General features: G+C 38.6%; 7 protein-coding genes and 1 long non-coding RNA gene across 13 annotated transcripts; 4 read left to right on the top strand and 4 right to left on the bottom strand.

The window, feature by feature from the left end:
- The first annotated feature begins 24486 nt into the window (after window positions 1-24486).
- On the top strand, window positions 24487-28912 carry LOC121750157 (protein MAIN-LIKE 2-like). 4 transcript variants are annotated; one of them, XM_042144633.1, is made up of 8 exons: window positions 24487-24715; window positions 25075-25193; window positions 26226-26341; window positions 26437-27081; window positions 27245-27412; window positions 27502-27891; window positions 27966-28557; window positions 28702-28912. In XM_042144633.1, the coding sequence occupies exons 2-7, from the start codon at window positions 25109-25111 to the stop codon at window positions 28521-28523; spliced, it is 1962 nt and encodes a 653-aa protein (XP_042000567.1). In that variant the 5' UTR covers window positions 24487-24715; window positions 25075-25108; the 3' UTR covers window positions 28524-28557; window positions 28702-28912. The 4 variants fall into 4 exon arrangements, with proteins under 4 accessions (XP_042000567.1, XP_042000568.1, XP_042000569.1 ...); XM_042144634.1 differs by having other exon boundaries at window positions 28655-28912; XM_042144635.1 differs by lacking the exon at window positions 25075-25193.
- Window positions 28913-30029: 1117 nt separating this feature from the next.
- LOC121750568 lies at window positions 30030-32261 on the bottom strand. The gene is made up of 3 exons (XR_006039891.1): window positions 32033-32261; window positions 30475-30726; window positions 30030-30216 (listed from the first exon to the last, which is right to left on the bottom strand). It is a non-coding gene; the product is annotated as an uncharacterized LOC121750568 (long non-coding RNA).
- A 7463-nt stretch (window positions 32262-39724) lies between these two features.
- Window positions 39725-41195, top strand: LOC121753193 (uncharacterized protein At5g39865-like). The gene has a single exon (XM_042148397.1). It carries the CDS (start codon window positions 39909-39911, stop codon window positions 41025-41027), a length of 1119 nt encoding a protein of 372 aa, XP_042004331.1. The 5' UTR covers window positions 39725-39908; the 3' UTR covers window positions 41028-41195.
- Window positions 41196-42562: 1367 nt separating this feature from the next.
- Window positions 42563-44759, top strand: LOC121751080 (DNA-directed RNA polymerase V subunit 5A-like). Its single transcript, XM_042145793.1, has 4 exons — window positions 42563-42949; window positions 43913-44083; window positions 44270-44383; window positions 44457-44759. Exons 1-4 carry the CDS (start codon window positions 42674-42676, stop codon window positions 44580-44582), a joined length of 687 nt encoding a protein of 228 aa, XP_042001727.1. The 5' UTR covers window positions 42563-42673; the 3' UTR covers window positions 44583-44759.
- A 63-nt stretch (window positions 44760-44822) lies between these two features.
- On the bottom strand, window positions 44823-46871 carry LOC121751081 (mitochondrial fission 1 protein A-like). The gene is made up of 5 exons (XM_042145794.1): window positions 46667-46871; window positions 45799-45937; window positions 45330-45451; window positions 45145-45208; window positions 44823-45059 (listed from the first exon to the last, which is right to left on the bottom strand). The coding sequence occupies exons 1-5, from the start codon at window positions 46745-46747 to the stop codon at window positions 44980-44982; spliced, it is 486 nt and encodes a 161-aa protein (XP_042001728.1). The 5' UTR covers window positions 46748-46871; the 3' UTR covers window positions 44823-44979.
- Window positions 46872-56898: 10027 nt separating this feature from the next.
- On the bottom strand, window positions 56899-59581 carry LOC121750644 (putative UDP-glucuronate:xylan alpha-glucuronosyltransferase 5). The gene is made up of 3 exons (XM_042145219.1): window positions 59001-59581; window positions 58165-58909; window positions 56899-57945 (listed from the first exon to the last, which is right to left on the bottom strand). Exons 1-3 carry the CDS (start codon window positions 59025-59027, stop codon window positions 57101-57103), a joined length of 1617 nt encoding a protein of 538 aa, XP_042001153.1. The 5' UTR covers window positions 59028-59581; the 3' UTR covers window positions 56899-57100.
- A 137-nt stretch (window positions 59582-59718) lies between these two features.
- Window positions 59719-61676, bottom strand: LOC121750645 (lycopene beta cyclase, chloroplastic). The gene has a single exon (XM_042145220.1). The coding sequence runs from the start codon at window positions 61311-61313 to the stop codon at window positions 59811-59813; it is 1503 nt and encodes a 500-aa protein (XP_042001154.1). The 5' UTR covers window positions 61314-61676; the 3' UTR covers window positions 59719-59810.
- Window positions 61677-62405: 729 nt separating this feature from the next.
- On the top strand, window positions 62406-67108 carry LOC121753111 (L-galactono-1,4-lactone dehydrogenase, mitochondrial-like). Of its 3 annotated transcripts, none has more exons than XM_042148292.1 (7): window positions 62406-63289; window positions 63486-63736; window positions 63911-64096; window positions 64246-64657; window positions 64734-64874; window positions 65075-65262; window positions 65501-65569. In XM_042148292.1, the coding sequence occupies exons 1-6, from the start codon at window positions 62711-62713 to the stop codon at window positions 65231-65233; spliced, it is 1728 nt and encodes a 575-aa protein (XP_042004226.1). In that variant the 5' UTR covers window positions 62406-62710; the 3' UTR covers window positions 65234-65262; window positions 65501-65569. The 3 variants fall into 3 exon arrangements, with proteins under 3 accessions (XP_042004226.1, XP_042004225.1, XP_042004224.1); XM_042148290.1 differs by lacking the exon at window positions 65501-65569 and adding an exon at window positions 66807-67108 and having other exon boundaries at window positions 62408-63289; XM_042148291.1 differs by lacking the exon at window positions 65501-65569 and having other exon boundaries at window positions 62407-63289; window positions 65075-65441.
- Window positions 67109-70295: the final 3187 nt, after the last annotated feature.

Here is a 70295-nt window from a genome sequence, read left to right as displayed (position 1 = left end):
CAATGCAATGGGAAGTTGGAATCCCGATGGGAGCTGAAATCCAGGGAGACCGAGAGATGCACCCTAGAGAAACCATCCAAATTTCAGATAGACTGACAATGAGCAGAATCAGCCGGCACCACAACAAAGTCAGCACTTTGCACCTCAGCCCGAAAGACAAGGTAACTGGTTAGGAAGGAATCAAGAGGGGCAGGGCAGCTGGATCAATCGGAACCAAGGAGACCACTCGAGCTGGGGAAACAGAAATCAGAACAGTCAAGGGAACTCTTATGTACCACTGCACCAAAGGAATTTTCAGAACAATTACCAAAGTCAAGGAAATCAATACAACAACTCTTCAGGAGGTCAAGGAAACGTTCGTCAGGGTCAAGTGAGTGGACCGACTCTGAGCATAGGCAAGGGCCCAGTCAGCCATCGAAATCACCAAAGGGTATCGATGATATGGTGCACGATCTCGTCAGTTCTCAGCAGCATATGCAAAACAACCAGCAATCGAACAATGACGTAGTGCACAAGCTTCAAGAAGCTCAACAGGAGCAAAAGGCAGCAATGGATATGCTGGCCAAGCAGTTATCCCAGATAGCCACTTCTTTGAGTGATATGAGGGGAAATGAAGGAAAGATTCCCGCCTCCGTAAGGCCACCGGATAGAGCGAATATAAGTCAGATTACCTTGAGATCCGGGAAAGGATATGATGGGCCAGAGGTAAGAACGAAAGAAGCGACAAGCCCCAAGGAAGGCAAGGACGAAGCTACAATTCCTAGGCCTAGGAACTTGGAGGGAGGAACTTCCTGGATCAAGGATGACCTTAAGACAGGGAATGTGGAGAAACCCTTGCCAAGGTCAGCTGAGTTTTTTTTCCTCGATCCAGAGCCGGAGTTGGAGAACGAGGCAGTAAGGGAGGAAACTGGAGAATTCTTAGCTGAAAGCTCTACAGGAGCAGGGAAGCGACTGAAGCCTTTCCCAAGCCGGGGGAAGCCAAGAAGAAGAAGGAAGAACCGGTGGACTTCATGGATATTTTCGGGAAATTGGAGATTAATCTACCATTTTTACAAGCCTTGAAACTGCCGGTGTTTAGCAAGTTCATCAAGGAATTCATAGCTGGGAAGGCTAGACCCAGTGGGAAAATTTTGATAGGCGAGAACGTCTCTGCAGTGATTCAAAAGTGGAGGATGCCTTCAAAATGCAATGATCCAGGTATGTTTACCTTACCCATCTCTATTGGTGATGTGATAATCGAGCATGCTATGTGTGATTTGGGTGCATCGATAAATGTGTTACCACTGTCTATATACAAGAAGTTAGAGGGGGTAGGCATGGTGGACACGAAAGTTGTGATCCAATTGGCAGACAGGTCATGCATTTGTCCTGAAGGGTACTTGAGAATGTGATAGTGAAGGTACATGACTTCTTGTACCCAGCTGATTTCCATGTGATTAGAATGAGCGATAATGAATCTGCAGAATCTGGCGGAGTACTTTTAGGGAGACCTTTCCTACGTACCGCTAAGACTATCATTGATGTCTTTGATGGAACCATCTGCCTTGATTATAATGGGGAGAAATATACATTCAGTGTAGATGAGGCAATGAAGAAACCTCTTGACGTCGAAAATCTGCATGCTATGGATGTTATTAACCCCTTGGTCCAGGAATATCTTGAGACCGAATTAATGCAGGAACAGATTGAGAATTCTGAGATGAGTCATGCCATTGATAGAGAAGTGGCCAGTTGGTGTCAAGCAATAAACACAAGTGAGTTATTAGATGAAGAGTTAGCTGAAGCAATTCTGGAATTCTGTGCAAACCCGGAGGTAGCTAGGTCAAGGAATACACCTTATGTGGCGAGTGTGGAAGGTTCTGCTGGGTCGACGAAGGGAATGACGACGGAAGCAACAGAAAAAAATCCCTTTCCCCAGGAAAAAGACGTTCCCAAGAAAGAATTGAAAACAGTTCCACCAGGGCTCAAGTATGCGTATCTGGAGGAAAATGAAAATTTCCCGGTAATTATTAACAGCAGCTTGACCGAGGGACAGGAAGAGAAATTGCTGAAGGTGATCCGGAGACACAAGAAGGCTATTGGGTGGACACTCTCTGACTTAGTTGGGATCAGTCCAGATATGTGCATGCATCACATTCGTCTAGAAGAAGGAGCAAAAGCCTGCAGGGACCCGCAACGCAAGTTGAATCCGAACATGAGGGAAGAAGTGCTGAAGGAAGTATTGAAGCTGCTATCCCTTGGAATCATATATTCTATACCAGACAGTGAATGGGTTAGTCCAGTACATATGGTACCAAAGAAGTCAGGAATACAAGTGGTTAAGAATGATAAAAATGAGTTGGTCCCCACTCGACTTGTTACTGGGTGGAGGATGTGTATCGACTACCGGAAGCTGAACGAGGCTACTAAGAAGGATCACTTCCCGTTATCTTTCATTGACCAGATGTTGGAGAGGTTGGCGGGCAAGCAATATTTCTGCTTCCTGGATGGATATAGTGGGTATTTTCAAATCTATGTGGATCCCGAGGACCAGGAGAAGACGACTTTCACGTGTCCCTTTGGAACGTATGCTTATAGACGGATGCCGTTTGGTCTGTACAATGCGCCAGACACCTTTCAGCGGTGTATGATGAGTATCTTCTCGGATTTCCTGGAGGATTGCATCGAGATTTTTATGGATGACTTCACCATATACGGGAATTCATTTGACTCGTGTTTGGTAAGTTTGGATGTAGTACTGAGGAGGTGTCAGGAGAAGCACTTGGTTTTGAATTTCGAGAAATGCCACTTTATGGTCACCGAGGGAATTGTCCTAGGGCATGTGGTATCGGAAAGAGGCATACAGGTAGATCAAGCAAAAATCGATGTTATCTCAAAACTGCCTTACCCGACGAATCAGAAAGAGGTGAGAGGATTCCTAGGGCATGCAGGATTTTATAGGAGGTTTATAAAGGATTTTGCGAGAATTGCTCAGCCACTCACTCACCTGTTGCATAACGATGTTGATTTTGTTTTCGATGAGGAGTGCAAAAAAGCTTTTCAGTTGTTGAAGGACAGGTTAGTTTCTGCTCCCATTATTAGAGCACCCGACTGGAATCTACCTTTTGAGATCATGTGCGACGCAAGCGACTATGCTTTGGGAGCGGTGCTAGGTCAAAGAGTCGATGGGAAAAGCTATGTGATCTTTTATGCTTCAAAAACGCTGAATCAGGCTCAGAGAAATTATGACACTACTGAAAAGGAAATGCTGGCGGTAGTGTACTCATTTGAGAAATTTCGCCCGTACTTGCTTGGGTCGAGGGTGATAGTCTTCATCGACCACGCGGCTATAAAGTACCTGTTGGCGAAGAAAGAATCCAAACCGAGATTAATCCGTTGGGTGTTGCTTTTGCAGGAATTCGATTGGGAAGTTAGAGAAAAAAAGGGGATAGAAAATAAGGTGGCCGATCACCTGAGTAGGATATTTCAAGGGGAGACCGAGGAAGCAATACCGGATGCATTCCCCGAGGAACATCTGAAGGTGGCCGATCACCTGAGTAGGATATTTCAAGGGGAGACCGAGGAAGCAATACCGAATGCATTCCCCGAGGAAGCAATACCGGATAGAAAATAAGGTGGCCGATCACCTGAGTAGGATATTTCAAGGGGAGACCGAGGAAGCAATACCGGATAGAAAATAAGGTGGCCGATCACCTGAGTAGGATATTTCAAGGGGAGACCGTGGAAGCAATACCGGATGCATTCCCCGAGGAACATCTGTACTATGTGAAAGAATTTCCTCGACCTATCAGCTGGGAAGAGATTATGGCGTTAACAGGTCTAGGGGAAGCCGAAAAAGGGAAATGTCATCAAAACGATGAGCCATGGTTCGCTGACCTGGCAAATTACTTAGTCACTAGAGAGGTGCCCAGTTCGCAGGAAATTTCCCGGGCCCAGAGGATTAAGCTCAAAAGTGAGGCCAAGTATTATTTCTGGGACGACCCGTATTTGTGGAAAATGGGAGCTGACCAAGTGATTAGAAGATGCATACCAGAATGGGAACAAAGGGATGTGCTGAACCATTGCCATGCCCTAGCTTGTGGAAGTCACTTTGGACCTAGGAAGACCGCAAGGAAGGTGTTAGATAGTGGTTTTTACTGGCCTACATTGCATAAGGATGCTATCGAGTTTTGTCAGAACTGTGAGAGGTGTCAACAGACAGGGGGAATCTCCAGGAGGGACGAAATGCCACAAGTTCCAGTGATTGTGTGTGAGATCTTTGATGTCTGGGGAATGGATTTCATGGGTCCATTTCCGTCTTCATACGGGAACGCATACATACTTGTGGCAGTTGATTATGTTTTAAAGTGGATCGAGGCCAAGGCGACCACATCGTGTGAAGCCAAAGAGGTAGCGAAATTTCTTAGAGCTAACATCTTTAATAGGTACGGCGTGCCCAGAGCTATAATATCTGATAATGAGACGCATTTCCGTAACCGGACTATTGAAGCTCTAATGAGAAAGTAGGGAGTTCACCATCGCCTTTCCACACCATATCATCCTCAATCAAATGGGCAAGCTGAAATATCAAACAGGGAAATCAAAGCGATTCTGGAAAAGACGGTTAATCCGTCAAGGAAGGACTGGAGTAAGAGACTTGATGACGCACTATGGGCATATAGAACAGCATATAAAACGCCCATTGGAATGTCTCCTTATAGGTTAGTATTCGGCAAGATGTGTCACTTGCCGATGGGAATTGAGCATAGGGCGTACTGGGCAGTCAAGGAGATTAATATGAGTCCTCAAGCCTGTGAGGGAGAGAGAAAACTGTAGCTCCAAAAGTTGGAAGAATTGAGGCTTGAGTCTTACGAATCAGCGATGTGGTACAAAGAAAAGACCAAGCTTTGGCATGATAAGAATCTCCGGACCAAGGAACTGCAAGTTGGGCAGAAAGTTCTCCTGTTCCAATCCCGACTCAAGTTAATGCCTGGTAAGCTGAAGTCCAAATGGACTGGACCATACACTATTGTGAGTCTTCGTGCAAATGGAGCAATAGAGATCCAGGGAAGTGCTTCAAACTCAACTCCTTTTCTTGTTAACGGTCATCGTGTGAAGGTATTTAGGGATAACTCGGAGCTGTGTGTAGTGGACGAAATGCCACTACGCGCACTCCCTGATATCGCCTTATCGGTCTAGGAAGAGAGTGTTCTTAAGGACTTCCTATGTCCATGTATCCAAAAAAGTTTTATCATGACCTGACCTAGGAATCGTGAGAACACTTGAACACAATTTGTAAATATTTAATTGTTTTCCTTAAATCAAGAAAACCCAAACAAATCAGAAAAAATAATCTTCCAAAAATATTTTCGAAATACCAGACTCCTTGGGAATGTTTTTGATATTGTCATATCCTAGATCTGGGGGGTCTGGCGTTTCAATTTTTTAGTTTGATTCTTTTTATGTGTAGTTCTGCAGAGAGTATCTACTGGGGCAGGGAGTTGAGGAGCAAAACATTGGCGGGAATTAGCACCGGTTCGGATTTCAAAACTAAAGGGGCACCTTTATGAGGAGACATACGATTGCTAGCGTCATGCCTGCAAAACCGTCCTCATCCATACCCATCAGCTAAAAACCGTGTGCTGCCTTTTATTTTTCCATACTCACTCTCTCTCTACATCCAGAATTCCCCAAATTTCTCTCTAGGTTTTCTTTCTCTAACCCTAATCCAAGAAAATTTCTGTCCAAGTTTTTGTCAAAATTTCTACAGAATTCTTCATGGATAACAAGCAGAATACCGGAAACACTTCGAGTTCCGCCGATTCTAACGCGGCGGCATTCATGGCTGATCTACTACAAAATTTGGGGGGCCAGAAAAAGCTATGGAGGCGTTCGCCATGTTCGCATCTATGATGGGGAAATCCGTACCAGCCGTTTCAACATCCACCACACCGCCACCAGAGACAGTTCAAGAAGCCACCGCCAAGCCGGAGGCAGTTCCAGAAATCACTACTGCTGTTCAAGAAACCACCGCCGCGGAAACTCGTGAAGAAGAAGCAGATCTGACCGCGGGGTTGGAATTGTTGGCCGTAAGTAAACCCAGGTTAGGTTCTGTCACTGAGGGGGAAATCCCTGTTTTATAGGTAAAAGGTAACGTGGTTGACATTTCTGAAGAGGTGAATCCTGTGTTTGCCGCTGTGGATTTTGTTGAGAGAGAATCCCTACCTGAATCTGAAGGTGTGGATCTTTCTGCTGTTACTGATAGTCGTACAGAGGGGGAAACCCCTATTTTGGAGGAGTTTGTTGAGGGGGAAACCCCTGTTGTTGGTGATGATGTTCCAAAGGGCGATGACGCCCAAGACAACGTTAGTAAGGGGGAAACCCCTGTACAAGCGGTGGGTGCCAAAGCCCACGATAGAGATGCTTTGGAGGGGACAGAAACCCCTATTTACATCACTGGGGCAACCCCTTTACTGCGTGAAGAGGGAGAAGCCCTCGTCTTTGGAAATGTACAGGAACCCGTCGGCGACGGGATGAATTTGATAGTGGACCTGACTGATGTCCCCGAAGGGACCGATTCGTCGGTTAACGCAAGGGAAGCAAGGAGGCAAGCTCACCAGAGCCTACTTGATGAGATAGATGAAACCGTCCAGCAGACGGAAGAAGGGTCGCTGGGTCTAGAGACTGCAGCCCCTGAGCAGGTAATCTCTCCTACTCTTAACGATGAGGAGAGTGACAAGGAGGAGCGCCGCCAGGCGGTTGATAGAAAGAGGAAAGGAAAACAGATTGCCCCTTCCTTGATCAAGAAAGCAAAAGAGAAGACCGTTGAACACTCTCTCACTCCACCTGCTAAAGTACCGTACGCTGCTGAGTCCAGTGACTCCGACGAAGAACAAGAGGTGGAGCTCAACTTTGAGCCGAAAGAAATCAAGATTACTAGAGAGCTGCTGAACGAGATGAGGAAGTTCGCGGATCCAAAACGCACAGCAATATACACGGAGAAGAGTGGTTTAGGAAAGGTTGCTAAGTCCGGGAAGATGTATGACTCGGCGGAACTAAAGGAGATCTCGAGCAATGATGAATTTCGGGGGTATATAGAGGCAATCGGCTTTGACTGGTTGCTAAAACATAGCACCCTTGAGGTTCCGACAGACTTGGCCCGAGAATTTTTCTCGACTTTTCGGTTTAAATCCACCACTGACTTGGATGCCGATTCCATCAACTTCCGACTTTTCAATGAAGAGCATGTGATGAGCATCCGTGAGTGGACTTTACGAATGGGTCTGCTGACGCGTACAGAAGATGACGAAGGATTATGGAACGAGAGAATGGTTGGCCCACCAAAGTTCACAGCAGGCTTCAAAGCGCAGAGCGCATGGGAATTCTTGACTCACCCGAGGGTGGGTCAATTTAAAACTAGCGTTTCAAAGGCTCACCACATCGAGGACAGGGTCCTGAGGTTCGCCCAAACCTTCATTAGCTACAATCTGATGGGCACGACCAACAACGCATTGACGACCCCCGACTTGTACTTCACCTGGTGCATGGCCACGGGAGTGCGTGTCCACTTGGGTTACTGGTTAGCTCAAGCCTGCCACCAAGTAACTGCCAACCTTTCCCGGCATCTATACACATGCCATCTTCTTGGGGCGTATCTACAGCGGAATGTGATTATGAAAATCCACAAGTCCTGCCGAGAAGTGAAGATGTGTCTACCCCCAGAAGTTTTCAACATGGATTACTTCTTTAACAAGGGGTTGCTAATCACGCACGGGAAGGACGTCTGTTTCTATGAAGTTGGTAAGTCGGAAGCCCAGATCAAACAAGAGCAAGAGGTGGCGGGAGTGAAGGAAGTCGCTGATGTGGATGGAGCAAGACAGTCAGTCGTGGAAGTGGAAGTAATGAGGAAGGAAGTCGGATGGATGAGATCCGAAATTAAAATGGTGAGAGAAGAGATCGTGGCCCTACGGGGCAAAGGAAAGGACAGTGCTGAAAGTGAGAGAGTACGGAAGGAGGTCACGGGAGTAAGAACGGAAGTACAAAACGTGCGGATGGAAGTTGGGCAAGTTAGGGAAGAGATCGTGGCCCTTAAAGGGCGTGTTTCCGATCTAGTGGCTACATCGGCCAAGTCTACTGAGAAGATGACGGAGGCCGTCGCACTAATGATGATGATGACAAAATGGTTTAACAGGAAGTTCCCAGACGCACCAGAGTTGCTTCCTGGACTTGGAAGCACTTCGGAATCGCCGGGGCAGGGAAGTTTATCTCTTCAAAAGCTTTCCCAGCCGACAAAACCTCTAACCGCCCCGTCTACCAGCAAGCCCGTGATTGTGAAATCAATCCTCAAATCCATGACCCTGAAGAAGATCGTACCCTGACAGACAGAAGAAAGGACAGAGAAGCGGGAATCACCGGCAAGAAAGAAAGCTAAAGAGACCTAACAGGCCATGCCGCCCAAGTCTGGCTCCCGAGGGGGCCAGACCCCGAATTAATCTCCCAAACCAAGTAACCTTTATTTTTCTGTTTTTTTTCTTTCCTTTTCGTTTTTCTTGCGTTTGTGTTTTTATGTGCCAGCATGCTTTGTTTTGTATATATGTGCTATACCCTCCTACACTTAGCCCGATTTTTGGTCTAAGTGTGAGAAGGGGTTGTTTTGTCTTGCATGTCTTGGTTTTGTATGATGTGCCTTCTCCCACTTAGCCCGATGTTCGGTCTAAGTGTGAGAAGTTTGTTTTGTTTGTGCGCCTTGTTTGTTTTTGTTTCATGTTTTTGTCTGCTGTTCTTACTTCCTTTTCCCCCTTCACTAGGATAGCTTGGGGACAAGCTTGAGTGAAGAGGGCGGGGGGGAGTAAGTATGGTGCCTGTTTTTCTGTTTTAGATTCTTTAGGATGTGTGTTTCGCATGAGCTAGCAAGATAATAAGGCAAGTTTCCCTTAGTGAGAGCGATTAAAGAGAGAATGCATGTCAACTTTGACACCTTCTTCCTTAATAAACTAAAAGCGGTCTGAATGAAGTTAGGACGATGGAAAAGCCTTAGATAACCTAGCTGTGCAACCCTACTATAAGAGTGAGTTGTAAGCCTAAACACCTTTAGTGCTAACATGTAAAATGGGCTACCACTTGATGCTTAGGGAGTAGAGTATGAAGGAGAAAAAATGGGTTATGGAGGTATAAGCTGGACGAAGTCCAGAACAAGAGGTATAAGCTGGACGAAGTCCAGAACATGAGGTATAAGCTGGACGAAGTCCAGGGGAAGAGTATATTGAAATATATATATATATATATATGGAGATGATCAAAATAAGTATGTGTTTAAATTCAGAAATGCAGACCAAATCTTGGCCCTAGGATTAGATGATCTAATGGTCAATAATTAACCAAAAACACGGAAGGTCATAATTAAGCAATTTTAGGTCATATTATAATATTTGGGTTTAATGTCATGCTAAGATCGTTTTAGATCATGCTTTGTTAGCATGACCTAAAAATTACCTAATTATGACCTAAAAGTGACCTAATTATGATATTGTTCTGCGTTTCTGTATTTAAATCTAGTTTTGCATAGATCAAAACCCTATATATATATATATATATATATAGAAAAAAAAAGGGGGGGAAAGAAAACGGAGGTATAAGCCGGACGAAGTCCGGGGGAAAATAAAAAGAGGAAAAAAAAGATTAATTACCTAAGGGCAGGAAGAAAATATTACCTGACCCAAAAAAAAAGGGGAGGAAGGAAATGATAGAAAGGGGAAACTCTCATAACCCAACGCATCAATGGTATAACTTTAACTGTGGAGCGTGTTGATCCTAACATCCCTGGTGAGGAATGAGTGATCGAGCGAACCTAACCGCTGGGAAATCAAAAGGGTATCTTGACGAACTGACAGACCGTTTAGATAGAAGAAGGAAGGGGGAGGATTTGAAGACTGCAGACGATCGGATTGAACTTAAGCTTGTGGGGACGGTCGCCTAAAAGTTGAAACTAGTTCATGTTTATCTGTTATGTTTGTTGTTTTTTGTTTTTGTGATGTTTTCTTTTTTTTAGTCTGTTAGTTGTCTAGGTCTAGGAGTCTGTTGTTGTTTTGTAGAGTCGTACTTGGGGACCGTGCCTTGAAATTCGCCTTATTTCTTTTCTTGTCTTTCATACTTGAGGACAAGCATGGTTTAAGTGTGAGCAGTTTGATAAGGCCAATTTCATGCATCGGTCTAGGGATTTTATTTCATGAAAACGCTGGGTCTAACGCATGTTTAAAGCCAGGTGTGTGAAGGTTTTCGCTAGATCCAGGAAAGGAAGAGGACGCTTGCATGGTCCTAGGAAACTGGCGAAAGAGTGGACATTATGAAGAAAATTTCTTGACGGAGGAAGCCTCGGAGTTGAAGGGTAGAATAGGGATTTCTACGAAGACTCTAGAAGGCTATGTCCGCATCTATAAAAGGAAGAAGCATGCAAGCTGGAGGAATCTTCTCGGTTGGAGGCCTCGCTAACAGCTTGTAACTTAGTTCACTTTTCACACACTTGGGTTCTTTTGGAGGGGAGATTCAGGGTGACGCACCTTGGGTTCACATCTAGCTTTCTCACGTTCTCGATTGGGTTGTAACACCGTCCTTCTGTGGGGCGAAGAAACAATTTAATTTCCGTTTCGTACTTTGCTGAATATTTCTCTTATCTTAATGCAAGTTTCGTTTTCACTTATGTTGATTGTGTTGATTTCTGTTTGTTGATTGTGTTTACTTGAATTCTGGAGTTGGAATTGTTGGAGTTGGTTGTTTTCGCGGATTATTGCAGGTTTGTGGTTGGATCTGGGAGAATGGAGTTTGTTTGTGGATGAATCGGGGTTTTGTCTTGCTGATATTGTAGGATTGTCTATGATTGTTGGAATTCGGAGTTGATCGGAGCAGATCTGTAAGAATCGGAGTTATGGAGTTGATTTTGATGGTTGTTGAGTTCGGGTGGCTTGGATCCGGAGTGGATTGAGCACTCAACGTGAATCTGAGCAGTGTTGATTTAATTTCATGCCTAGTTTACGTGTTTTCATTTCGCTTCGCCTAGCTTATGTCGATCTGATGTATTTCCGATTCGTAGCAAGTTTCCGGCGTCCTGATTTCTATATTCTATTTGAATCTAGGTATGTGCTCTGTTTTCTCCATTTACGTACTTGAGTCGGTTAGGGAAATGCATGTCGTTGTTAGTCAGGGCATGAGTTGGTTGTTTGCAGCTTTTACCGTACTTGCTATATTTGGAGTCGTGGTCCCCACTGCTTTTATTCTCTCTGTCTAGTCTTAATTTGTGAATCGTTTACACTGTCTAGGAAGTGAATTTTAATACCTCGCGATCATGACGATGTTTGCTGTCAGTGTGTTTACAGTTTCCTAGGTCTAGCATTTACATTGCGTGCCTAGGACTAGAGTTAGGTAAAATTCTCAACCCTTTGCGTGGCAGCAGCCGCTTGTTTCCAGAGTCTTTAGCACTACTTCACGAATCCATTTTCGTGGGATCGACCCCGCTTCCCTATACTAATCCATAGTATTTGGGGTTGAGGGATTTAATTGTTGAAGGGGAGTCGAGTGTGTCCAACGACAGAAACACTCTGTGTTCCTTGAGTTCCTGGACCTAGTGATACAGTGGATTTAAGAAGTGCGGAGTCTTGACCGAGTATCTGCATTAACTTTCTTTGTGCACACTTGCTCACTCCGCTCCGAGTCATATCTTAGCGAGTACTCGCGGGCGACAACCTTCAATAAAGCTAATGAGGAAGCCGGGTGACTTAAGAACTTCCTTGATGATATTCCATGGTGGTCTAAGCCAGTGCATCCAGTGTTGATTCACTGCGATAGCTAAGCTGCTATAGGAAAGGCAAACAATGGCTTTTACAATGGTAAGTCTCGACATATTCGTCGACGACATAATACCATGAGACATTTGATCACAACAGAGGTGATTACATTTGACTATGTGAAGTCATTAGGTAATCTAGCGGATCCGCTAACCATATGGTTAAATCGTGATCAAATGAATAAATTGCTAGAGGGAATGGGTTTTAAATCCACAAACTAAAGAATTGTCATAGTGGTAATCCAACCATGATGACTGGAGATTCCAATAACTTGGTTCAATGGGAAAACTAAGCTATGAGAGTTCGTGTGAAACACTCATCTATATCTATTCCCCAGAGAGCAATACAGTATTGAAAAACTTGTCTAGTGGTAAGGTTAAGTCTATGACTTTTAATTATTCCTAAAGGATCTCGAGGAGATTAAGTTCTCAAGGGAGACCGAGTATGACAAGATACTCGACGAGGAATCACCTATGTAAGTGTGAAGTGGGGCCGCTTCAAATAATACACTTATGAATCCAAAGTGGTGTCCAAGGCCACCATGGATACAAAACGTGAAAATGGATGAGGTTGAGGTGTTTAAGTGTTAACATCATTGTCTCGGTGCATGTCGTGGAGGAATAGTTCAAAGCATAGCGCTACTAGTCCGCATGTGTATCCGATGGTGTTGACTATGGATGGTTCAAAGCCAAAAACTACATATCCTTATGCTTATATACCTCTTGAGGGTTGATCTTGTGTCTGCATACATATACATTTGGCAATTTTCACTCATGTGGGGGATTGTTGGAACCGTGAATGGTCAATGGACTTTGACCAATAATAAATGTGACGAGACATTTAATTTTGTAAAATTAAATGTAATAGCGACGATATACTTTCGGAGTAGATGACCGTTGTATATTCATTTTCTCCAAACCGATTCCCGGTGAGTGAGCAATTATGAATTAAAGTTTATCACAATTGTGAACTATAAAGGAACTATGAGATAAAACAAAGGGATTAATTAAAAGTTTTAATTATTCCACATAAGTGGAGAGAACCTTATTAAACATGTATTTAATAAGATGAATTTTTACGTGTAATAATTCTAGTGGACTAAGATGGGCAGTAAAGCCCATGCGTGCACGCTGCCTCGTCACAAGCTGCGAGTCGCGCTCTGTTCATCGTGACTCGTGCCCTGCCCGCCAGGTGCCACATGCCAAAAGGTTCACGATGGACCCGACGCACTACGGGTACTAAAAGATCCACGACAGACCCTGAATCATAGCGGGTGACAAAAGGTCCCCGATGGATCCCGACGCATCGTGTGCCAAAAGGTCCATGATGAATCCCGTCGTGTAGCGTGTCCAGATGCACCATCATAACACACATAATGGCTGTTGACTGCATCAATGCCCAATGGGTGGACTTGACCTATAAATAGACGTGCATCCATTGCATTCCCTACACATAACACATTGCAAACTAAGAATGTCATTTGCATAGCTCTCTCTTTCTCTCTCTGCATTGTCTTCTGTCGAAGCTCTGTCCTCGTCATCATCTAGTTCGCCGGAGCTTGTTCCGTCTGCGGTGCTGCAACGAACAAGACGAAGTCATTTTATCTTTGGGGACGACACGCCAATCTGAGAGCACTACCGGGGCGTATCTTGTCTTGCGGAAAGATGACTCCTCGACTCGGCTTAAAAATTATATCTACGGTTTATAGTATCTAATTTGTTATTTCATTTCAGTTTATTTCCGTTTAGTTTCTCCATTCTTCACTGTGTTGTATTACGTCCGGTTAGTATATCTTTGTATCACAGTAATCATTCAAAACTAACAATTTTTTGCGTGGAAAGCTAGAAGAGAGTATATACATGGAACAACCCTAAGAATTTGTGAAAGTAGAAGACGAAGATAAAGTTTGTCTGCTCAAAAGAGAATGGATTGAAACAAAGTTCCAGACAATGGTGCATCAAATTTGATGAGTTTGTTCAAAAAACTTGATTTTTGGGAAGTCTTGTTATAACATATGTGTATTCATGAAGAAGAAAGACAGCATTGATGTAGCTTACTTGTTACTTTATGTGGATGGTATGGCCATTGTAGCAGCAACATCACCTGGGGTTCAGAAGATCAAAGATGAGTTAAAATCTGAATTTTATATGATGGATTTGGGAGATGTCAAATGAATCCTGGGAATGGATATAATTAGGAACCGAAATGAGAAGAAGTTGTGACTCACTTAAAGAGATTATATCAACCAAGTTTTGAAAAGATTTCAAATGGAAACTCTAGCACAATAGTTTAAGATGTCTATACAGCAAAGTTCAAAATCAATTGATGAGAGGATTCCTTAGGCAAGTATAGTTGGCATGATGAGAGGACTCCTTAGGCAAGTATAGTTGGCAATATCATGTACAACGTCAACATGGTATGCTCAAGACCCGATCTAAGCCATGTCATAAGTGTAACTAATAGGTTCATAGCAGATCCAGGTGTCATGCTCTCAAGTGGATATTGATAAGGCTCGTTTCATGCATTGGTTTTTGGTGATATTACATGCTTTTTGGGGAGATAATGCGCAAATTTGAGATTAAGTGTGCATGTATCTGTTGGGTCAAGTAGATGCTGCAAACTGACTGAGCAGCTGCAGAATGAGCAGAAAACGAGTAATAATGTCGAAAATCCGCTAGGTCGAGGAAAATTATCAGGAGAGCAGGCAGTGCAAGGAAAAGGACAAAAGAGAGATAATTCGAAGACACCCTTATTTTAAGGGTACAAACGTCAAATCATGAAGAGCATAACCTATGGATTTGAGCTTGAAGTCTCCCTATATAAAGGGACCAACATGAATGAAGAAGGGAGCACATAACGCTACCATTCTCGTAGTTTAGGTAGGAAACTCTCATAGGCGCTTAACGTCACCGCTTTCATAGCTTAGTTCTATGGTTTCGACGGAGGAATTGATAACTCCGACGTCGGGATTACGTTTTATTTCATGTTTTCAAGACTTTAGTGTAGATTTACAGTGTGTTGGTCGTTTCAACGGTGGAATTGATGCCTCCATCTTAGAAGCTCCTTCACACCTCACTTTCTAGTTAGATTAAATGGTTTCAACAGAGGAATTGACGACTTCGCCATTGGATCTTGGGTTATTTCGAGTTTTATGAAGCTTTGGTTTATTTTCATGTTGATGATGCCATTTACTCATGTTTCTTGGATGTTTTTCGCAATTGGTGGGTTAGATGTTTAGATCCATGATGTTTACATGATTTCTAGAAGTTTAGATGTAGAGATCTAGTTGTTCATGTGCTTGATTTCTGAGATCTGTTAGTTTAGGTGATGCATGCAAGGTAAATCTGTGTTCATTTTGCTTTCTTCTAGACCGAGGAGAGTAGATCTGATATCCTAGCTAGAATTTCGTGTTCACGTCTTGTTTTTTATGCATGCTCTGCTTTCTGCATCATGGTGTTTTAGCTTAGTTACATGAAGAAGATGAAGTGGGAAATTGGTTAGAGAATAGATCTGCTTTTTGCTTTTGCTTTTTGCTTTTTACAGCTTTCTGCCAGCCCCAGCCAGTTTAGAAAAAATGGTCTCAACTTGCTTTTCAGCTTTGTTTGCCTATTTTAGGAAAGTCTTTAGCTTGGTTAGTAAGTTTCAATTGTTTTCTTGAGTTGCTTTCATGTTTTATTAAAATGTTTCTGGAAAATATTTTCGTGTTTTATTTTCCCTCTGTACTTCTTCAGTTTCCTAGGTCAGTTAAATAGAATAGTCTCTTAATTCTACGGAGTCAAGTAGATTACATTCTTAACCCACTCAATGAATGCGTGGCAGCAGCCGACCCCTTTTTTCCGATTGTGCCGTAGAAACAATCTCGAGTAGGTCCCTAGTCTCTGTGGTTCGACCCCGCTCTTGCCGCTATACTTAGTAATATTAGTTGCATTAGTGGGAAAATTATAAATCTTGTTGAAAGGAGGAACACATGCACACGACACACGTGCAAAACCCATCTCTTCAGATATTTAGGTACTTGAAGGAAACTGTTGAATATGTGATTCTTTTCTGAGGAGATCAAAGACTTGATAGTGATGCTTTATTAGGATTTTGCTTTAAGTCAAGGCACAAGAAAGTCATGGACATGTTACATCATCTGTCTTTATTGAATAGCTATCAGTTGGAAATCAAGTTCACAATCACTCTCTACTACGACGGAAGCAGTGTTAACTATGGAGCCTAAAATATCTCCTACCATATTTAGGATTTGATTTTTCCTTGAAGTATATTTCCTTGTGATAGATTTATTCCTTATGGAATATGTTTCCTAGTTTGACTAGAATTAGGGCTCTCTAGTTGCTTATAAATAGAGGTGCTCCCTCATTGTTAAATCATTCTGAAATTATATAGTGAAATCTCTGGCTTGGCATCGCCCCCAGACGTAGATACACATTGTATTGAACTGGGTAAACAATTCATTGTGTTCATTCTCTTTCATATTCGTGATTGTCTGTGTTTATTTCCCAACATCTGGTATCAAGAGCCTAAGGTTTAAGAGGTAGAAATCATGATGGGGATCAACGGGAAAATTGTTGTAGAGAAGTTCGACGGATCTGATTTCAGATTTTGGAAGATGCATATTGAGGATTACTTGTACGGTAAAGATCTGTGGAAACCTTTAAAAACCAAACCCAAAAAGAAGGAATAGGAGGAGTGGGAGCTGCTGGACAGTAAAGCTATGAGCGCGATTAGGCTATCGTTCTCTAAGGATGTAGCTTATCACACAACTGCAGCAAAGTCGACGAAGGAGATGATGAAGATCTTGGAGGACATGTATCAGAAACCATCAACGGCAAACAAGGTACATCTGATTAGACGATTGTTTAATTTTAGAATGCAAGAGGGAAAGCTGGTGCAACAACATCTCAATGAGTTCAACATGATTACCTCGCAACTGAACTCAGTTGATATAAAATTCGCTAATGAAATTCGTGCCCTAATTTTGCTATCGTCCATGCCTGAGAGTTGGGCTGGCACAGTGACAGCAGTTACTGGTGCAGAGACAAACCTGACAGTTGACAGAGTAAGAGATCTGATGATTGGTGAGGAAGTTCGCCGGAGAAAATCAGGATCTTCTACTTCTGGATCAGTATTGAGTACAGAACAGAGAAGCAGATCGAAGGAAAAGCAAAATCGTGGAAGATCAAAATCCAGAGGAATGAGCCAACCCAAGAAGGATTTGGATTAAGCTAAATGCTGGAATTGTGATGAGTTTGGGCATTTTAGAAATCAGTGTGAGGCACCCAAGAAGTATAAGAATAAGGATCAGAAAGACAAGAAGACAGCAAACGCTACCATGTCTGATGACGATGGCGAGGCATTAGTCCTGAGTGTGAGTAGTCCGATGGAATCGTGGGTATTGGATTCTGGAGCATCGTTTCATTCCTGCAGCAATGTGGAGATAATAGAATACTACATTTCTGGCAATTTTGGGAAGGTACATCTAGCTGATGACGAGCTCTTAGATATCGTGGGAAAAGGAAACGTGAAGGTAGTGACATCTAATGGATTCGTGATAAAACTGAATAGAGTCAGACACATTCTTGGATTACAGAGAAATTTGATTTCGATTGGGCAGCTTGATGCAGAAGGGTACACCGTGATGTTTGGCTGCAACAATTGGAAGATTACCAAGGGAGCTATGATAGTAGCTCAAGATAAGAAGGAGGGTACGTTGTATACCACAACTAACTCCAAAGATTTCATTGATCTTGCAGGTGAAGCAAATAATGCAGATTTGTGGCACTGTCGTCTTGGCCACATGAGCGAGAAAGGGATGAAAATAATGTGCTCAAAAGGTTTACTGCCCGACCTGAAATCTGTTGAAGTTGGCCTATGCGAGAATTGCGTGTTTGGGAAACAGAAAAGGTTGAGTTTCTCAAGAGGAGGCAGAAAATTGAAGACACAGAAGTTGGAGTTGGTCCATACTGATCTATGGGGACCAGCACCTGCGAAGTCCCTAGGAGGCTCTGAATATTATATTACTTTCATCGATGACTCTACTCAAAAGCTATGGGTTTATTTTCTGAAGAGTAAATCCGATGCGTTTGACGCTTTCAGGAAGTGGAAAGCCCTTGTTGAAACTGAAACCGGGCTGAAGGTGAAGTGTCAAAGATCCGATAATGGGAGAGAATATGAACTTGCAAAGTTCAAGGAGTTTTGCACTGAGAATGGAATTCGCATGGAGAAGACTGTGAAAGGAACTCCACAGCAGAATGGAATCGCAGAGCGCATGAACAAAACGTTGAATAAGCGAGCAAGATGCATGGGTTGATAAGTGGATTGCCAAAGAATTTTTGGGCAGATACAGTCAACACAGTTGCATTCCTAATCAATAGAGGTCCATCAGTTCCGTTGGAGTTTCGGATACCCGAGGAGGTTTAGACAGGAAAAGAGGTGAATCTATCTCTCCTACGCATCTTTGGTTGTGTTGTTTATGCTCATGTTAGTTCCGTGGAGATAAGTAAGTTGGATGCCAAATCTATTAAGTGTACGTTCATTGGTTATGGAGGCGATGAGTTCGGTTATAGACTCTGGGATGAGCATAACTGTAAGGTTATTCCCAGTAGAAATGTCATTTTCAATGAATAGGTATTGTATAAGGATAGATTGGAGGCGTCGAGTCCCAGCAGTTCTGAGTCCCAAGTGGTCGAACTAGACATCTCAAACTCTAGTGGGAGTAAGGAGAGTCAGAATGCTGAAGAGGTCCTTGAAGAAGAACCAAGCACTCCACCACCGACTATTCCACTGCCTAAACATACTAGAGAGCGACGTGCACCTGATAGGTACTCGCCCTCTAATTTCTATTTGTTACTTACTGATGGTAGTGAGCCTGAGTGTTATGCAGAGGCAGGAGAAGGCCTTGATAAACGAAGGTGGAAAATTGCCATGGATGACGAGTTTGCCTCTTTTCTCCTGAATGGCACATGGGAGCTTGTGGAACTTCCAAAAGGAAAAAAGGCATTGCATTGCAAGTGGGTCTATCGAATTAAAGGTAAAGCTGATAGTAGCAAGCGCTACAAGGCTAGGCTGGTTGTCAATGGATTTGAGCAACGATATGGTATTGATTATACAGATGTGTTCACTCCTGTTGTGAAACTAACTACTATTCGTTTAGTGTTGAGTATGGTAGTTGCAGAAAATCTATTGTTACATCAGATGGATGTAAAGACGACATTCCTTCATGGTGATTTGGAGGATGAGTTGTATATGACACAGCCTGAAGGATTCGTAGTAAAAGGAAAGGAAAATCTTGTGTGCAAGTTGAAGAAGAGCTTGTATGGTTTAAAGCAAGCTCGAAAACAGTGGTATAAGAAGTTTGATAGATTCATGATGGAGATTGACTATAAAAGATGATACGCTGACCATTGTTGTTACTACAAGAGGTTTGACAAGAGCTATCTTATCCTGTTATTATATGTTGACGATATGTTGATCGCAGGAGGTGATCAAAGGGAGATGAATAAGTTGAAAAGGCAATTGTCTGAACGATTCTCCATGAAAGATCTTGGAGAGGCTAATCAAATTTTGGGCATGAGAATCGAGCGTGACAAGGCGACAAGAAAATTGTATCTTTCGCAAGCTGCTTACATTGGTAAGGTTTTGGAAAGATTCAACATGGATAATTCGAAGCCAGTAAGTGTGCCTTTAGGCAGTCACTTCAAGCTATCGAAGAAGGAGTCGCCGAGTACAAAAGAAGAACGTGCTGAAATGAAGAAAGTTCCTTATGCTTCAGCAATTGGCAGTATTATGTATGCAATGGTGTGTACGAGGCCTAATATTGCACAAGCAGTGGGAGTAGTGATCCGGGCAAGCAACATTGGGAAGCAGTCAAATGGATCCTTCGATACTTGAGAGGTACTACAGAAAGAGTCTTATGTTTCAATGGAAAGAATGTCGAGCTGGCAGGTTATGTGGATGTAGACTTTGTATTTACTTATGGTGATACTGCTATTTCATTGACTTCTAAGTTGCAGAAGACCGTTGTCTTGTCTACAACGGAGGCTAAATATGTAGCTGCGACGGAGGCAAGCAATGAGATGGTGTGGTTGCAGAGTTTCTTAGATGAACTTGGGAAGGAGAACAAGAGTAGCATACTCTACAGTGATAGTCAGAGTGCTAATTTCTTGGCGAAAAATCCAGCGTTTCATTCTAGGACAAAGCATGTGGAGTTGAAGTATCATTACATCCGACACCTATTGGAGATGAAAATCCTGCAACTTGAGAAGATACTTGGAAGTGAGAATCCTGTAGACATGTTTACTAAGGTGGTGACCTTAGAGAAATTGAAGCTATGCATAGCTTCAATTGGCCTTGGAACTTGAAGAGAAGGTTAGGTGATGCTAAGCGGATGCAGGGATGAGATCACGAGGATATGGCTGTTTAGTAGTTGTTAGTCTCCAAGTGGGAGATTGTTAACTATGGAGCCTAAAATATCTCCTACCATATTTAGGATTGGTTTTTTCCTTGAAGTATATTTCCTTCTGATAGATTTATTCCTTATGGAATATGTTTCCTAGTTTGACTAGATTTAGGGCTCTCTAGTTGCTTATAAATAGAGGTGCTCCCTCATTGTCAAATCATCCTGGAATTATATAGTGAAATCCCTGGCTTGGCATCGCTCCCAGACGTAGATACACATTGTATCGAACTGGGTAAACAATTCGTTGTGTTCATTCTCTTTCATATTCGTGATTGTCTGTGTTTATTTCCCAACAATCAGCATATATAACCTTAACAGAAGTCGTAAAAGAAAGTTCATGGCTCAAAGGTATACTAGAGTGTCATGTGTGATAGAAATAGTGCTATTTGTCTGTCTAAACACCAAACCTTCCATGAAATGAGCAAACATGTTGATGTAAAATCGCATTTTATCACAAATGAGGTGAATAAAGGTATGACTATGATACCTAAGGTGTCAACACAGGAAAACGCAGTAGACATGCTAATAAAGCTCAAACACTGCTTGGAGCTGGTAAATTTGGTGCAGCATTGAAGATTGGAAATGTTTATTCAGTTAAAGATCTAATGTGGAGATTTGTTGAGTAATGTGTATACTTAATGAATTTCATAAGAGGTTAGGCACGGAAGTACAAAATACACTCATCCGAGAGTGTATACACTCATTTTGAGCCGAATGAAGTGTGTGATACATAAAAGCGAGATACACAGAGAGAGGAAGAAGCTATCTGAGCGATGAATTCTAGTCAGTCGTTCATGAGGTCTTGTGCGATTGATGGGTCGAGTTCTTGAGTGTTCTCATTCTTGTGTATGGTTGTAAAGTTCTTGGTGTATTATGCTTGTTGAATAAAGGATCAAAGTCTTTTTCTGTGGATGTAGCTTTTACAACTGAATCATGTAAAATCATTGTGTTCTTATCTGGTTCTTGACCGTCAATTGTTGAGCTACAATTTGTTCTAGTCCGTATCATAATATGAAATTGAATACCACACTACATACCTTTTTTTTTCAATTTCCATTTCTTATTTTTTTTATTTCTTAATTACTTATTACTTTTATGAATTATAATCAATCGATTTAAGAGTAAACCAAAAACACTAAATTTTAATTGAAATAAACGAAAAATTATATACCAGTAGTAGTAATCTATTATAATCTAACGTGCCAGTTTAATTAAAAGACTTATTTGCCTTTTTGGCGGGAAATGGTGAAGCTATTTTGTTTGCCTTTTTGGTCATTTTGCGAACTGACAACCATTGGATAGAAAAAAGGCAGCTCCTATGGAGAACTGGTATGAATCATTAAATAGTGTTGCTAAATAAACCAGCAACTCATTCCAGTAAGCCATAAGAGATTTAGAACATAAGAACAAAAAGGGGGGGCTGCCATAGCTCAATAACAAGGAAAACAACGGGAAAAGGGAAAAGAAGACTTAGCTAAGTAATCGGGGCTGTCCTCCGAGGCGACCACACCGTGCCGGAGTGGGAGACTGTCCGTTAGATTCCCCGCGATGAGCTGGAACACGACAAAGGTTCGACGACGACGACCCCGTCACCGCCAAGAACGGGCAGTGACGAATGGGCAACGACTCCCCATCGACCGGAGCCTCGACACCGGAGGGAAGTCGACGCCTTCTCTCCAACCGAGAGCTTGACGGAGAGAGAGAGAACTCGACAGAAAGAAAGAGCTTGAAGGAGAGAGCTCGACGGAGAGATGGCGTGATTCACCGGCGATGGTGACAGAACCGTGAAGGGTGGCGTGGATTTGAGAAAGAAGAAGACCGCCGTTGATTTTGAGTTTGTGAATTGGGGAAAATTTTAATAAGAAATGAAGGAGGAAGAGAGAGTGACGAATTGGGGGTAGAAATTGGGGCTCCCTGATTTGGACCTCTTTTAAGAAAAGTAAAGTTTGGGTCATGCCCATTAATAAATGATTGGGGCAATTACAATTAAATTCTATTAGGCCTCAATAAAAAAAAGGAAAGAAAGAAGGAGAGTTGGACTCTTTAGTTAAATTGGGCCACTGCCCTAGATAAATTTGAGACTGAAATTTAATTCCGTAAGTCACGGAAGAAAGGAAAATGTTAGCCACGTTAACATAATGTCCAATAAATGATTAAATTGGACTTTTAGTAGTCAAGTAAGTATTTCAAAATACTTAAAGAAAATAATCCGGGAATATAATATACCCGAGCAGTTCGGCAAGACTCCGAATAAATTAAATCGTTGATTTAATTAAAGATTTAAGACTTCTAAATTTAGCAGGCATGAAGTAAAATATTAAGCACACGCTTAGGCATGCATACATACAAGATAAATAGTTACTTAAAGCCCAATTTAAGTATACTTAGGCATGCATACATGCAACACTATATTACCATTGGATAGAAAAAAGGCAGCTCCTATGGAGCAATAGTGGCTTCTCAAATAGTCCAACCAAATGCAAACTTCTTGAAGAAGATTTGAAACACTGTTAAATAGATGGACTAGAATCTGCATTTTGTGGACTAATTTTGTGATTGCAGTATAGCAGGTTTGGTTCTGCTTGGAATCCGGCGACAGCCGGCGGGTGAGGCGACGAGAGAGATGCCGGAGATGAAGGGAAGCGGCGACGCTGCTGCTATGCAGGATAGGTTACAGCGGCGGCGGTGGTGCAGGAGGGTCGACGGCGGTGGCGGCTGGACTCGCACGCCAGAAAGCCCGCTACCTGAGAGTTACGAGAGAGAGGGGTTGGTGACTGGCGACGGCGGTTGGGTGGCGTGGAGGAGTCCACAAGCCGGTGGCCAAGAGGTGGAACCGCGAGAAGGAGAGAAAGGCGACGACCATGGCAAGTAAGGCAAGCAGCCCCGCGAGGGAGGAATGCGCGACGGCGCGACAGGCGGGACGAGCGGCGAGGCTGTGTGGAAGGAAAGCGGCGAGGAAGGAGCGGTGCTCTGGCCGGGGAGATGATTCCACCGCCGGTTAAGGAGGAGGAGGAAGGAGGGAGGGAGAGAGAAACTTGAGAGAGATGGAGGCGTCGCATGTTGCATTAGGGTTTTAGAATATTATTAATTTATTGTATATTGTTTGAAATTTTTGTTTAATATTTTGTAGGCTTTTAGTACTTCTTATAAAACTATGTAATCAATTTATAGTACATCTTTCTTGATTAAATATAGTTTTTAATTTGCATTTTTTATTTATTGAGGGGTAATTACACCATACATACAAAATGTTTCACTAATGTTTTAAATTTGTAAAAAAGTTTTAAGTTTGCATATATCAGACAGAAAGTTTGATTATTGTTTTTAAATTTCAATATTTTGAGTTATTCAGTTGGATTAGTATGAAATATAAATTTCAATGTTGCTCACGATTCTCATCGTTGCAATATTGGAAACTTTTTTCAAAAAGTTTGAAAAAAACTACTACTATCACATACTATCAACCAAGCCATTCAATATTTTCAATTTAAATTAAAAAAAACTATTACTACGTGCATTTGGTCAATTTAGATACTATATGCTATGATTCTAAATTCTTTTAAAGATCAAACTCTACAACCATTCAATAAGAAGCAATACCTTCTCTAATTTGTATTCATTTTTTTTATTTCTATTAAGCTCTACAAGTTTATTGGTAGTAAGGCTTTCCATGTAAAAAAGTTGCATTGGCCCACCGGATATTTAATTAAAGAAAGAAATAGGGAAAAAAATAATGAGAGAAATAGAATTAGAGTACTACGTGTTTAAAATTCTACCATCCTACTGTTTTTCATATGATAGTGGTTACGTTTAACCATAACAACCCCCGCTATGTTATAATATAACACAGCAGAGGATTCTCCCCATCTTACACGTGTTTTTATTGAATATGTCTTTGTTATATATCTTTCATAAAACAAAACGTCTATTAAATTTAGATGTTTGTGTAGTGTTTTTTGTCATTTGTCACTTTGTGTGTATTTGTGCCTTTTGTATATATATTTTATTTTTGTGCGTACTAATGTAATAGTTGGGTGAAAGATATAGTCATACATGATTTATGATTTAATATATTCATTTATTTTATATTTATAATTCAAAACTTTTATATCCCGTGCATAGCACGGGTGTGTGTTAAAATTAGTTGATTTCAATGATAGAGAACTTAATTCTTTATTTAAAACTCTGAATATTATTAGTGGGCTTTGCCAATTTGCCAATCCGTCAATCCCTCTTCTCTCTACAGAGACCACACTCTCCTTCTCCTCTGTGTTTCTTGTTGTCGTTGTCTTTCGTGTTTCCTATTGCAATTGATTTAGCACTGCCTCCTTCATTTCCAAAATTGCTACAATTTGACCGCTGTTATGGAGGGTTTCCAATAGGAACTCACACAGAGAATCAATCAATATGAAGTCTGAAGATTATTATTCTACCCCCAGTGAGTTCTCTCTTCCGCATTTTACCACAACGAATTGGCCGATTCAATGTATTCGGTATTAATTTTGAATTTATTTCTGCCTCTATCGTTTAATTGCAGAAGAGAGAGGTTTGCTGTGAATTTTTGTGGTCTCGGATTAGTTTTCTAATTAATTCCCAAATATCTAACTTTAATTGATGACGAACCTTCAATTTTTCTGGAAAAAAAGGTCCTTTCCTTAATTGGTCGGCTGAAGCTTTGTAATACCTATTGTTTGTAGGTCGAGGTCCATTTTAACTGTTAACGCTATATGTTCAATCAGTATTGCATAGACAGTCTGCTTTTCATTAATGCTGAAATAAAAGTATCTTGTACCTCAGGTTCGAAAATTAAATTAGTGGTTATCGAGATGTTATGGGCCGAGTCGAGTTATTAGGGGAGTGTGGGTGGCTATTGTGGGATTTCAGGATATGTTGTAACACACACATTAAGCAACAAGGTTAGAGATCAGCTAGCAGCTATTTTGTTCTTGTTATATCGTATTTCTGTATCTTCAGTTTCTAGCTTGATTATCCCATGAAGATGCATAGATTTCCAAGTAGCTTGAGACGATGATAAAATCAAGATGATGGCATCCTAGAGAGATTATTGACAAGGGATAAAGTAAATGTGGTCTTTGAAGCTTACAGAAATTCTTTAGTTTCGTTAGAGAGAGATTTTGCGATGACTCAATGTGGGCCCTTATGTCCTTTATACTCAATATTCTCCTTTTACTGGTATATCAAGTGTTATGAGCATGATTACCTTTTCTTAGCACTTAGTTTGGAATAGGATGTCTGTCCTGACAGATGGGATGTAAGCATTTTAGCTGTCCATATGGAGTCTGATTCAACTATACAGTTCCATTGTCAAAATCAAAGTAGTTATAATTAATAGTCATACAACCCGTAAAGCAGTGCACGAAGTATCATGGACTACAAGGCTGCCCAGAATTAGGTCAAATATTAAGCATTGGTGCCAATAGGTCAAAGGCAGTAGGTTTCAATTGAGGGATCTGAGTTAGTTAAATGAATTAGGTCAAATATTTAGCTTTGGTGCTGACAATTCATTTATGATCGACAAGCACCCAATTTCATAATTTTACTGTAGAGTTGCATCAAGTTTGCCCTTTTTTTTGTCTTTTAAGTAGGTAACTCGCTGTCATCTCTTATGTCTTCTCACACATGATAGTTAACTATATATTCATCTTAGAAATATATTTAGTGTGATGTTCTTAGGTTGGAATGCATATTTTCACAGACAACTTTTTTATCACTTTGAAGTCTTAAGATGATCATGTTTAGGAATCGTATTTCCAATATCTTCTTATTACTTTCAATATTTATGTGTGATTTATAGTTGGGACACCAGACTGGGTTTAGGAATTTCGAAATTAGTTACTATAACTTGAATGTAGGATCCTCATTTTTCGAAGACAAAATTAGCTGCAGTGACTAAGCCATCCTGGTACCGTCTTTTGCATTTTGGACAGATGTACCTACTTATAGCAACGTGATGGATTATTATGCAACCAACCCTGGACCAATTGATGATTCCATTTTAAAAGATCAAGATAAACATGTTTCAGCTGCAGTTTGGGAGGGACAGGTATTTTCACTTTGGCACTTGTGCAGCTTCTCATCTTCTGTCTTGGTTTTGAAAAGATTTATAGCTTGTAAGGGGTTTATTTTTAATGTTAATAGGAGAGAGGTGCACTTCGATGCCATGAGCATACTTCGAAGCTTGATCGTTGGCTACTTACTGAGACTCAAAATGAATTAGTTAAGAGGGCTGGATTTGGCTATTTGAGATTAATCCCCGCAATTAGTCTTGATAATCCACTCATATCTGCTCTAGTGGAGAGATGGAGGAAAGAAACTAATACATTTCATATGACTGTCGGTGAAATGACCATAACACTCGAAGATGTTGCTTACTTGCTTGGACTTCGAATCGATGGTGAACCTGTAATAGGTGTAACGTACACCACCTGTGATTCAGTATGTATCAAATATCTGGGTAAAGCACCAGATTCAGGGTACACGAGTGGTGGGATGGTGAAGCTTAGCTGGCTGAAAGAAGCTTTCTCCGTATGTCCAGAAAATGCTTCCATTGAAGACGTCGAGCGCCACACTCGTGCCTACCTTCTATACCTTGTTGGTAGCACAATTTTTTCAACCACGACCGGTAATAAAGTACCCGTTATGTATCTCCCGTTATTCGAGAATTTTGATGAAGCTGGGAAGTATGCATGGGGTGCAGCAGCGTTGTCCTTCTTATACAGGGCACTCGGTAATGCCTCCCTTAGATCGCAAAGCACTATTAGTGGCTGTTTGACGCTGCTACAGGTGAAGTAAAACTAACTCGGTCAGATCTTTTTCCTTTTGCAGAATGATACTATTGCCCCAAAAATGCTTAATGTCACTACCAGGCCAACACTTCAACAATGGCATTTATTTAAGAAAAAGTCTGAATTATAAACTGCAACGGTTATGCTGTTCTTTTTTGCAGTGCTGGAGTTACTACCATCTGAATGTTGGTCGGCCTAAACTTCATCACGATCCTATCCATGAATGTTTTCCTTTTGTACTTAGGTGGAAAGGGAAACAGAGCGGTCCAACCTCCAATCGTGACGTGGTCGTCTACCGTAAAGCTTTGGATTCTCTAAAAGCTACCGATGTGAGTTTAGATATGCTTGCATACGACCTTTCAGTTTTTTTTGTTGTACATTCTGGTCTGTAATGGATTAGTTCTATTTGTTATTGTAGGTAGATTGGTGTCCGTATGCAAATATCAGCCATACAATTATACCCGAGAGCATCTTAAACCAACTCATTCTCGGAAGATCCAAGACAATGTTGATTTGCTTCGACAAGGCAGAAAGACACCTTCCAGACCGTTGCCTAAGGCAGTTTGGCTTACATCAAATGGTCCCGGAAGAAGTGCAGCATTGGGAAAGGAAGACCCGTGGTGTTGATGGCGGGGTAGATCTGTCTGGTAAAATGGAGGCAGAGATAAATGAATGGGAAAATCGTCGTTTCCATATTGTGGAGGCTGAGGAAGACCTCGATGAGGGCCAATACGTGAACTGGTACTCTAGAATCACGCGGAGGCTGGTAGGAAGGCCTATACCTATCTCATCAGAGTTTCAGCGAATGGTAAGTAAGGAAGCGTCTGCCTCAATTCAAATTATCAGTAGGGTAATATATACGTAATTCGATATCTTTTACAGAATGCTGCACTGAGGGACATTGCACATGTAGCAGATACCCTCTCGACACACGGAATGGACGACCTACAAATACAGTCTGTTACGAGAATCAGGTACATCGCACACGAATACCTGAGGGATCATGCTGGAACGTCAACCGTATCCTTGGACAACTCAGAGAGTGAGGCTGTCAAGAAGATCAGAGGAAAGGAAAGGGTAAGAAGAAGGGGTACAAGTAAACGCAGACGAAAAGATGATCCTGAGGAATTGTATGCGTCAGCCATGCATATCCAAGTATATAACGTGCCCAATGAGGTTAATCATGAACAACATCTGTGCCTCCAACGGAATCCTGGTCACGCCTTATCACCCAATCAGAGAATAGGTGGGGTGATGGAAAACAACGGCACTAATGAAGCTGACCAGCACGAAGTAGAAGAAGTTGATGAAGACCACCTTTCTCATGGATCGGAGGAAAATCCATGCGAGTCCCTTGCTAATGTTGGTGCTGTAGAGCAGCCCTCGCTGGGAACTAGTGAGGACGTGACCCACCAGAATGATTTCAGTGTCACAGCGTAGTTGGTTCAACGAAGTTAATTCCAAGTGTTTTGAGGTAAATTTTATCACACAGAATTTTGTGGCTGACCGTCTAACATATAAAAATCTATTCGATGGCATACTTATATGGATACACACTTGTGTATTGTTAGGTGCTACTTTGCGAAAAAATCTCATGCGATTCTCCTGATTTATACAGGAATTTCAAACGGTGACATGTGGTCGACAACCGTTGGGGAGTTTAGTTTCCGACTTGGTGGAGATGGCAAGGTTCCCCGAGTGGTCTTGTAAATTGGAAATATTTCAGATTGTAGAACATTGATAGATTTTGTATACTTAAATCAGATTGTTGGTTTGGCTTCTATAACCAGATTTGATTGTGCAATCACTAAACATGATGCATTTTGTTACCTCCTTTGTCGTGCAGCTCACACGGGAAGAGATCAACCTCACACAACCAACCTTCATTTTGCCAACCTTGTTGGTACGAAGACGAGAATGTAAAAGTGCAGTCTACGCACTGACTTTGCGTAGCATGCAACATAAGACAAATCTACTTTCTCCAAAGTTATTAGTACTAACGATTTATGGCTATGATTTAATGGTTGTTTACCTACATGTATTTTTGTACCTTGTTTTTTTGGTTATCCAACCACTCGTGTACTTCCGTTACTTGTTCTCAGTGTATACTCCCTCCGTCCGCGAATAGTAGTCCCGGTTCACTTTTACCATAAATGGTAATAGACTCTCATCTTCCACTAACTCATTTGATTCACATTTCATTTAAAATTAATATATACAAGTGGGACTTTTATTTTACTAACCTTTTTCCACCACTTTTCTTAACATCCGTGTTGTCAAAAAATAAGACTTCTAATAGCGGACAGAAGGAGTACGGGCCAAGGTGAATACTGAAATTTGCCAATTCAGATATTCAAGTTTTAATTTTTTTTTCTCACCCCCATTAAGATCCCTTTTATATAGTGGTGCGATACTGAAATTTGCCAATTAATAACTTGTAGTGTTATGTGACTAGTTCAAATTTAAAAGTATTTCTGAAAAACTATCCATGCTCATATTGATATAAAATATTTTATAGTAGTATATTCTCTTTTAAAATGTTGCAATCTAAATAAAACATTTCCTTTTCTGGCAATGATTAGTCTCTTTCTCTCGCTTACTTTATTCTCTCTCATACTTTATTAATTATATTTTAATTTATTAAATATCACTAGGTAAAATCATGTACCAAAATATAATTGTCTCATTTAGACCGGGATGAATGAAGTACTCCCTCCGTCCTTTTGTACCAATTTTTTTTCTTTTTCTAACCACCCGACTAGCCAACCTATCTCCTCTTCTACAATGGTTAGTTGCTCCACTTAATGTCCCATCACTCCATGTTCAATTTGGGCTACTAGGTGTGCATTTCCTCTTTGGCAGGTTCATTTGATTTTGAAAGAAATTATGCTCATTTCAATCTCCCTCTTAGCACCGTATGTTTAGTGATTGCACAACAAAATCTCATAATAAAAGCCAAACCAACAATTTGATTTAAGAATAGAAAATCTATCAATGTTCTACAATCTGAAACACGGCCGAGGGCCAAACCCTTCAAATTTACAAAACGGCTCGAGGAACCTTGTCATCTCCGACCAAGTCGGAAACTAAACTCCCCAACAGTTGTCTGCCACATGTCACCCTTAAAAATTTACTGTATAAATCAAGAGAATCGCATGAGAAATTTTCCCAGATTAGTGCCTAACAATACACAAGTGTATCCTATTAGGTTAAATTAGGCATCTTCACAAGCTTATAAAAAAATCTTCACCAGTCCGAACACAAGTATCAGACGGTCTACCATAACACGCAGCATGACTATCTAACACTCCGACACAAGCACAAGTATGCCATCTAATAGATCTTTATATGCTAGACGGTCAGAAACAAAATTTTGTGAGATAAAATTTACCTCAAAACACTTGGAATTGATTTCGTTGAACCAACTACGCTGTGACACTGAAATCATTCTGGTGGGTCACGTCCTCACTAGTTCCCAGCGATGGCTACTCTACAACACCAACATTAGTAAGGGACTCGCATGGATTTTCCTCCGATCCATGAGAAAGGTGGTCTTCATCAACTTCTTCGACTTCGTGCTGGTCAGCTGTTTTCCATCACCCCACCTATTCTCTGAGTGGGTGATAAGGCGTGACCACCTGGTCTGTGACAATACGCATTGCAAACTAAGAACATCACACTAAATATATTTCTGAGATGAATTAAAGTTAATTATCATGAGTGAGACATAAGAGATGCTATTAGGTGTGTACTAGAAAACTGGAAAACAACAACAATGATAGCGCGTTACCTACTTAAAAGACAAAAAAAAGGGCAAACTTGATGCAACTCTACAGTAAAATTATGAAATTGGGTGCTTGTCGATCATAAATGAATTGTCAGCACCAACGCTAAATATTTGACCTTATTCATTTAACTAACTCACATCCCTCAATTGAAAACTACTGCCTTTGACCTCATTGGCACCAATGCTTAATATTTTACCTAATTCTGGGCAGCCTTGTAGTCCATGATACTTCGTGCACTGATTTATGAGTTGCATGACAATCTCTATCGTGAATTATAACTACTTTGATTTTGACAATGGAATTATATGGAATCAGACTCTATACCGACAGCTAAAATGCTCACATCCCATCTGTCATGACAGACATCCTATTCCAAACTAAGTGCTAAGCAAAGGTAATCATGCTCATAACACTTGATATCCCAGTAAAAGTGAGAATAGTGAGTATAAAAGGTATAAAGGTCCACACTGAGTCATTGCAAATTCTTTCTCTAACGAAGCTAAAGAGCTTCTGTAAGCTTCAAAGACCACATTTGCTTTATCCCTTGTCAATAATCTCTCCAAGATGCCATCAGCTTGGTTTTATCATCGTCTCAAGCTACTTGGAAATCTATGCATCTTCATGGGATAATCGAGCTAGAAACTGAAGATACAGAAATATAAGAATAAAATAGCTGCTAGCTGATCTATAACCTTCTCGCTTAATGTCTATGTTACAACATATGGTGAAATCCCACAATAGCCACCCACACTCCCCTAATAACTAGACTCCGCCCATAACATCTCTACAACTACTAATTTAATTTTCTAACCTGAGGTACAAGATATTTTTATTTCAGCATTAGTGAAAAGCAGCAACTCATTGAAACTGTCTATGCAATACTGACTGAACATATAGTGCTAGAAGTTAAAATGGGCCTCGACCTACAAACAATCGGCATTATAAAAAGCTTCAGCCAACCAATTAAGGAAAGGACCTTTTTTTCCAGAAAAATCGAAGGTTCGTCATCAATTAAAGTTAGATTTTTGGGAATTTATTAGAAAACTAATCTGAGATACAAAAATTGCACAGCAAACCTGCAATTAAACTATAGAGGCAGAAATAAATACAGAATTAATACCAATTACATTGAATCGGCCAAATGCGGAAGAGAGAACTCACTGGGGGCCGAATAATAATCTTCAGACTTCATATTGATTGATTCTCTCTGTGAGTCCTTTTTCCTATTGAAAGCCCCCTATAACAGCGGTCAAATTGTACCAATTTTGGAGTGCTAAATCAATTGCGATAGGAAAGAGGAAAGACAACGACAACAAGAGAGAGAGAGGAGGGGTGAACGGATTGGCAATTTGGCAGCCAAGTGATAATCAAAGCCGTTCTATTCACTGTAAAAAACGAATTAAGTACACTATCATTGGAATCAATATGATGTTCTATTTTTTCAATTATTAAACTTTTCGTTTATTTCATTTTTGTTGTTTTAATTTTAACATAAATTGAGTATTCCCCAGTCCCATAAAAATATATACAATTTCTATTTTCGTTCGTATTACATTTTATTTTTAGAAAGTTACATCAATTTAATGATGTAAGTCGCACTATTTATTAACGTTACTTTAACTATATTATCCTCCTAGCTTTTACTATATCATATCATTGTCCTCTTCTCTTTTACTTTACTAATTTTGTCTCAATTCTCGTGTCATACTCATTGCTCATATTTTTATGGAACGGATGGAGTATTTTTTGTTTACACTTGATTATAATTTATAAAAGTAATACGGAGTAAGTAATTAAGAAAATAAAAAAATAAAAATTGGAAATTGAAATTGAAAAAAAAGTATATATATGGTGTAAGGGTAGTGATAAAATACAAGCTCTAAATATTGTACAAACTCCAAATTATAATCTTTACCATTTAAAATTGTCAACATATGACAAAATCTTAGCAAGAAAAAATGTCAACATAGTTTCAACACAATGTCTACACATCATCAACCATTGACATTGTGTTGACATTTTTTGTTGCTATTATTTTGCCATATGTTGACATTTTCTAATGTTTCTGACCATAATTTGAAGTCCGTACAATATTTAGAATTTTGCATTTGATTACATCCATATGGTGTAAACTATGTAAGTATCCCTCTGCGATTTAAAGTCCTATTTTACCATTTTAGGATGTCTGTAATTTAAAGTCTCATTTTGTTATTTTGAGATATCCGTGATTTAAAGTCACATTTACTATTTGCTTTTTCTCTATTTCAGGTGAATGGACCCACTATTATAACAAAAAAAAGGCTAATGACAATTTTCAAATGTTGTAAATACTATTACAAACATTAATTTGTGTGTCTAATTATATTATCAACGTTCCATAAAGTATCCTTATTGTTGGCGTATTAATTAAAATTAGGAGACAGAAATAGAAACGTCCTAAATAACAAAAGATTAAGATAATTTGTCATCAACTTAGGGATGCTTTTTTTATTAATCCTAAATTATGATTATTCAAAAAAATTAAATGCTAGTAATTGCGTCTCACTTTTGTGTCCTTAAAAGATACGTTTTGTGTAGTGAGTTTTTTATCTTTGATATGATCTACACCTTCTATCCCACTATAAGTGAAGCGTTTCATTTTTTCCGGTTGTTATTTTGCAAAGATAATAATAAATCGTATCTACATTATTCTCTTATATATTACTTTCTTTTTATTTTAATTATTTATTACTTTCTTTTTATTTTAATTATTTATTATTTCGACACCACCAATGAGGCAAATCGAACTTCACTGCCTTTTGTAGTTTGCCTTTCTCTCTCTCCTTAAAGAGCGATTGCTGAGTTGTATCTAGTCTTTGAAGAGAAGATTAGTGTTTTACCCCAAAATGATAATCTTAGACAATGAGATTATCATGTGTTGTTATATGTGTGTCGATGTGAGGATTGAGGCATTTAAAATATTGACGTGTTTTCGACTTTATAAAAATGTTACGACTTTGACTAAGTGATTACTTAACGATGTTGCTTGATTATAAGTTAATCTCTAACCCCTATAATTAAAATATTCTCATAACTCAATATTAGATTATATTTTAATATTATTTTATCTTGAAAAACGAACACAATCTAAGTATTACTATATAGTTATCTATCTTGTTTCTAGGATTAAATTTTAAAATTACTTTAGTTAGAAGGATAACTATGACTCATTATCATATACTCTCTCGTCTCTGAAAGTTTTTCACACTTCTTTTCTGCACCCATTTTGTAAAAATAATACCCCCTCAGTCTCATATTATCTGCACTGTTGTTTTTCGGCTCTTCACAAACTCCTTACACTATTTATAGTTTAAGTTAGAATTAATGCATTTAATTAATATGTTAGTTTAAGTTAAGAGCTCCTTTATTAAGTGATGTCTCATTACACTTAAAATTCTAATTTAATTACACTAAAAAATCAATCCCAAAATTTACGGCTTAAAATGAAAAGTGCGGGTAACATGGGACAAAGTGAGTAATAAATAGTTAGAGTGTAAAGTCACATAGAGTGAATAATTTAGTTAAGATTTTTCTCTATATTATTCTGTCTCTTATTTTACCTTCCTCCACTTAACTAATTATTATTATTTTTATAAAATTAGTGCAGAAAAGAAGTGTGACAAACTTCCAGACGAAAAGAGTAATTATTTATTTAAAATTAAATTATAAATCAATCTTATAAATCACAACAAAATTCATATTCAATCATTATATTTCAAACCGAAATCAAATCAAACAAAATTCATATTCAATCATAATATTTCAAACCGAAATCAACTTTCAATATTTTCTTATACTATCATCGATTGATTGGATCAGTTTTTATAGATATTTCCAGTTTTCCACCAATCCCTCTACATGTGAGATTAATTTGGACCATCAGGAGAAATTCCCTTTATCTATATATTGAACAAAAATACCTTAGCATGCACATGCAGGGGCGGACGCAGAAAAATATCCTAGTAGGGGCTGACTATATATATATATATATATATATATATATATATGTCGTATAACCGCTATATATAGGAGTATTACTATATTTCGTTCGTTACATAAAAACAAAAACTATTTTATTTTTTATTCGTTCCAGAATAGTAAATATTCTTTTTGTTTTTGTTAGTCCTCCACTAACAATATTTAAATCATTTTCTTTCGATCCCTCTTTTATTTTACAAATTGCACATTAAAAACTCGTATCATTTCAAAATTGTGTACTTTTACACCACGAAAATAGTACATAAAAAAATATTACACTATTAAAAATCACAAACACAACAACTATAAAAATGCATTAAACCCAAAACATTAAATCTATTGATAGGTTTATTATTTGTTAATATAGTACTCATCCGTCTCATTAAATATGAAACATTTGTTTTTTGTCATAAGATTTGATATAATGTTATTTTGTAAGTTAATGAAGAGAGATAAAAATAAGAGAGAGAAAAGTAGAAATAATGGTATTTTCATTATTAATGGAATAACTCAAAAAAGAAAACATTTTATTTTTGTTGGAACCTATAGAATACAGATTATTGAAAATAGGTTATGAATTTGGAAGGAAAATTAATACCCGTACTATGCAATTTGTGATTCCATCATAGTATATTTAATCTATTGAGAAAAAGAAAAATAAAACCATCATATGTATTTCATGATTTTATCTTGTATCGTTATGGAAAAGAATAGTAGCACTATTAATTTATAACAATAAATGAACAATCAAGAAAAGTCTTTTACATTCAATAAATAACTTGACACAGTTATTGAGACACTAGTAGTATTATTATATTATAAATTGAATCATCTTCTTCACAAATACTCGGCGGCCATTGTTGTCCATTTTTGTCTGCAATTTATATTTTTAGATTTATTTCAGCCCTTTTATCATATAATTTTTGATGATTTAGTCTTCAAAGACACTTATATTGTAAGGGCTATGGATGATTTTTCAAAAATATAAAAGAAGTAAGAAGTAGAAAAAATAAAAAAAATTACATTTTGGGTGATGGCTTAAGCCCCACCCTTCTCCTATGTGTGTCCCGCCCCTGTGCACATGCATGACCCTTCCATAAAAAAAAATAAAAATAAATAAATAATCAAACCACACAATAATATTATAGAACATTATAATCCAAATAGGTTGGTTTTTTTACACACTTTTGTAAGGTTTATTCATTTTTTTCATTTCATGCTAATACTAAGATTAAATAAGTATAATGGCAACTGCGGCAAGAAAAGTGGATGTAGTCAATTCTGAAACAGTGGAGTATATTGTACGTTTATATGTAAATCTCACCCATTATACTCCTTCCATGTCATTGAAAATTAAATATTTTCATTTTTAAATTATCCTATAAAAATAAAAATGTTTCTTAAAATTTAAACAATATCATTTCTAATTTTTATTTATTATACCCTATTCATTAACTTATAAAACAACCCTACCTACCGAAACCAAATTTTATTTATGGGGATTGAGGGAATATATACTTTACAAGTTCGTGATTATGTCAATCAACATGAACTTACTATGCTTCCCATTTCGAATTGGGTGACAAATCTTGTACTAAAATTGATTAAATAATAGCCACACACATTTACCCATTAATTTAATGTGAAATTAATACGAACTAGTATTAACACCCGAGCTATGCACGGGACATAAGAGTTTCAAATAATGAATATAAAATATAATAAATATATAGAAAATAAGAATTGAAAGAAATATGAAGATTTAAAAAAACAGAAATGTACTTATCTTGTCTCACTCAAAATGAAGAATTTACTACTCCACAGTGAATGAAACATTTATGTAATTTTAATTTATAATCTAAGAAAAGTAAAAATAATAAAATTAATGACAAAAATAAGATGTGTGACTAATGATCAAAGAGTATGAATTAATTAGAATAAGATATACAAATAAAGAAAATATGTGTGAGTAAAGATGTTTATTGAAAGTGGTATGCAAGTCATTAATCCAAATAAAAGGTAAATTAATATATAAATTTAATAGCTTAATTTATAAAAAATTAATTTGAAAAAAATATATGGAATATTAAACATATACACATTAAATATATGAATAATTTAAATCATATAAATTTAAAACTTCTTTGAGAAATCAAGTTAGAAAATTTGAATTATCCAATAATCACATTTTAGTTGTCTGTTTATTTTTTTCTTTTAATTTCAGACCATAGCGTAACTTGATATACATTTCCAATGACTAAATGAATTTTTTATATTGGAAAGAATAAATTTCTTACTTCCCGCCACATATACGTATAAAAAGTAAATTACTACTATCACTTAAAATAACGATAATATTTTATGCATCTTGTTTGTTTTGAATAATGTGAGAATTTACACTACTGTTTATATTAAAAAGTATTGCAATAAATGATGAAATCTCAATTTTAACCTAAATAAATGGAAGGCAAACTAAACTCTCTAGCACAATTCCAATTTAACTCAAATATAAGGATAATTAATATATAAATTTAATAACTTAATTATAAAAATTTTAATGGTAGTGCACTATTTAAATGTGTTTTAACACTTTTTCAAGAAGTTGATATTTTATTGGGTAATTATTTGTCCAATTGTTTTTACCTTAAAAAATTATTTTTGAATAGAAGACACCTCATTTTTCCATTTTCCCACTAAAAAGGGTATTAAGGACTTTTCATCAAACTTACGCTTTAGATTAATATAGATATTAAGACCATCCACAACGGGACTCGCCGGCGTCTCGCGTCTCGTCTCAGCGAGACGAGACCCCGGCGAGACGCGTTGCAGCCTCCATCTCGTCCCGTCTCGTCGCGCGACTCGACTCGCCGAGCCAGGAGACGAGCTGGCTCGCCACGCGCCTCGGCGACGTGGCGCAGCCCGGCGTCGTGCGTGACGCCCACTCGCCGGCCCGCGAGTGGGCGTCGTCACGTGCTGACGCAATAAATATTTTTTTAAAAAAAATTCGAATTTAAATAAAAAAAAAATTTTTTGTAACGGTATTATTACCGTTTTTTTGTTTTTTTTTTTTTATATTTTTTTTGTTTTTTATTAAATTTTTTACTCTATAAATACTCCTAAACCCATCCTCATTTACACACAACTACACATCTATTCTTCATATCATCTAAATTTTCTCTCAAATTTTCGCTGAAATTTTCATAACCCAACTCAAGATGTCCGGCGACGGCGAGGGCAACTATGGCGGCTCCGGCTTCGGCGGGTGGGATCTCAACTCATTCGGCGATTGGGAGAACATGATCAACACATTGGGCGGTGGAGGTTCGTCAACGCCGGAGACCCAGGGTTCGGCGACGCCGGGGGGGTACCAACCACCCAATTTTGACCTTGATGCATATGTTCGTCCCAACGTCCCGCGGTTTTCGCAGGGATTATCCCAGATCCGGGAGGATTTTCCAGTTGATCCCACGCCGGGAGTAGGCCGAGGCGGTGGAGGTGGGCGAGGCGGTGGAGGTGGCCGAGGCAGTGTACAACCCCAGACGGGCGAGGACGAGGAGGAAGAAGAGGAAGAGGAAGAGGATCTTGGCCGACATCCGTACAACAACCTCGAAACGATGGCGGTGTACAACGCCTGGATCACGGTCTCGTACGATCCCATCGTCGGGAATCAACAAACCCGGAAGTGTTTCTGGGAAAAGGTTGTCGAGGTCTACCACCAAATAAAGCCGAACCGCTCCCGCAAGCGCACAGTTAAAATGATCCGCTGTCACTTTGACCGAGTCGACCGACAGGTCAAAAAATTCTGCGGCATCTACTCGGCGGAAGAGGCGCGCTACCAAAGCGGCGCCACGGCCACCGACATTTTGACGTCCGCTTTGCGCGCCTACTACCAGGACGAGGGACATCAATTCAGATTTGTTGATGTTTGGCGCGCCGTCAAGGACGAGGAACGATGGGCCGGCGGTTTCCGCTCCAGCTCGGGCTCAAACTCGAAGCGCACGAAGCATACGGCGAGTGGCCAATACTCGTCTAGTGCTGGTGCGTCTGGTGGTGACACTGCTGAAGGCATCAGCCAACATGATGCTGAATCCCAGGAGTTTGCGGGTACGGTCGGCGATGCAGGAGGATCCGCGAGTAGGCGCCGTCAGCCGCAAGGGACGAAGGCGGCGAAAGCGGCTAGAGCAAGGAAGGGCCGAGGCGAATCAAGCCAGCCGGCCTCAGGATCGGGCTCGCGAGGAGGCTCGGACACACTTATGGTGGCGTACATGACCGCCACAATGGCGGACACTTCCCGCTTCTCGCACTCCCAATACGCCGCCTGGTGGAACGGAATTGTGCATATGGCAGCACAACTTGGCCTTCCGACTCCCCCTCAACCTCGACCGCCTCCGGAGGATGATTAGCCCTTCCGATTAATTTTTTTTTATTTTGTGTGTTTTTTTATTTTGTGTGTTTTTTTATTTTGTGTGTTTTTTTATTTTGTGTGTTTTTTTATTTTGTTTTAATTTTAATAAAGTGTGTTTGTTTAAATTGAATTGGGTTTTAAAAAAAATTATAAATTAAATTGAATGAATAGTAATTAAGAGACGGTATAGAGACGGTTAAGAGACGGAGCGTTGCAGCCTCCGTCTCTTAGTTAAGAGATGGAGGAAAAAAGGACAGTGGGGCCCTCAAATAGTGCTCAAATAGTAGTTAAGAGACGGTTTAAGAGACGGTATAGAGACAGTGTTGTGGATGGCCTAAGTAGTTTTCTCGTCTCGTCTCGTCTCGTCTCGTCTCGTCTGATTTATAATTACAAATTTACAACTCTATTCGTTATAAATGCATTAATTTCTGTCCTCCAATGACAAACCCCTCTCACCTATACTTCTTCAACCTCTAAATCGCCCTCAAACTTACTGAAGAAAGGCCGCAAAGAGATTTTTCCGAATTTTTTTTTTGGAAAAGCTTCAATCAATCATTGTAGTTGGAAAGGGGGAAAAAGGGTCGACTTTCAATTTCTGTGGTTAATTTCAGCAAAATGGGGTGCACTGCTTCACGCCCAGCTAATTTCATCGCTCAACAGGAAGATCCCAACTCCAATTCCTCCACCAATTCGCAGCTGCAATCTCCACACCACTCCTTCTCCGACGCCTCTTCCACGCCGGTGTCGAGGACTCTCTCCCTGCCTACCCCTCTGATCCACCACCCTCCTCTGAGAAAAGGGGACTCCAATCACTTCGTTTCTCTCACATCCACCACCTACGGCTCCCTCGCGCTGCCCTCATCACCCCCAAATCGCGATAAGCCTCGAGATTTAGGGATTTCCGAGGACCCTCTGTCGCCCGACTCGGTCATCAACACGTGGGAGCTCATGGAGGACCTCGACGAAGAGGAATTTCGCTACCAATTTGTCGAAAATCCCAAGAAATTGGGGGAAATTCAGATGGATGGTGATCAATTGGAGCAATCCTATGAGTTTGTGGAGCATCCGGTGTCGAAGCCGCTGTGGAAGCACTTGTCTGAGGAGTCTTTCCTGGCCAAATTGGACACCAATGTGGCGTCTAGCTACCGTAGGGCTTTGCTGGGGAGGAAGAATGTGTGTGAAGAGGCCGTGAAGCCTATAAAGATTGCGTCTTTGGAGTCGGATAGTGTGACTTCTGCGGTGGCTGATGCAGAAAGTGATGGATCTTGCTGCTTGCCTTGTGGTGACAATAGGGTTGTGCTGTACTACACTAGTTTGAGGGGGATAAGGAAGACGTACGAGGATTGCTGCGCGGTTCGGGTGATTATGAGGGGTTTTAGAGTGTGCGTTGATGAGAGGGATATATCGATGGACAGGTCATATAGGACTGAGCTGCAGGAGGCTTTGAAGGGTAAAGCAGTGAGCTTGCCTCAGCTGTTTATCAATGGGAAGTATTTTGGTGGTGCTGAGGAAATTAAGCAGCTCCACGAGGCGGGGGAGTTGGCGAAGCTGCTGCAGGATTTCCCGATCACGGATAGAGGGATTGTCTGCGAGGCTTGTGGGGATGCGAGGTTTATGCCATGCCCGAGCTGCAGTGGGAGCCGGAAGGTTTATGGAGGGGAAGACGGGAAGCTGAGGAGATGTCCCGGTTGCAATGAGAATGGACTGGTTCGGTGCCCTGGTTGCTTCCCTTGACCAATGAGTGTTATTAGGTGCTTGTTTGGTGAGGTTGTTATAAGGAGTAATGCTTGCTTATTTGATGTGTGTTTATTGCTCATTTATTGAAGTGTTTATATTGTGTAGCTGCCTAATTAGGAGAAATCTTGATCAAATAATTAAGTTAATTAGTATGCTTTCTTGCAATATCTTGCTGGAATTTTGAATTGTGCAATATCTTTTTAGTTGCAAGGAGGGTTAGTGTTATCATGCTTTGATTTCATCATATATTCTTGCGATATACTGATCATGGATGATTCAAAGCTATTACAGTACATTTTTGTTTGTGTTGTTACATTTAAGATATATCCAAGTCTAGTCTGTTTCCAGATCTTTTAGATTTCACCTTTTGATTCCGAGGAGAATCACTATTATCATTTGTTAGCTTAAATTTTTTTCAGTAGGATTTGGACTGTGTCATGCCTATATATAGGCCTTAGTGAAAGAGAGTTGAGTATTTACTTTTCGTTTTGCACATCTTCATAGTATAGTGCTCAGTATCTGATTTATCGAACGGTTTCCACCCTGATTTTGTGGCGTTATTCTGCCGATCCTCATTCTACGTGTTATTGAGTCGTTGGGGATCGTGCATTCATTTTAGTCTTTGGTTATTCGAGGATCAGTATATCGCACATCGGTTTCCACGTCTTGGTCATACTTTTCGTCACTGATATTGAGTTGGTTGTTTGAAGTTTGTTTGGCAGTATTAAGTTTTGAAAATTTCTAATCGTGGAAGCTCACTTGCGCTGATATGTCTAACAAAATGATGCCACGAAAAACTTAACGATGAAGTTCATGACGTAGGTTGAACTAGATATTATACACGAGCGCAAGTAGCGGCGCAGGAGGGGGCAGTCTCCCCCTCTGAGGCTGGTTTCCCTTTGCCGTTACCGGAAATCCACCCTCAGCGTCTTGGAGAGAAAATCAGCTAAGAGAAATGGATAAACGAGTCTAGAAATGGTTATTGTAGAGAAGAAGAAATGGGAATTAAAAGATGCGTTGTGTTTCGACAGATACACCATTTCCTTCTATACCAATGAAATACTAATACTATATGAAAACACTTTAAAATAAGAAAACAAAATATTTCAATTTTAACTATCATAATACATCTCCTAGTACACTAATATTTATTACTCCATATACTAGTAAAACTTATACTCCATTCGTCCAAATTAAAAAGGGTCACATTTTACCATTTTGAGGTGTTCACAAAAAATAGTCAATTTCTAAAAATGGAAACTTCTCTCTTACTTTATTCATCTTTTCTCATTTTTCATACTTTTTCTCCCTATTTTTTTTATGTTACCTAATTTTTTTCTCTTTTATTTTACTAATTTTTTTATATAAATGAGACTATTTTTATGGATGGAGTAAATAGGGTACTCTTTTCAAGGTGAAAAGTGCATAAAAAGTTAGTAAATTTTGAATTTGATAAAGTTAAAAAATGAATACTTAGTATTTTGACGTATTTAATCAAATGAAATACCCGCTAAGTTCGAAGCGAACTGCACGTCAGCGTACGGAATCAAACTGCACCCAAAGTCGGGCTTCCACTTTTTTATTCCCTATTCTTTTGAGAAGAAACACGAAAGTAGGGCATAAAATCTAGGGAAGAATTGAAGATGACTGAAGCCATGAACGTCGACGGAGACGGAGACGGCGGCGATGAGACCTTCCGTAGCTGCCTGAGCAGCTTGCTGGACACCGGCTCCGTTGAGAGCCACAGGTACTATCTGTCTCGCAAAACGCTACTCGAAATGCTTAGGGATCGTGGATTCGCGGTCCCCAATTGTGAGATTGAGCTTCCGCTTGAAGAATTCCGCACTAAGCATGGCGATATTCTCGATGTCGATGGATTCAGAATTTCTTCTCTTCACAAGGATGATCCTTCTATCAAGGTACCTCAATTCCCTTTCTTTCTGTTTCCTCTTCTTCTTTTCAGTAGGAAATCGATTGAGAATTATTTAGTAGCTTCAGTTGTGTGTGTGTATGCAATTCTTAGATAATGCATTATCATTATTATTATTGTTTTACTGCGCTTAACAGTTTATAGGCAAACATTGCCCTCTGCTCCACTTCGAATTGCAAAGTTAGTATACCTTTTTCTCAATTTGAAAATCTAAATTAATAAATTCATTCTTGAAGCTGTAACAGATTAGTTTGTTTCCCCGTGAATTGTGATAATTTTTTAGAAGATGAAGTTTATAATGAGCCGGTCAATTTGAGTCCTGGTGATAGATTTGTGAATACTAATTCCAGCAAATTGGCAACTGGTTATACAAAACCAAATATTTCTGCATCCCTACGGTGTTTCTCCTACTCTCGTTTAGGATCTGCTTTCACAGAAACTAAGAGTTCATAACTTTGGATACACTTAGTAAAAGCTCATGAAACACATATCTCTGTGTGTTCTTAAGGTCAAGTTTCACATAGTAATGCTTCTTAGGAAGTTTAAGCTATTGAAGTTGTTAACTTGTTATTTCCGAGTAAGCCAGAATCACTATTAGCTTATGGAACCAGTGCTCCCTCGTTTCTGCTACCAACTTAATACAGAGATTTATAGATTGGGATGAAATATTGAGGTGAAAAAGCATATACCTGAGCTCTAATATGCCATTTTGATCTAGTGATTTTATGTTTCTTTTCATTTCTACACATAAAGATTTAATCTGGTAAAGCCAGCCTGATCTTGATTTTTAAACGGGAATAGTCTCACTTGTTGAGTTAGCTGAAGTGTATGCTGTAGTTCTTAAGGTGATTTCTGAAATGGGAAATTCGTGGAAGTTTGCTAATGACTGTTTCACTAGTAATTTGAGTTGTAGTATTTGAATCTTCTTTGAGGTTAAGTTTCTTCATTGCAGGTCCTAGTACTATTCTGTGAACCAGGCATTATTAAAGTCAATGTCGTGCGTGGCATTACAACAAAGATTCAAGAAGGTCTGGATAGGCTTATATTAGTAGTGCAGGGTAAAATGACTAGCCAGGCCTTAAAAGCTGTCGAACTCTTCAAGTTCAAAGTTGAAATTTTCCAGGTCAATTTCTAATCTTTGCTTTTAGCCCCCTTTCTACTTTTGTTATTTATCTCGAACTGGTTGAAATCTCAGTTATTGATTGGCCTCAAATTCAATATCATGCTGTGAAATCAAGTTGACATTATATGATATTTCAGTTTTAAAATCTGAGATTGACTGTGGATTCTCAAAATATGAATGTGTCAGATCACTGACTTGCTTGTCAATATAACAAAGCACGAACTGAAGCCAAAACATCAAGTGCTCACAGATGCAGAGAAGGAAAAACTGCTGAACCAGTACAGCATTGAAGAAAAGCAGGTAAGCTATCGTTAATTTGGTAAAGCACGCATATGATCTAAAGTTGTTTCTCATCTCGTTCGACTTCTTCCAGCTGCCACGGATGCTGCAGAAAGATGCAATAGCTCGTTATTACGGGCTCGAGAAAGGGCAGGTTGTTAAGGTCACATACAGTGGTGAACTGACGCAGCTACACATAACATACCGTTGTGTTTGGTGAAGTCGCTTTCAATGCGTGTTTTAGTATTGTAGGGCCTCTTTTGCTGCCATGTATTTTAGGACTTAACTAGATACTTATGGCCCTTTGACTGCTTACAACTTTGGAGCTTTCTACCATGTTTTCACTTTGCTATGTATGTTTCTCAGAGGAAAAAAAAAATGATTCTAGGTTTTGGAATTCTTGATTTATAGCATTTGCATTCAACTGTAAAAGACAGCTAAAAACGCCAGACACATTGTATGCAAACAAAAGGTTCTGCTTTCATTAAAACAAATTAATTCGAAATCCACCAAAGTTGGAGGTTAATTCACATTCAAGCTAAAACTTATTCAAATCTAAAACAAAGCAAAATCACAACGAAAGCGTTCAGTTTTCGCCAAAGAAAGCAGTGTAAAGATCAGCCCCTCCGAGCCAACGCAACTGCTATTCCTACAAGACTAGCCGCAGTTGCAGCTATGCCAATTCCAATAACACCATCTGTAGTATGAGATAACTAAGGTAAGGATCAAGCAAGTTAAGTCACAGTCGATAAGCATTTAACGGCTCAAACTTTGGGAATTACCTTTAGTGACTCGTTCTTCGACATTCTTCCTTAAAGACAGAGCTTGCCTCCAGTCGGGTGCAATCTAGTAAGCGACAATGGCAACTCTTTAAGAACAGAGGGTTGGTGAACTTGTAATATTCATAAAAAATCGGGGTTATTGGGAAAAGAAGAGCATTGGAAATGAAAAATCGGGGGCAACCAACCTCCAAGCATTGGTCGAGAAAATGCCTGCTCCTTGGATAATCCCCGCTCCGGTAGTGAGCAACAGCAAGTAGATAAAGTTTCTCCCTCTTTTGCAATGGACTACTGGTGTTGGTTAGTGAAACTGCCAGTAAAATTCATGCACACATAAGCAGATATTCGACTGCATCCGTTGCACATTACATGAAATTTCTTTATGTAGATGACGAACATCTAAGTGCTATTGTTGAGATCATAATGGCATTACTAGCACAAGCTAGTATAAATCTGTGATGACATTCAATGAATAGACAACTCAATTGCACATGTAATAATCCAATAGCGAAAATGACAATGACAGCCGGCTAGAGCAATATACAAAATCATATTAAGACGACACTCACAAATGTAATCCTAGCTATTATGGTTAGCTATACAGTTGAACAAGTTCAATTAAGCCGAATTCAGCAAAAAACTTGAATTCGAACTCACCTTCAAGCATGGCTATCCCTCGCTGCACATCTTCAGGTTGTCTGGAATGAACAAGAGCCCATGACAATCGCACAATACAGTCATTAACTCGATCTTGATTTCCCTCCCTTTCAGCGTCTGCAACTTCTCTCTCACAGCCCTGCAATATTACAGAACAGTGGATATTACGACCCAGGATAGTTCATAGAAACGATGTAAACGAAGAATATAACTGAGAACCTGTTCGCCATACTAACAATACAATATCAAGAAACATGAATCAAAGAGGCTATTAAAAATTTTGAATCCAACAAATATATATCACCCACATTTTACAACACCAACCAATGAGAACTAATAAGATTTCTTCAACAAACACTCATAATCGTCTAGGCAGTCATCGAATTTTGCCTCAAAACCACAACAAACGGCGAGTTCAACAATCTTAGAGAAACCACAACAAGAAAACCAGAGCATCATCAACAAAAACTACAACCACCACAAATTTCTCAAAGAAACCAAATCTCATTATGCACAATTATTGAAACTAAACCCTTCCAAACTGCTCCAAAAAGTGAAAACAAATTTTAGACTTCCACAAATCACAACCAACCTCATATCAATTCTGAAGCTAAAAAGACATATTCAATCTAAACCATCTAAAGGGCCCACAAAAAATTCAAAGGATCACACACACACTATTACATAAGAGCAAAATTAATCATAAACAATTAACAATCACAAACACAAACATGCAATTAAAAAAAGATGGAATCTTTAGAGGAAAAATTGAACACACATGTCAGAAATATGGAGAAAAGTAGTTTCTTGGTAATTATTCGAATAAAACATGTACAAATCGTAGAAAAGAGGGAGAGAAAATGCGTACGAGGACAACATCAGGAGTGGACCAAGGGATGTTGTCACCGCCACCGAAAAAATTAGTGACAGAGTCGAAGAATTGATTCATCTTGCCTTCAATTTCTGAGTGCTAAAACCTGGAAAAAAAGAAATCAAGAAACACTCGTAGATCTTCGCAGCAGTTATTTCTCTAGGAAATACTTATTCACTCATTCTTAATACAGAAGCCTTGGATTGCTTAGTCATTAAAAAAAGAAAAATACTACTAAGTGTTAAAACGATTTTTTTATTATTAAAGTAAAATAAATTAAAGACAGATATGCCTTCAGCGAGAGATGCCCACCGGTTCCGGTTCCGAACCGGAACCGTCGCAATTTCCTCAAACCGGAACCGTCGCAATTCGAACCGCGGTCCGGTTCAGGTTCAAGAATTTTTGAACCGGAACCGTCACCGAACCGCCGGTTTGGGACGGTTCGGAACCGCCGGTTAACCAGCGGTTTCACAGTTCGGGCACGGAAACCAATGCGTCAGTCGGGGCAGCTTTTTCATGAGTTGAAATCGGCCGGTTCTGACGGTTTTTGGACCGGAAACCGGCGGTTAACCGACAAACCGGTGGCTTTTGGTGGTGGTGCGTAACCCGAGGTGACATATCGCAGCTTTTGGCAGCTGGTTTGTTGACCGAACCGACGGTTTTATCGTTGGTTCCGGCGGTTTTCCACCAAAACCGCCGGTTTTCTGAAAATTCAATTTTTTTTTTTCGGATTTTGAATACAAATTCATCCATTTCCCCTCATTTTTATCTATAAATACCCCATCTATCCTCATTTACATTCACCCCACTCTTATATTAATAAGAGTTTTTTTCTTCAATCTCCCAATTCTCTCTCTTTGTCTCCAATTTCTCATTTGTGCTATGGTGCTTCCATTTGAATTATTCAAGTGCTACTCTCATTTTTTTTTATTTACGTTCCGACGACACTTGTAAATTATATTACATTGTTGTATGTTGTATTCTTGTATATGTATTATAAATTGTAATGTATCGTTGTCCGTTACAACTCAAATTCAATAAAATTGATATCATTTTCACCTTATTCGTCTTATTTCAATTTAAATTATCAATTGTCTTGTTCCAATTTATTGTATAAGTCTAAATTTCAAAATTTTAAAAAATTTAAATAAATCGAACCGCGAAACCGTCGGTTCGAGAACCGAAACCGTGTAAACTGCCGGAAAACTGGTGGTTCCTAACCGGAACCGGAACCGTGAAATAGCCTCACGGTCCGGTTTCGGTTCCAAATTCTACCAAACTGGAACCGGCAGTTCCGAACCGGAACCGCCGGTTTTCGAATCATGGGCAACACTACCTTTAGTGCATTCTATTTGAAATTCATACTATTAGTACTGATAAATTTTGGTTTTCTACAATGTATTAAATTGACAGTAAGGAGTAAATATTTAATGCATTTTCTTTTGATAATGATAAATTATACAATATGAGTCAATTTTGCAATATGGTTTTTTTTCATATAGAAATAAACTTATATTTTGTTTGGTAATTTTTTATTAATTCTATAATTTTAACAAATGTCAATTATTTTCACTTTTACTTAGTTGCTCTTTCTCTCTCATACTTTATTATGAAGTATTTGATAATCGTTCATTAAAAAAAAATAGTATGCCAAAAATTAATTTTATAATAATACTTACAAGTTACACTTTAAAAATATACTCCACATTTTATTATGGAGAATATTTTTATCATTTATTGTTATTTCTAAATCAAATTTATTGTGGTACTCGTAAATTGTGTTACACCTATAGTTATAATCATATGTACAATAAAATCATTACTCATATTTGTAACGATATTGACGATTTTTTTTGTATTCTATATATCACTTGTCACGACCGCCCTTACTGAAGATAGTAAAGACGGGGAACTCATGACTATGGGAAAACGATAAAGACCAACATTAGATATGAAAACTCTATTAACTTCAAGAGAAAGTATTTTAGTCTACAAAATGGTTAAGCAGCGAATAAAAGTCTCAAAGTACTTAATGACATAAAATGTATAGAGTAATGCGGAAGACCATTAGAAAATAGTTTCAAATAAGGCAGCGGAAAAACAAGTATCAAGGGAGAGTCATAGGATGACGCCCATGTATGAAGACACGACGCATCCGGGAATTTCCTAAAGCTCGACTCAACATCCGCCGCAACATCCCACTCAACCTGCACATAGCGAAAACATATGCAGGGCTGAGTACTTGGTATACTTAGTGGACACATGCCAAAATAGTTGATAATAGTTATGTCATCCATACCACAGTGAACTCGAGTTTTACATTTAAATAGGAAATATCACCGAGTATCACAAAAACAGTTTCATAGGCTGGCCAGACAAACAATCTCCCCCACTTTCTCAACAATCCAACAATCACATCATCTTTCCACAGTGCGACGAAAGTGTGGCCACACTATTCGCCCACGAGACCGACCGACTAGCAAGGACGGCTCCCGATCCCACCAGTGTACACAGCCTGATAGGGTTTGCGGCCCTACTCAGACCCGAATTCGTTTCACACATAGCCATATAGCCTAACGGAGCAAGCTCAAACGAACTAGGCATCAAGCGACAATCTCAACATCAAAACAATCATGGCATGACATAACACTTTAAACCACCCTTATAACTCCAACATCATAATTTTGAAACGTAAAAGAGTTTAGTAAAAGAAAGCCCACCTCGCTTGCTTATACACACAATTCACAACTTTTATGCAACCCTTGCTCTTTTTACCCACGTACGCACGACAATCCTTGTCAACACCATAACACAATCGGTTTTTCCATCAATACATTTATCATGCATGTCCTACCGTTCCTTTCATCGTTTTCTTAGATTGCCCAACCCAAACGTTCATCAACATAAACGAAACGAACACTCAAGCATACATCAACGTGCAACACATAATCACATCATAGGATTCGTTCCTTATTCACACATGTATCATGTAATTCATTCAAAACTTGCCAACAAAGCTTATTTCAACAAAACCAGAATCTGGCAGAATAGCGCAGTCTTTTTGTAAAAATCATTAAATTTCCATCCGACCTCATATGACCCTAAAATTTGGTCACCACACAGTAGACACATAAAGGTTTACTCAGTTAAAATTTCACACCAAAATCATGTCTTTTGATTGGTCAAAACAGAAACGAAACTCACTGGACGAAACACACAATTCTGGCAGGACTGCGCAGTTCAATTGAAAAATTCATTAAAAATTCTTCCTTCATCAAAAGAAGCTGAAATTTGGACACAACATAGAAGACATCCCAAACTTTATCCAGTTAAAATTTCGTGCCAAAAAGAGATCGTTTGGTTGGTCAAAAACTCGTCGGAACCTACTGTCCGAACACCACAGAATTCATGCACAACATTCACAAACCCTAGTTCGTCTATCATACATTCTCACGTACATATCCATGCTTCCAACACATATTCATGCTTCAAAAACAAGATTACAATCATGCCTTCGTAATCACACATCACATTCACCAACGATTCAACCACATACTTACACGCACACAAACATACACGCACACACATAAACATTCTTGTTCAACCATCCTTCCCAACCAATTAACTCTTAGATTCATGATTCTCCACTCAACTATATGCATGAGGGGTTCAAAAATTATGAATTCAATGGGAAGAATGAGAAGGATTAATCAAAGTATACCTTTCTCTTGAAAAACAATCGGTAGGAATGACGAATGATGCGATTCTTCGATGAATCTTGAATTTCCAATTCCAAAATGAAGCAAGAATAAAGAATTGGTGAAGGATTTGTTGAGAGGGAGAAGAGAGGGAGGGATGCGTGTGGGAGAGGAGAGGGAGAGAGAGGGCGTGTGAAAATGAGGGCTAGGTTTAGCGTTTTTGAAATTTATAGTCTAGGTTTAATCCCACACTAAAATAAAACAATTAAAATTGTGGAAGAATAAAATAGAGGTCAATGAATAAATCCCACAATTAAAAAGAAAATAGACGTGTAGTATGTGGGGAAGGGTTTTTGAAATTTTGCTTTTTAATTAGCAAAGGAATAGATTTGATATTTACTTGGAGAGAAATATACTCACAATTTAGGTAAAAAGGATATTGAGTATCCTATAATTAAGGTAACAAGACAAATTCAAAAATCCCAAGGAGGGGGGGGGGGCGTGTACTAGAGAGTAATTAAGGAAAAAAATATTTAAATCCTCAATTAAATAGGAATAGGATTTAAATTGGTAATTTCTTGTAGGAAAGGACTCCCACAAAATAGGTAACAAATAAATTAATCCCACAAGGAAGTTGAAAGGCATATGAGCGAAAATTGTGAGGTCTCTAAGAATGAAAGAGTCAAATCCTAATTAAAATAGGATTTGGAGAGATTTAACTGGATTTTAAAATCAAGGAAGGAAACAAACAAAGTACCAATTAAATCTACAAAATAATTTCTTCCTCCTAAATAATAGGGGATTTTTGAAAATTCCAAGGAATGGGACAAGGGTCGAAAATCATGTAGAATTAATTAGGGTTATTTTGGTTCGGATTTAATTCGGATAAATATCCCAAAACAATTAATTAAATCCAAGAAAGAAAATATTATTTCCAATAAATAAGGGGGCCGAAATTTCCAACAAAAATGGCTAGAACAAATATGCATGATCCCCTTTAATTTAATCCACGCATTGGAAAAATAATTCACTCTTATTCCACATATCTCACAACAACTTAATTCACATAATTAACTCAATCACATAGAAGCAAATAAATTTCATAAAAGAAATTCTCATTCAACATTCACATTAATGAAAACAAAAGTCAAAAATTTTCGGGGTGCTACATCACTATAGTTGACTATATAATATTTTCCACTAATTATAAAACAATATATATTATGGGGAGTGATCAATTGCTAACTCACTCTCTAGTTGCTAACTACAACTAATTTAAGACCATAGGATTTTAGAAATCTAGTGGTCTAAAATTTACCACGTGTAATTTTTGTTTTTATTAATTAAAAAAAAGATAAAAAAAACTAACAAAATTAGGGTTTTGGATGAAAATGTCAATATAGTGTTTTAAAAATATCAACACAATACTTTGAGAATGTCAACACATTGCTTTAAGAATGACATTCTACATGTATTATATTGACATATTTTATATATTATGTTGACATTTGTTGCTATATGAAAAAATTGAAAAATTTTGAAATTTTTTTCAAATTTTGACATCGGAACATTTGCAAGTGAGATCTCGTTAGAATCCTAATGAAATTATCTTTAATTATATATATGTGTCTGCGAAAAAATAATTTAAATCGGAAAAATTATATGTGTTTTAAAGTTGTGATATTTTTCAAAAGTTAGTTAGAATTAATGTGTTGTAAATTGATCTTAATACCATTATTGACGTTTTTGTTGATCGTATTGGCATTTCGGGGCTGATGATCTAGGCTCTTGATTTGAATATCTAAGGGCTATTATTTAATTGTAGTTAGCAATTAAGTATTGAGTTAGTAATATAAAACTCTCATATATATTATTGTGATAACTTAAAAATTTTATACATAAATACGTAAATGGATGTGTATTAGATAATAGCGAGTTAATTATAATAAATAGAGTGAACTACAAAAATGGTCCCTGGACTATGAGTTTATCTCGCTCATAGTCCCTGGACTTTAAAAATATCGTCAGACTTCCCCGGACTAAGAGTTTATCTCGAAATTGGTCATTTTGCCATTTTTTGATACAAAAATACCCTTTTGAGGGTTTGAGCAATTTGGACTTTTTACACTTTTAACATTTTAAATCTGATATTATTTCAGTGATGTATTAAATTTGATATTATTTTAAAATTATCATTCTTCTTCCCTTTTGTCATCTTTCACTTTGTTTCTTTATTTCAATATTATATTTAATTTTTTAAAATTAAATTTTAATTTAGATTTTTAAATATAAATAAATTTTTATTAATTAAAATTATTAATTCATGGACACTATAAATATTGATTAAAACTATAATTTTTGTTATTTAATATAATATTCAGTTGAATCGAAGAAGTACGGAAAAATAATATTAATCATGATGGAAAAATAAGAGTTATTCTACTTAGCTTCGTTCGATTGTTATAATTGCTTTTGATTATATATTATGAAGTTGACTAAAATTTTGATACTACTAAAAATTTTATATAGGAGTATTTTGTTTAAATTTTCTAGTTAATTTTGATTGTTTAAAAAAAATGAAAAATATATTAGTCTTACATTAGATGCATATTTATTTCACATATGATCTATTTATGATTAAAAATATTAAATATTGATTAAAACTAAGTTGACGTCGGCATACCTTATTGACTAAATATTAGACGCTATCAAATATTGATTAAAACTATTAATGTTTGTTATTTAATAATAATAAAAATTTATTGATATTTAAAAATCTAAATTTAAAATTTAATTTTATAAAATTAAATCTAATATTGAAATAAAGAAACAAAGTGAAGGATGACAAAAGGGAAGAAGACTGATAATTTGAAATAATATCAGATTTAATACATCACTGAAATAATATCAGATTTAAAATGTTAGAAGTGTAAAAATACCAAATCGCCCAAATCCTCAAAAGAGTATTTTCGTATAAAAAATGGCAAAAGGACCAATTTCGAGATAAACCCTTAATACAAAGATGTCTGACAATATTTTTAAAGTCCAGAGACTATGGATAAGATATACTCATAGTCCATAGATCATTTTCGTAGTTCACTCTAATAAATAAATTTAAGAAAAATATGCGTTGTGTATTCTCCTATCATTACTCATTATTATAGCTACCGACCTATATTGAAAATGCTTTGTGTATTCTTCCAATATTGAAAATACATTATTTGCCTTCTGGACATGCATTTTAGGTTCTGCTAAGACTTTAAATTAGAGGCAATGTAAAAATCGTCAACTGAGATGTGGTTATTGAGGGTCAAAATGTTGGTTATGATATTGTACAGTTAACGTTCTCTATTTTATGAGATTTTTTTTTACTATTTACGATACTATACTCCTTTTATCCCAACTAAGTTGAATCAAAACTTTTGGACACGAAAATTAAGAAATTGTATTGAAAAATCGGAAAAAAGAATAAAGTAGGAAAAATAAAGAGAGAATAAAGTAGATTAAGAAATTGTATTGAAAAATCACATTTAGAGCGTCCGCAACAAGGGCGAATGTATCAATAGCCTAATACACGAACATTTCAAAAATACCTCATGTCACGTCATAAGGACATCCACTTCACAATAGCGGACAAGCACTAGGACATCCCGACGGACAAGCAAAATAATAAAAATAAAAAATTCACAAATACAGTACGCAATTACGGAATTAAAATTTCGACACGAATACGAGCGGAGTGCAATAATAATTTTATTAAATAAAAAAAATTAAAATAGTACAATGCAACAAAAAAACAACAATTTAAACAAAGTATATGTTAGTATGCATTGAATACAGTTAGCCAATAGCCGAACGAGGGTCAAGGGGGGCGACGCCCCCTTGTCTGGGGTCCGGGGGTAGACCTGCCCAAGGTTTACCGAACCGGCGGTTAAAACCGAAACTGTGAGAATTTATCCGAACCGAAACCCTCGATTTTTGAACCGTGGTTCGGTTCAGGTTAAAAAATTTTGGAACCGAAACCGTGTCGGAACCGCCGGTTCCGAGCGGTTCCAAACCGGAACTGTGAAAAACCGCCGAAAAACCGTGAAACCAAGCGGAACCACAAAAAACCGGCGGTTCAGAACCGTGAAAAATCACCGGTTCGGAACCGTAACCGTGAAACACCCTCGCGGTTCGGTTCCGAACCGTAACCGCCGGTTCCGGAACCGTGGGCACCTCTATCCTGTGGGGAGGACTGCCCCCGGCCCGACGCTATGATATGTTTATGTTTTAGGCCTTCATTTTCGACCATCATTGTGCATGATAATACATGTGTTAGCCGATCGCTCGTCCGTGGTGCAAATGAAATGAAATGTAATGAGTAGGGGTGAGAAATTATACCGAAATACCGTAATACCGGACTTACCGTACCGAAAAAATACCGAAAATATCGATTTTTCGGTATACCGCAGTTTCCGGTACGGTATGATACCGTACCGCAGTGTTTCGGTACGGTAACGGTATCAATTTTTCTATACCGCGGTATACCGAATCCTCGGTATACCGGTATACCGATAGATTATTATATATATATTAATATTAAATGTGTTTGTAATATATATATTACATTTATATATATTATATTAAAAAAATTAATACATCAATTAATACAATAAAATTAAACATTCAAATGATAATTTATTCAAACAAATTCAAAATTAACCTTAATTATTTTTTTATCAACTCATCCTATTAAATATAATAAACACAATAGCACATAACACCGAAAGAAGATTGGAAATACGATATCGGGAATATGTTTCAACAGAGCACATTTGAAAGAATTTGTATTAACTCACACCATTTAGTATATGATTCTTTGTGTAATGTCATATTCCAAATATACAAAGTAATTAAAATTTTTGTTTTATTCTTCGTCCCACTTCATAAAATGTCAATTAAAAATATGTGCAGCTGAAAATGAATCAAATCGTTTAATTAGTGTTTAATTCATTGTATGCTATATTATTTTATATACTACTTAAATTGAAGGATGAATAAATAGGATACTGATCAGTCATTCTTAATTCTTAAAGAGAAATAAATGTCCAATTTAAATTACTAACTAGTGTCACTCCCGTGTGATGCACGGGTCATTTTAATTTCTTCATATTTATTTCATTATGCGAAATAAAAGTTGTGAAATGATAAACAAAAGAATATTCGACATCCTCTTACTTTGGATTATACTTTTTCAATCACATTAACCCCACATAGCCACAAGAGTGCGTTTAAATGCCACCTTTTCTTAAAAATGTCAATACGATCACATTAAAATTTCAACACATATTTGTGTTGACATTTTAATAAATTGTCTTGACATTTAAATATCAGACTTAAAATTAAAAAGCATTTTAAATCTGTGAAAATATGAATTAACCGTTGAGTTATAACTGCAGGAGCAAGTTTACGTTGCAATAATTAGGTGTTTTGATATATGGATGTTACACTTCATACATTTCTTTTGGTTTGGTTGTTTGTGTATTGTGATTATGCTCGACTATTAATAAAGGTTATCAAATGCAGGGTCATCTTCAACGATTTTTTGTGGAATTTTGAGAAATGAAGACAACGTGGTTGCAAGAAATGAAGATAATGTTGTTGATCATGACTTCCTAAATTGTTTTAGATTTGAATGTTGAAGTTTTATTAATTTGAATGCTATGAACAAGATTTGATTGTGATGAAGTTTTATTATTTTGGACTTTTCTAAATAGTTGAACACTTGAATTGTTATTTTAAATATTTTGTACACAATAGGTTTTTTTTCGGTATACCGTTACCGTTACCATACCGTTATTACGGTATACCGTAACAACGGTATGGTAACGGTATCAAAAAATATCATACCGAATTTTCGGTATATCGGAATTCCGGTATACCGAAAATTCGGTACGGTATCGGTATTGAATTTTGTCATACCGTACTTTCCGGTACGGTATGCGGTATGGCACGGTCGGTACGGTATACCGTACCGACCCACCCCTAGTAATGAGCCATATATAGAGAGTTGAAATAAAAAAATCAAAAAATTCTCTTGTCCGACAGAACGTCCGTCGACACACCACAATAGCGGACGAGAGAACGGACATCCCGACGGACGACCTCTCGTCCGTCTGGGACGTCCGTCGCCCGCACCAATAGCGGACGTCACCGATGGACGAGCCACTCGCCGGTCGGACGTCGGTCGGGACGTCCGCTATTGTGGATGCTCTTACACACCAATTTTATAAACTACTGAAAAATAATCAAAATCCACTTGCAAATCTTTAACATAGTATAATTAGTACTTCCTCCGTCTCAAGGAAGATAACTCCTTTCTTAGGCGGCACGAGATTTTATGCAACTTTATGTTGTGTGTTAAGTAGAGAGAATAAAGTAAGAAATAGAGAATAAAGTAGAGATAAATGTGCTTTCATTTTTGATAATGGATCATCTTAATTGGGACAAACCAAAAAGGAAAGTGAATCATCTTTAATGGGACGGAAGGAATAGAAAACATCATGAAATAATAAATAGAAATCCAAAGCATACATTATATTTGTGACTTCAAAAGATAAATACTATATAACAGTGGTGCCAAAGGAAATGTTTCCACATATCTAACATGAACTTTTTCAAAATGTAAAAAAAGGAAAATTTCGATTTAAAGAGAGAAGATTCATAGGGAGGAGACTCTGTAATAGAAACTTCACAACTTGATAGCCTTCTTGGCAGTGTATGTATTCCTCGAGCAATAAAGCCTCAGTGTTTCCGGCATTGTTCGGTAAACGCGCCACCACATTCTGTGGGTGGCATTGCTCGCGTACTGATGAAATTCCGGCAAGTCCCAGTTGCAGTCGTGCTCCTCTTCCGCACACTTCCACGGCTTCAGGCCGGTGTAGTGCACGACATCCGCGCCCTTGTCAAGCAGATGCACGTGGTCCTGTGGATCGACGAACACCTTCATGAAGTTCAGCTCGTGTGGCAGGCGGTGCCACCACACGAACATCTCGTTCAGGAAGCCCTGGTCACCCCCGTTGTACGACTCCACCACCCTCATCTTCTCCGTGAGGGTGTCGAACGTGCACTGGGACGGCTCTACCACCATCAGCCCCGAGTTGAAGCGGTGCTTCTGGTAGTTGCTGACGGCCGAGAGCTGCGGGTACGCGAAGAGCCTGTCGATGTTGTTGATCACGATGAGATCCGCATCGATGAACATCAGCTTGTCGTACAGCTTCAGCTGCCATATCCGGAGCTTGCTGTAGTTCCACTCGTTGTACGCGTCTTGCCTTGAATATGGGCTCCGTATGCGCTCAATCCGCTGCGTTCTCCACCCTGCTGCTCGGAGTGCCTCCAACGATTCAGCGGAGATGTTGTCGTCGGCAAGAAGAATGAGATCTTTCGTCGTATTAGTCTGTATGAGGCTCTGAGCCAAGACGACTGCGCCACACACGTAACTTTCCGAGGAGTGGAGGATCGTAACGTAAGCCTCTCTTGGCCGAGGGAGACCGTCGTTGAATGTTAGCCTTCCCTGCCGTTCGCCATTGAAATCGCCTGCAGTTCAATACATCAAACACTATTTGCACATTTCCCCTAAATAAAACCTTTGCTCAATTTCACAGTCACAGATACACTCACACACTCGAACCGGCGGCTTGGCCTGTGCTCGTTCCGTTACCGATCAAAAGTGTGGAACATATGATTTTCCATTAGTAGAAAACCATCCTTCATAAACATGATATGAGATGCTGAGCTCAAGGACAAAAAACTTACCAAAATGGGAAACCGGAGGGACGAGTTGGCACGGCCCGACCGGCATGAGCACCAGTTTTCTTATTCTTGTCATGTCAGGTTTGTAAATCCAAGTGCTGCCTTTGTTCCACAAAAGGTCGTCACATCTGAAAATCTCCCACATCGGATCCAACGATTCGACAAATACGGCCAGCAATGGCCCGTTGCCCTTTCTCCGACTCCGTACCAGTAAGTTGGCCACCACCAAGTTCACTTGCAGCCTCCAAACATCCTTTAACCCATCAAGCTCATTCCCAGTCCGATGTGGAACCCTGGCGACGACCACATCCAGCTCCTGATAAACTTCAAATCTCGGCATCGGGATGTCAGGGCATGTCGAGTTCTCATCCATAGTTTCCGGAGACACATCAGACCAGCGGAGCTCTTCCCGTGCACGGTTGAAATCCACTTCCACCATCTTCGCCTTCGTTTCAACTCCATCCAGCGCCGCATCCACGTCCACCAGCCCTATATTGATCATTTCATCCTTGAACTCCCTCGTAACAACCTCGAACCACTCGGGGTTTCTCTTTCGTTTAAGGTAAGGGGTGGTAGTATTCTTTGCACGTCGGGGAGCCTCCTCGCCCCTAATCAGATTCACATCTCGAGCCACCACTCCCATCTCGACTCTTTTCTTGATGATGTCTTGTGACACAACCTCGAGAAAGTCTGTGCTTCTCATGCTCTCAAGATCGTCGGTGTTCACACTGTCAAACTCATCTTGAAGCTGCTTGGTGTAGTTGATGGTGAAGTATAGATTGTTAGTTATGAGAATGGCAACGGAGAGAACGATGAGACAAAGAGTGAGTAACTCAAACCTTGAAGACATTGTTAACCTTCAACATCTCTTCGTCTCCGCCTATATATCCGCAGGTACAAGGTTAACACAACAAGCGAAACTACAGATCAAAGCACATTAATCATATTGATTCTTTCTAATTTCTACAAAACCAAATCGTGCAACAACGTTGCGAACTTCCCTTTTGTTTCCTTGTTCCTGCAAAAAGCAATTCTCACATTCCAAATAGTCATGATATCCGAGAGAATCACGCGTCACAAAAGACGTACCTCTAGAAAGATTTCCTAAAATTGTAACATTGAGACAAAATCTGCACTAATTTATAAGCATTCCATTCTTGACATATCTTAGTAGTTATGAGTTAGGATGCACACTCACAAAATCAGATATATTCCCAATCAAGGAAAAAAAATTCAATTCTGTAACTCTTGTTACTATTTGCTACTGAAATAAGTAAAATGAGGTAATAGATATAGAGTAAAAGAGATAATACTAACCAAGATACCGTGCAGGCGCCACATGATTGTTTCTGAAGCAGAATTGTAGCAGACGATCGATCTCCAACCATGAAAAAATCAGTATTGCCAGTACACTCGAAAACTCGAAACAAAATTTCTTAGATTAAGGAGTTAAGTGGTTTACATACAGTCCAAAATGTAAATCCGGAGATGTGACACAACACCGTATATATAGGAAGAATGAGCAAGAATTGAAAGCTGAAACTTCGAAAAAAGCAGTGACAAGAAATAGTAATTCATATTGCATTGGCTCAAGAGATTAAATAGTAAATGTATATCACAATTAACATCAATAGATAAAATCCAGAAATTCATTCCTTATCCTTTAATAAGTTGTTGACCATATTTACCAGAGGAAGTGTGCCCTTTCCCATGATCTCTAACCTAGAAGTATTCGAGGCGTGGTAAAAAAGGGAGAGTCCAAATGAGACGAGCTCGGGGAGAAAGAGACGGGATGACAAGAATCCATGCCAGTAACGAGGCTCCAAGTTGAAAAATGCGTCAAAAAACCTCCTCGTGGAATTTAAATCGAGCTTCAGCAGAATATCCATACCAAAACAGAAGAACTCCCGTTGTCGCCTCCTTTCGATAGGCCACAAGTCTTTCCAAACTTCCGCTGATAAGTCATTGCCACGAACGCCCCTATCAGAGCCTAGGTACTGGACAATAGCATTAGCAACAATCGGGGCTGCAGCCAGAGTCCGTGCAACCATATAGCCTGTTGAGGGATGCACCATTCCTGCTGTACCACCGATTCCAACGACTCTTTGAGGCAGCACGGGCAAAGGCCCCCCCATAGGAATCACACAATGCTCGTCCTCTTCAATGCTCTTCACTTTTATACCTAAGTGGTTCAGTCGAGCAACCATTCGTTCCTGAATATCCCTCATGGGTAAACCAGGACGAGCTACAAGCGAAGTTTCTTCTAGAAATATTCTCTGTGAAGAGAACGGCATCGCATAGAGGAAAGTCGGGATCTTTCCATTCCTCTCCTTGAGCTCTTTATTGTTGTTGAGATGCGCGTCTCTCCAGTCCATGAAAACCATCTTATCCACATCAAAGGGATGCTCCTCGACCTCTGCTAGAATCCCATAAGCCACCTGGTAGCCAGGGTTGTACGGCTTGTCATACTGAACAAGGCAACGCGAGAAGCCAGTCGCGTCAAGAACCACAGCAGCCTGAATGGTGACACCGTCGTTGCATATCAGCAACGACTTGGACTCCTCGTGGATCACCTTCACAACCTTGGCCTGATGAAACTTAACACCATTAGTGATGCACTTCTGCATCATCTTCGACTTCAGCTGTTTCCGGTTAACCCTCCCATACGGCCGATGGAGATCCTTGGTCGTTTTATCATCAATGTACACAACAGCCCCAGACCACGTCGTGTCCAGGCAATCCAACAAATCCATGGCCTCAAACTCATCCACCCACACACCATAGTTATTCGGCCATATCAGCTTCGGAGAAGGATCAATCGAGCATACCGAAAGCCCGGCCTCAGACACCTGCTGAGCTAGAGCAAGCCCTGCAGGCCCCCCACCCACAACAGCAAGATCAACCACAACCCCCTTCGAAGGGTTGAACAAGGGAAGCTCAAAATCAAGACTTTCCTTTTTGGTTTCAGGCACAAGCTCAAGTAGGGCGCTAGAACTAGCCCTCACACACAAACCCTTCCCAAATTTCTTAAATTGAGACTTTGATTCGAAGCTACGACCCTTGAATGAGCCAAAGGTGCTAACTTTGTCAGCAACCCCATGAATTGGGTGGAGGAACTGAATCTTATTATGGGTCTTGAGCAAAGTATCCATAAATCTAGCAAGACAAGAACTTTCTAGAATATTTCACTGATTTATTGAAATTACACAAGCAGGGGCTCAGGAATTCCCCAATTCTGAACTCAAAATCTTGAATTGAGAGAAGAAAATGAAGTATGAACAGCAAACTTGTTCATTTCGACAAAAAACTGCAAGATTTGTTTGTAAATTGGAGAAAAACAAAATTGTGATTCACTTACTCGTAACGCAGAGATGAGTGAAACAGAAGAAAAACAGGTTTTTTTGGGGTGAGAAGATTTTTGGAGCTGAAATCTTGAGAGCGTGTGGTTGGACTCTCCTCAACGACACACAAATATGGTTTGTGGGCATACTGCTATGCAATATCCACATCCCTCCTATTTTAAATTTTATTTTCCTGTTATCTTTGGCGCAACGTCTCAGATTTAATAGTTAGTTTATTCTCGTATGAGGATTTTTTTTATCATCTTGTGCCTATTGACTTTTCCATAGATAATTAACAGCCTTAATATATTAGTGTGAGAATTTTTTTTAATTAATAATAATTTGTTGATTTAATTATCAATTAAATAATGATGAATAGTTAAAAGATAAATTACCAAGTTTCATAACTTCACAATCATCGCGTACATTTGTTTTTATGATGAAATCAACAATGATTGGCAACGGGATTTCACAATTATCCTACCGTCTTTTAGAGGTAAACTATTCGACATATTTTTATGTGACATTGCCGTTTTGTTCATATAAATAAATCTAGTCACCACATCATTGTGGGTTTCATCAAATAAATGAGGTACATAAGATAATTGTAAAATTTTAAAATTTGATAATTTACTATTAAGTTTTGAAAAGTATAAGACAAATTATAAATTAACTGTTCTACATGATTTATTTGATAATTTGCCCTAATTTAAAGTATCAAACTCTTATCATTAGTACTGGTAGTACCTTTTTTTTTTATCATGAAATGGAGAAATGATGGGGTTGGATTGGATCTCTAAACTTCATAAACGCTGCATTCCACTTTAGTATTGATACTAGCATTTTTTTTAATTGAGATTTTATGAATGTAGTGCAACATTAGTCGTGCAAAAATCTAATGTTAGTTGTCTTGTTTCCAATTTGTGTTTCAGTCATTTTAGAGTTGAATTTCCTGAAAAGTTTTGATTTTGAAAGCAGATGAATGAAATAAACTTGTGATAATCTCAATTTCATCATTGTCGATCCAAAACTGTAAAGTAAAGGGCGGCCCCATTTCCATTTCCAACCCCTTCCCTGAACATTGATCGGATAAAATAATCCATCCCACAAAAAATTCCTGATCAATTCCACCCCTCCTTCTCTCCAATAACTCAAATTCATCACAAAGCTTAAACCTTTGCAAAAACCCCATCTCAAAAAATCCCCAAATGCTCCGACTTCGCACCCTCCGCCGCTCTCTGCAGCCCCTCCGCCGCTTCTGCTCCGTCCCCAACCCGCCCCCCGCCGCCAGCAGAGACGCCGAATTCCGCCGCTACATCGGCTACGGCGTCCTCTTCCTCGGCTGCGGCGCCGTCACCTACTACTCCTTCCCCTTCCCGGAGACCGCCAAGCACAAGAAGGCCGAGCTCTTCCGCTACGCCCCGCTCCCCGCCGACCTCCACACCGTCTCCAACTGGAGCGGGACCCACGAGGTCCAGACCCGCACCTTCCTGCAGCCGGAGAGCGCCGCCGAGCTGGAGTCCGTGGTGAAGGAGTTCAATGAGAAGAAGCAGAAGATCCGGCCCGTCGGGTCGGGACTCAGCCCGAATGGGATCGGGCTGACCCGCAACGGGATGGTGAATTTGGCTCTGATGGATCGGGTTTTGGAGGTGGATGAGAAGAATAAGAGGGTTAGAGTGGAGGCTGGGATTAGGGTTCAGCAGCTTGTTGATGGGATTAAAGATTTTGGCCTTACTTTGCAGAACTTTGCTTCAATTAGGGAGCAGCAGATTGGTGGCATTGTCCAAGTTAGCCCCCTCTCTCTCTCTCTCTCTTCTTGATTTTGGATTATTGAGGTTTATTCACCTTGCTTGTTCTTTCTTTCTTGTTGTTTGGGCTTGATTTTGTGGGAATTCTTGGTGTGGTTGTGTCAATGCTGTAGTTTGAGTAGTTGGTTATGTGTGAGCTTATGGTGCCTTTGGATTCTGTGTTGGCGGGTTTTAGGTTGGGGCGCATGGCACTGGTGCGAGGCTACCTCCGATAGACGAGCAGGTTATCAGCATGAAGCTAGTTACTCCGACTAAGGGCACCATTGAGGTGTCCAAGGAGAAAGATTCCGAGCTCTTTTACTTGGCCCGCTGTGGTCTTGGCGGGCTTGGCGTCGTCTCAGAAGTTACACTGCAATGTGTCGAGAGACAGGAGCTCGTGGAGCACACATATGTGTCCACCATGAATGAGATCAAGAAAAATCACAAGTAATTTGCACTTTCTGATTCTTGTGATCTAATAACTTTGTTAGGGATTATTGCATCTGGTGAAACAGTTTTTATAATCAAGACAACGTGGGAGTTGATCGTGTGCTTGTGCGGTCTTGGATCACAATCTTTCTTGAAATATAATAGTTCATTCAACTTCTTTTTCTTTTGCAGGAAACTTCTCTCTGATAACAAGCATGTCAAATACCTATACATTCCTTATACGGACAAGGTCGTGGTTGTGACGTGTAATCCTCTTTCGAAGTGGAAAGGTATGCCGAAGCATAAACCTAAGTACACTGCTGAAGAAGCTATACAGCCTATAAGAGACCTTTATCAAGAATCACTCATAAAGTACAGGTAAATTGAGTACCTTTCGTATATTACATGGCTTTAGCCTTTTGGTGTACTCTCCCGTTGTTACATTGTTGCTAATAGTAGAAATCTGTATATTGTACATTTACATGGCTCTAGCTATTCTCCCCTTTGAATTACTTCAACTTTTACAGGAAAACAGCTGTTGCATCGGACGAAAAGGAGCCAAATGTGGATGAGCTTTCATTTACAGAACTGCGAGATAAGCTCCTTGCTTTGGATCCTCTTAATAAAGAGCACATCATGAAGACCAATCAAGCAGAGGCCGAGTTCTGGACTAAGTCGGAGGGGTATAGAGTGGGTTGGAGCGATGAAATTCTGGGCTTCGATTGCGGTGGGCAACAATGGGTCTCAGAAACATGTTTTCCCGCTGGAACCCTATCCAAACCTAGCATGAAAGATTTGGAATATATAGAAAGATTACTGCAGATGATCGAACAAGAAGATATACCTGCCCCAGCACCCATCGAACAGAGATGGACGGGATGCAGCAGGAGCCGTATGAGTCCAGCTTATAGCTCATCACCAGACGACATATTCTCATGGGTAACATTTAACATTCTCATATGCTAAATGTGACATTTATGCTATGTTTTACTTTGTTAACACTTTATTTTCACAGGTTGGTATAATTATGTATCTTCCTACTACGGATGCTCGTGAGAGGAAGCAAATCACCGATGAATTCTTCCACTACAGACGTTTGACTCAAGCAAAATTATGGGATGATTATTCAGCTTATGAACACTGGGCTAAGATAGAGGTACATATCATTTTTTCTAAATCTTGATTAGTGAAACATTATAAATTTGTTTGCCATGAGAATCGCGAATGGATTTTTTTCTCGAGGTTAATATTCCCTGCCAAAACTTGAAGAGAAGCTTATTCGTTACTATCATCGATCTCTGAATTGTAATAGGGACCTGATTGATATCATAACAAGTTTATTTAACTGTGTTATAGGTCCCAAAGGACAAAGACGAGCTTGCTGCGCTGCAGGCAAGGCTGAGGAAGAGATTTCCGGTTGATGCATACAACCAGGCAAGAAAAGAGCTCGACCCCAACCACATCTTTTCGAACTACATGCTTGAAAAACTGTTCCCTGTCACTGAGACTGTATGATAAAGATAAAAGTCCCCGTCTTGTCCCTGGTAATGTTTCCTTCTCGCTCAATAGCTATGGCGATCTCTAGAATTGATTTAAGATGCACATATCCACCATTGAATTGATTTCTCATCCAATCTCAAAATGCTTCTAGTTGACATTCATCGCATCTTTCTTGAACCATGAGTGCTCATATGGATAAAAAATACGAAGCGTGACTTGATCATTCCCATCTTCTCTTCGTTGTTGTTTTCATTATCGTGATTTGTGAATCAATTTTTGTAGTTCAAAAACTGTTGCAGACTCGAATGGTGGTCCCCAGTATATTAATAAAGCATGTGTGCTTACGCGTGATCGTTCCCTGTCATATATTATTATTATCACTTGCAGTTTGCATGGTGCGGTTTGTTTCTCGTGTTTAGCTTCGGTGGAAAAAATATTAACACAAACCTTAGTATATACTATATCAATAAAGCACTGGTGCATACATACATAGGAAGCTACAAAAACGAACTAGATTTAGTAGACGATTATGGTAGTACTAGTTTAGCATATGATGGATGCCCTTGCTCCGCGATGATGGACGCTTCGTCTTCTTCTTCCCTACTAGGAGGAGGAGATTTCTCAGATGGATAGCCTGAAAATGCAGCTAGTTAGTTTGTTATATGTGAAATACTTATCAATAAGAGAGAGAGAGAGAGAGAGACCTGGAGGAGGTTGGTTATCTTGATATTGCATCTTGCATTTGGATGATTAGTTTTGAAGGTTTTTTCAATGGAAACTCATGAAAAACATTATATAGGCCTCACTCACCACTTTATATATAGATAAACATTTGTGTGAATGGAATGAATTTGCAAAGAAGATATTCAAAAGGCTTGTCGAATTTTGCTTGAGTTGTATTTACTTTACTTTATTACAAAGTTTTTGCCTTTCTTATCTCACTTTGTACTAACTCCACAAGGATTTTCACACTCTATCTATATTTCTATTTCAGTATATATGTAAAAAAGCTAAACCATCTCTAAATACAATTTCCCCCTACCCATATCTATTTAATACTAGTAAATAGTAATTGAGCATTTTCTATCTCATTTCTTACTTTTGGAAAAAATACGTTTTGATATTTTCTTGTATCTAATGTGTTTTGATTTATTTATTTTTCTCCTATTACTGTTTTTTTTTTAATTTTATAATTTTGCGTTTGATCTTTTCATTTTTGTATTCGTGAAATCTTTTAAACAATTGATTAATACTGTGATTAAAAAAGGTTTAACGTATGAGTACCTATTACTTTTGGAAAAGTATAATTTTTTCTCACTATATCAACTTATGTATACAAAAATTAAGCATAATCAACCCACTTACATAACATTTATAAATGTGAGTCTATAAATGAAAATAGACTGATTTTGTAGAATATACTCATATTAGCAATAAATTATGATTGTTAGGTGACAGATTCAGAATATTTTATTCAATTTATCTTATATGATTCTAGTACTTTTCTTATTTTGTTATGTAATTTGATTTTAATTTTATTTTTTTAACTTAGTAGTACTAATATCTTTTTGTTCGATTCCTTATGTAGGTAGTACTGTTAAAGAAGGGAATAAAAAGAAAGTTGGAGTTCCGTTCACATATGAAAACACAATACTACTTTTTTATTAATAGCATCCGCAATGGCGGACTTCCGCGGGGATGTCAGACCGGCTTGCGCGACGTCCGCCATTGTGCAATTGTTCAACGGATACGGACGTCCGATACGGACACCGCATGTCCGCGCCTATTTGCTGACGTCCGTCGGGACGTCCGCCATTGCGTTGACTCCCACGGACGTCGGCGCGGAATTCCCGATTAGTGCATTAATTTTTTTTTATATTTATGTAATTTTTTTATGTAATTTTTTTAATTAAGTAAGTTTTTTTTAAATAAAGTGTTCTCATTTTCTTCATATTTGTGTCGAAATTTTACTTCCGTAAATTGCGTAATTCCGTAAATTGTTAAATTGGTGAATTTTTTTAATATGGGAAGTTCGTCGGGATGTCCATCACTGTGCAGTGGGATACCCGTATGACGTGGCATCCGCAGTGGGAAGTCCGTGGCAGGAGGTGTTTTGGGATGTCCCCCGGGACATCCGCACCACTGCGGATGCCCTAAGGCCACGGTATATATTCCCCACCGTCGGTATTAGTAACCATCAACGCGTATTCACTAAATCGATTCACTTTAGGAAGAGAATTTACGTAGTGATTTAAGGTATTGAGTGTTTATGTTATTAATAAATTAAATTAAATGAGCTAGTAGTATAGCATAACACAAAATCTGTAATTTGCACATCGTTGATCTCAGTAAGTTAGATTCGAAATGTTGAGGGTTTTTTTGTTAATCTTTGGAACTATAACTTTTGACGGTTTTATTTACGTTACGTATTGTTTTATTTTTCCTGCAAAATGATACTCCCTCCGTTTATTAATAGATGTCATATTTCGGTGATGATATGAAATTTTAAGAGATGTTGTTTAGCGTGATAAGTTGTAAGAGGGAATAATTTTGATGTGAAAGAAGAACTTTTACCAAGAAGGGAATTGAATGTTTAGTCCCTAGGGTTTGTGGTTCTTGCACCATAAATCCATAACCAAAAAAAATATCGTCATACACTCTTAGTATTCAATTTAATCACAAATGAGATTTTTTGATCATTTTTAGGACCAAAACACCCCCGACCTGGAAGGGCAGTTTAGTACATTTGTTTTTAATTTTAAAAATTGTCTCTATCTGTTTCTTAAACTTAATTATCTCATAATTCTATTAACAATATTTAATTTTTAATCGACCAATTTACAACCCTTAATAATAGAGAAAGACAATTATGCAAATACTATTTTTATTTTATAACATTTATTAAAATACTATTTTTAAATTTTAAATTAAATAGGATTATATTCTGAATTCTAAAATTGATAAAAATAAAATAGAATATACTATTTTATAAAACTTACCGTTCTAACTTCTAGCATATGGACTTCTATTATCTGACAAATTTTATTATTCTTAGAAGTATTATTAATTAAAGTAGTATAATTGATGAATCTAATCTTCTATTTTGTACATATATATTACACAATAAATTTAAATTGGAGTAAAGGAATATACTAGTAATATATGGACTGACAATCGAGTTCGTGAGATACATACCGAAATCATAATAAAAAATGATTTAATTATAAACAAAATATCTAAGCAAAAGCTGATATAATAAAAATAGTGATTGCCAAAATTGCCCTTTAGGGGCAATTTTGTTATTAAGTTAAATGCTATGGATGAATGACGATATTTTTTTTAGAAGTCTAAGACGTGAAAACCAAAAAGTGAACTAAACATGTAGTTATTCTCTTTTTAAAAATGATGAAAAATATGACATTTTTTAACGATAAATTAGAAAGGAAAATGTAAAATATATTTTAGGATAGAGGGAGTATTAATGTATTAATACGAGTGTCAAGTGGTATAGTTGGGCCATTCTTATTTGGGCTCAATTATTTGTCTACCATAAATTTGAGGAAATATCAATCCAAACTACTCCCACTTCTAGAAAAATTACATTTATTCATTTTGTTCACATTTTTGTCTTACCTTTTCAGATTATAATTAAATTTAATAATGAGGTTTATATACCATAGAAGTGTCTCCTTCCATTAACAATGGCTAACACAGAAAACTTAACTTCGAGAGTCGAATACATAAAAATACTATTGTTATTAATATACTCGGCGTGTTGATCTCTAGAGATATTTATCCTATAATTTATAAAAGTAGCTAATTTAATCATAACTTTTGCACATATCTCAATTATCCCATATAATTAAAATTTTGAAGGAACTTATCATTTAAATCTTAATTTTTGGTTAACTTCTGCATAAGCCTAGTACTATTATTTTGCTTATGAAAGTCGATTTTGTATGATTATTATGTAATTGGTGATGATATAATAACGAAAATTACAAAAGCCAAAACAAATTTCTTCAAAATGTTACTTTTATATGTTAATTCAATTGACAATTTTTTCAAAATAAAATAACTCTGTGACTATTGACAAAGCTGAAAGGAAACGATGCAGGAAGTTACGTAGAAATTCATATGTTCACTAAGGTCCACAAAATACAACCAGATCCAACTGCTTAAACTACAAAAGTCCAGTTTTAGACAATTTTTTTCCAATTTTGTTTTTGCAAATGGCAAATCAAACGTAATATAAAAACAATGGAAATTTCGTAGAAAAGGATGCTTAGGTCATCCAATACTCTGTCTCTATACCGTCCCTTAACTACTATTTGATCACTATTTGAGGGCCCTACTGTACTTTATTCCTCCATCCCTTAACTAAGGGACGGAACCTGCAACGCTACGTCCCTTAACCGTCCCTTAACCGTCCCTTATTACGTCCCTTGATTACTATTCATTCAATTTCATTTTTTATTTTTTTTTCCAACCCAATTCAATTAAAACAAACACACTTCATTAAAATTAAAATAACATTACAACATAAAATAAAAATACAACTTAAAATTAAAAAAAAAACATAATTAAAATCTTAAAAAATAAAAATGACATAATTTAAAATACAATTTTATATGGACATCCTTTAATGTTTTATGTTTCACTTTCGATGTGGGACAAAATCATTCTTGGATGTCTCTATAAAAGAAGAACAACCAAGAATGATTTTGTCCCACATCGAAAGTGAAACATAAAACATTCAAGGATGTCTCTATAAAAGAAGAACAACCAAGAATGATTTTATCCCACATCGAAAGTGAAACATAAAACATTCAAGGTTGTCTCTATAAAAGAGAAGCAACCAAGAATGCCTTCGTCCCATATCGAAAGTGAATCATAAAACATTCAAGGTTGTCTCTATAAAAGAGAAGCAACCAAGAATGACTTTGTCCCACATCGAAAGTGAAACATAAAACATTCAAGGTTGTCTCTATAAAAGAGAAGTAACCAAGAATGACTTTGTCCCACATTGAAAGTGAAACGTAAAACATTCAAGGTTGTCTCTATAAAAGAAAAGAAA

Source organism: Salvia splendens, chromosome 10, assembly GCF_004379255.2.
Source record: "Salvia splendens isolate huo1 chromosome 10, SspV2, whole genome shotgun sequence".
Taxonomy (NCBI): Eukaryota; Viridiplantae; Streptophyta; class Magnoliopsida; order Lamiales; family Lamiaceae; genus Salvia; species Salvia splendens.
This window is presented reverse-complemented; position numbering and strand designations above follow the sequence as displayed.

Bases quoted from the DNA above. Each gene is read 5' to 3' on its own strand.
- LOC121750157 (XM_042144633.1), top strand. From the start codon at position 25,109: ATGGGCCGAGTCGAGTTATTAGGGGAGTGTGGGTGGCTATTGTGGGAT. The intron at 26,342-26,436 runs GTATTTTCACTT...TAATGTTAATAG, and splicing joins CTGCAGTTTGGGAGGGACAG to GAGAGAGGTGCACTTCGATG. The intron at 27,413-27,501 runs GTGAGTTTAGAT...TTGTTATTGTAG, and splicing joins ATTCTCTAAAAGCTACCGAT to GTAGATTGGTGTCCGTATGC.
- LOC121753193 (XM_042148397.1), top strand. From the start codon at position 39,909: ATGGGGTGCACTGCTTCACGCCCAGCTAATTTCATCGCTCAACAGGAA.
- LOC121751080 (XM_042145793.1), top strand. From the start codon at position 42,674: ATGACTGAAGCCATGAACGTCGACGGAGACGGAGACGGCGGCGATGAG. The intron at 42,950-43,912 runs GTACCTCAATTC...TCTTCATTGCAG, and splicing joins AGGATGATCCTTCTATCAAG to GTCCTAGTACTATTCTGTGA. The intron at 44,384-44,456 runs GTAAGCTATCGT...GACTTCTTCCAG, and splicing joins ACAGCATTGAAGAAAAGCAG to CTGCCACGGATGCTGCAGAA.
- LOC121751081 (XM_042145794.1), bottom strand. From the start codon at position 46,747: ATGAATCAATTCTTCGACTCTGTCACTAATTTTTTCGGTGGCGGTGAC. The intron at 45,209-45,329 runs GTTGGTTGCCCC...GTCGCTTACTAG, and splicing joins TTCTCGACCAATGCTTGGAG to ATTGCACCCGACTGGAGGCA. The intron at 45,060-45,144 runs GTAATTCCCAAA...CTCATACTACAG, and splicing joins CGAAGAACGAGTCACTAAAG to ATGGTGTTATTGGAATTGGC.
- LOC121750644 (XM_042145219.1), bottom strand. From the start codon at position 59,027: ATGTTGAAGGTTAACAATGTCTTCAAG. The intron at 58,910-59,000 runs GTTTGAGTTACT...TACACCAAGCAG, and splicing joins AGGTTAACAATGTCTTCAAG to CTTCAAGATGAGTTTGACAG. The intron at 57,946-58,164 runs GTAAGTTTTTTG...ATTGAACTGCAG, and splicing joins CCCTCCGGTTTCCCATTTTG to GCGATTTCAATGGCGAACGG.
- LOC121750645 (XM_042145220.1), bottom strand. From the start codon at position 61,313: ATGGATACTTTGCTCAAGACCCATAATAAGATTCAGTTCCTCCACCCA.
- LOC121753111 (XM_042148290.1), top strand. From the start codon at position 62,711: ATGCTCCGACTTCGCACCCTCCGCCGCTCTCTGCAGCCCCTCCGCCGC. The intron at 63,737-63,910 runs GTAATTTGCACT...TTTCTTTTGCAG, and splicing joins GAGATCAAGAAAAATCACAA to GAAACTTCTCTCTGATAACA. The intron at 64,875-65,074 runs GTACATATCATT...ACTGTGTTATAG, and splicing joins AACACTGGGCTAAGATAGAG to GTCCCAAAGGACAAAGACGA.